Here is a 71122-nt window from a genome sequence, read left to right on the forward strand (position 1 = left end):
CCTTCCTCATGTCTGACCATGAATGACGAGAGGTAGAAACCTTGTGGTGAGATTGAGCCGGAGCTAAAGGGCTTGAGAGATGTGGTGCTATCCTTTAAAATAAAAATGAGATTCTGCAAGTCTTTTCGGAAGGGCACTCTTCTGCCTACTGTAGCAGCTGGTTTAGATCCACTTAGGGGGCTGTCTATGTTGCAAAGACCTCCTGGAACATGGCAACACTCACCGTTAGTCATGCATCTCATCCACAAGCTAGTATTAGAGCGGCAGTTAGCAGAGAAGAGGATGTGCAAGGTTTCCGATGATTCCAGTGATGGAGCAATTGGACACTCAGGGAAATTTAGTCAGGGTGCATGTGTCAATCCCATTTAAACAACTCAAGGAATTTAAAATAGTCTGTTCTCCATATAGGTCCCCTGCTCCTTTTACACAAACTCTGTTAGAAAACATGGCTGTAGAGACCTTGCCTCCCGGAGATCAGAAACAGATGGCCAAAGCTTGCCTGTCAGGCAGGGACTACCTGTTGTGGAAAACTGAATTTGCTGAACAATGTCAAGTCACAGCTGAAATAAAGTGGTCCCAATAAATTCCCATTACTTTTGATATGCTCGCTGGAGAAGGCATTTATCAGGAGACAGATCAGCAGTTAAATTATGGTGTGGCAGTGTATGCCCAGATCAGTGCAGCTGCCAAGAAGGCCTGAAATAAGTTTCCATCTTCTGGAAAATATACTGAGGACTTGTCAAAAATAAGGCAGGAACCTGATGGATTATTTTAGGTCTTTGTCTCTAGGCTAATGTCAACAACAGGCAGGTGAATTGGGGATGGAGAATCTAGGCCTTTGCTAACGAGCTAGTGTATGAGAATGCTAATGCTGCCTATCAGGCTGCTTTGAGACCTTTTAGAAAGAAAGACAACATCTCTGATTATATTCACCTTTGTTCAAATACTGGGCCCTCATATAGTCAGGGCTTAGCCATGGCTGCTACATCACAGGGAAAAATAGTTAAGGATGTTCTCTTCTGATAAAGAAATCAAGGCCCAGGGAGAGGGAGAATTAACAGATCTCCTGGAAGTTGCTTTGGGTGTAGTCAGATGGGGCATGAGATCAAGCAGTGTCCTGATAAAGGAATAAGCCTGGGGACCAAAAAAAGAGAAAAACATTGGGCTAATGGATGTAAATCAAAAAAGGAATACCAAGGGAATCCCCTGCAGGGAAATTGGCAGAGGGGCCTTCCTCAGGCCCCCCAAAATGTTATGGGGCAATTCAGCAGTCTGGCCCTCTACAAGGAAATCCATTTAGGGTCTCTGCAGAGCGACCCCAGACAGGGCAGTATTGAGTATCAGCTCTTCCATCTACACAGTTTTAACTCCCCAAATGGGGGTGCAAGCTCTCTCCACTGGTGTTTATCTGTCTTTGCCAAAAACTAGGGAGAAGTAGTACTACCTTGGCCATTCTGACAGGTGTAAGATGGTATCTCAGAGTTGTTTTGATTTGCATTTTCCTGATGAGCATTCCTTAAATGTCTTTTGGCCATTTGAGTTTCTTTTGTTGAGAATTCTCTGTTTAGACCTATACCCCATTTTTAAATTGTGTTACTTGATATTTTGTTGTCTAGTTTCTTGAGTTCTTTTTGGAGATTAGCCCTCTGTCAGATGATGGGTTGTTAAAGATCTTTTCCCATTCTGTATGCTGTTATTTTGTCTTGTTGACCATGTCCTTTGCTTTGCAGTTTCAAGAGGTTTCATGTATTAATTGTCGATATCAGTATCTGTGCTACTGGTGTTATATTCAGGAAGTATAGTCTGTGCCAATGCATTCAAGGCTACTTCCCACTTTCTCTTCTATCAGGTTCAATGTAATTGGATTTATGTTGAGCTCTTTGATCCACTTGGACTTGAGTTTTGTGCAGGGTGATAGACATGGATCTATTTGCATTCTTTTACATGCAGACATCCAGTTATGCCAGCACAATTTGTTGAAGATGCTTTCTTTTTTCCATTGTATAATTTAGGCTTCTTTGTCAAAATCAGGTGTTCATATGTGTGTGGGTTTGTGTCAGGGTATTCAATTTGATTCCATTGATCCACATGTCTGTTTTATGCCAATACCAAACTGTTTTTATTACTATACCTCTATAGTAGATCTTGAAGTCAGGGATGGTGACACCTTCAGAAGTTCCTTTATTGTACAGGATTGTTTTAGCTATTTTGGGTTCTTTGGTTTTCCATATGAAGTTGAGTACTGTTCTTTCAAGGTCTGTGAAGAATTGTGTTATGATTTTCGTTGGTATTGCATTGAATCTGTAGATTTACTTGCTAATATTGCAATTTTTACTATGTTAATCCTACCAATCCTTGAGCATGGGAGAGTTTTCCATTTTCTGATATCTTCTTCAATTTCTTTCTTCAACAATTTAAAGTTCTTGTCATACAGGTCTTTCACTTGTTTGGTTACAGTTACCTGAAGATATTTTATGTTGTTTGTGGCTATTGTGACACTTGATGTTTCTCTGATTTCTTTCTCAGCCCATTTATCATCTATATATAAAAGGACTACTGATTTTTTTTTTTAGCTAATCTTGTATCCTGTTACATAGCTAAAGGTATTTATTAGCTATGGGAGCTCCCTGGTAGAATTTTGGGGGCCACTTGTGTATACTGTCATGTCTGCAAATAGCAAAAGTTTGACTTCTTTCTTTCTAATTTGTATTCCCTTTATCTCCTTTTGTTGTCTTATTGCTCTAGCTAGAACTTCAAGTACTATAGTGAATAGATATGGAGAGAGTAGACAGCCTTGTCTTTTTCCTATTTTAGTGGAATTGCTTTTGAGTTTCTCTCCATTTAGTTTGATATTGGCTGTTGGCTTGCTGTATGTTGCCTTTTTATGTTTAGGAATGTTCCTTGTATCCCTGATGTCTTCAAGACCTTTATCATGAAGGGGAGTTGGATTTTATTGAAGGATTTTTCAGCATCTAATGAGATGATTATATGGGTTTTTTCTTTCAGTTTGCTTATATGGTAGATTACATTGGCAGTTTTTTGTATGTTAAACCATCCCTGCATCTCTGGGATGAAGCCTACTTGATCATGGTGGGTGATGTTTCTGATGTGCTTTTGGATTAAGTTTGCCAGTATTTTATTGAATATTTTTGCATGAATGTTCATGAGGGAGATTGGTCTGTAATTCCCTTTCTTAGTTGTATCTTTGTGTGGTTTTGGTATGAGGGTAACTGTAGCCTCGTAAAAAGAGTTTAGCAGTGTTCCTTCTGCTTCTATTGCATGGAACATTTGAGGGGTATCAGTATTAGCTGTTCTTTGAAATTCTGGTGGAAGTCTCTGCTCAAACAATCTGACCCTAGGCTTTTTTTGGGGGAAGGCTTTTGATGACTATTTCTATTTCCTTATGGGTTACAGGTCTATTTAATTTGGTTATCTGGTCTTAATTTAACTTTGGTATGTGGTAGTTATCAAGAAAATTGTCCATTACTTTTAGATTTTCCAATATTGTGGAGTACAGGTTTTTGAAGTATGACCTGATGATTCTCTGATTTCCTCAGCATCTCTTGCTGAGGTCTAGCTACAGAGCATTTGAGTGTGGTTTGTGAGCACATTGTTGCAGCTTGCTTGCTGGTAGTGACCTTGAAATGCCATAGAGTTGTGGCAATAGACCTGGCTATAGCTGGTACCTCTGCCATGAGGCTGGAATCTCAGAAAGCTAAGAAATGGGCTGGATCAGCCATCAAAGCCATGGCTTTAATCCTCTTCATATTGCTTAGCAAATTAAAAACTCAAGTGGTCAGAAAAAGAGAGATATACAGTAAAGAGAGATTCAAAGATGAAGAAAACCTCTAAATGATTTACAATGTGTTAAAATATATGCAGGCTTGGGAGAGAAAAGAAAAAGGTTAAAGTCCTTAAAATAAAAAAGAAAGAAAGAGAGTAGTTGGGTATGGTGGTACACACCTTTAATTTCAACACTTGGGAGACAGAGGCAGCAGACCTCTGTGAGTTCAAGGTGTGGTAGCACACACCTTTAATCCCAGCACTTGGGAGGCAGAGACAGGCAAATCTCTTTGAGTTCAAGGACAGCCTGGTCTACAGAGTGAGTTCCAGGATAAGATACACAGAAATCCTTTCTCAAAAAGCCAAAAACTAAAAATAAAAGAAATAGAGTTTAAAATAAAGCCATGTCGCACGCCTTTAATCCCAGCACTCGGGAGGCAGAGGCAGGTGGATCTCTGTGAGTTTGAGACCAGCCTGGTCTACAGAGCTAGTTCCAGGACAGGCTCCAAAGCCACAGAGAAACCCTGTCTCGAAAAACCAAAAAAAATAATAATAATAATAAAATAAAATAAAGCCATGTAAAGATGGAAAACACACAGAGAATCTTGATACTGTATGTTATTATGTTCTCTTTTAGTTGTTTGAATGCTGAGGAAGGTACAACAGCTGCCAAAAGATACTTGTTTATAAATGCTGCTGAATTAATCCAAGATAGGTACTTTGAAAGTACCCTGACTTCAAAATTGAAGTCAAAAGGTATGTTACTTTGGAGAAGAAGTTTTGCTTTTGTTTCCACAGGAAATAAGACTGTGGATTCATTCTGAGTTAAGAAAAATCAGATTTGATTAAGGAAAACCACCTGAGAAATCTCTAATAGAAACAGATGCCTCAGATATCTGAGTTCTACATCGAGAACAGATTCAAGACTGCTGCCTGAGATGATCAAGACTCACAGGATAGTCCAGTTAGGACTTGATCATATTCTAAATTTTCTTTAGGTCGCCATAAGATTATCAGCCCCCCCAACCAGCAGGAAATAAAGGCAGGTCAAGGAGAACAGGATAATTCTGGGAAGAAGAAGGTCCTGTTCTGGAGTCCTGGCCCAGTCCCAGAAGAAGCCAGATGTGATTGCCTCACTGAAAAAGGTACTGAGCCATGTGGCTAACATATACTAGAATAATGGGCTAATATACGTTATGAGTTAAGAAGAAGCCTGAGCTAATGGGCCAATCAGTTTATAGTTAATGTAGACCTCTGTGTGATTTCTTTGGGACTTAATGACTGTGGGAATCAGGCAGGACAGAAACTCAGTCAACAGTGTCCCATAAGTTTGGGTATGTTGTGCATTCATTTTCATTGAATTCTAGGAAATCTTTCATTTCTTTCTTTCTTGACCCAGTAGTAATTCAGTTGAGAGTTTTTCAGTTTCCATGGGTTTGTAGGCTTTCTGTAGTTTGTGTTGTTGAATTCTAACTTTTTTCCATGTTGATCTAATAAGATACATGGGGTTATTCCAACTTTTTTGTATCTGTTGAGGTTTGTTTTGTGACCGAGTATGTGGTCAATTTTAGAGATTGTTCCATGAGGTGCTGAGAAGAAGGTATATTCTGTGTTTGGGTGGAATGTTCTATAGATGCCTGTTAAGTCCATTTGGGTCATAATATCTGTTAGTTCCCTTATTTCTCTGTTAAGTTTCTGTCTGGCAGACCTGTCCATTGGTGAGAGTGGGGTGTTGAAGTCTCCAACTATTAGTGTGTGGGGTTTGTATGTGATTTAAGCATTAGTAATGTTTCTTTTACAAATGCTGGTGCCCTTGTGTTTGGAGTGTAAATGTTCAGAATTGAAACTTCATCTTGATGGATTTTTTTCCTGTGATGAATGTGAAATATCCTTCTTCATTTCTTTTGATTAATTTTAGTTTAAAGCCCATTTTGCTAGATATTAGGATAGCTACACCAGCTTGAGTCTTAGGTCCATTTGGTTGTAAAATCTTTTCTCAATGCTTTGCTCTGAGGGAATGCCTGTCTTTGAATTTGAGGAATGTTTCTGGTACGAAGCAGAAGGATGGATCCTATTTTTTTATCCATTCCATCAGTCTGTTTCTTTTTAGAGGTGAATCGAGTCCATTGATATTAAGAGATATTAATGATCAATGATTGTTAATTCCTGTTATTTTTTTGTTTTGGTGATAGTGTGTGTGTGTGTGTGTGTGTGTGTGTGTGTGTGTGTGTGCGTTTCTCTTTTTGGTTTTGCTGATGTGAGATTATTTATTGCCTGTGTTTTCATGGATGCAGCTAACTTTCTTGGGTTGTAGTTTCCTTTTAGTACTTTCTGTAGGTACTAGAGATGTAGGTATGGATTTGTGGATAGGTATTTTTAAATCTGGTTTTGTTATGAAATATCTTGTTTTCTCTGTCTATGGTGATTGAAAGTTTTGATGGGTATAGTAGTTTAAGCTTCCATCCATGGTCTCTAAGTGTCTGCAAAACATCTGTCCATGACCTTCTAGCTTTCAGATCTCCACTGAGAAGTCAGGTGTAATTCTGATAGGTCTGCCTTTATATGTTATTTGGATTTTCCTTTGCAGCTCTTAATATTCTTTCTTTATTCTGTATGTTTAGTGTTTTGATTACTATGTGTTATGGGGAGTTTTTTTTTTTGTCTAGTCTATTTGGTATTCTGCAAGCTTCTTATACTTATATTAATACAGTTTTCTCAAATATTTTTTGTGGATACATAAACCATTTTTAGTTAAGGAATGCTCACTTTAGCTTCTATATGTGGAAATGGTTCCAGGAGAATGCCTTTAAACTATCTGGGAAATAAAGATGGGTGTTACCTTTGCCTTAATTTCAGTGTCTGCTCCGAACTCCAGAAGTTTGGCAGCTATGGAGGTGCTGTTGTTGTAGACTGCATAGTGGAGAGCCGTGTTTTGATTTGCATCAATGGCATTTGAGTCAGCACCGTTTTCCAGGAGAACCTTTACACATTCCTCGTGCTGGCGCTGTGCTGCCTGTGGATATTGTCCCAAGGGAAAGACTGTCAGCTAAAGTAATTCGAGATAATCTTTCCACAAGTTCCACCAAATAGTTACATTTAAATGTCAGAAATTCATTTTTATTCAAGTTTAAAAAAAAGTTTTGAGACTGTGTTCTCATGTATCCCAGGCTGTAATGAAACCTGCATGTCCTGGGTTTGTGTGGCACAGTCCTCAAGCCTCTGCCTCCAGTACTACAGTACTACGGGCCCCATGTCCGCCTCCCACATGATGGGGTACAGGCCTCCCACACCTGGATATCAGGAGTTATACTCCTCCGTCTACGGCTGCACCTGTCGGCCCTAATTACCTTGATCAGAGCTGTACTTAGGTCGCTGTCTCGGGCTTCAATGTTGCATTCATACCATAGCAAGAGGGCCGCCATTTCAGCCTGGCCGTGAGCGCAGGCGTAGTGCAGAGCAGTCCTGTGAGAGAGAGCATGCCCGAGAGCTACTGTACAGCGTTAAGCCGGTAAGACTAGGCAGCAACAGGGACTGCCCTCACTTTTCCTCCAAAGCAGAGGAACCTATTGGAATTTCTTTCTTTCTACTCAGCAGTGCTGAGAAGAGAGCACAGTTAAACCTGGAGGATCCCAGCGGGGATGGCATCACAGCAGAGACAATGGGAGATTTGGAACGGCTTGTTGACTGAGGTCTGCCTGGAGTAGGGACCACACTGGCAAGCTGCACTGCTTCCATAGTCTCAGAACTGAGAAAGTCTCCAGGGAACAATCCGCTTCAGCATCAAGGAAGCAACTGAAGCTAGTGGGCCACTTTTCCTCCAAAGCAGAGGAACCTATTGGAATTTCTTTCTTTCTACTCAGCAGTGCTGAGAAGAGAGCACAGTTAAACCTGGAGGATCCCAGCGGGGATGGCATCACAGCAGAGACAATGGGAGATTTGGAACGGCTTGTTGACTGAGGTCTGCCTGGAGTAGGGACCACACTGGCAAGCTGCACTGCTTCCATAGTCTCAGAACTGAGAAAGTCTCCAGGGAACAATCCGCTTCAGCATCAAGGAAGCAACTGAAGCTAGTGGGGCTCTTGTGGGAAGTTGAGAGCGTCACGCACCCTCTGATGAAGACCGCTGCTAATCAAACTATCCCACTTAGGAGCCAGAAGGACTAATAGCTGATCAGTAGATGGTAAGTGAAGATGGCCACGCTGAATAACCGACTCTGAAGATAAATAGCCTCTCGCTTCAGCTGCCATGTAAGGTCCCTCAGGAAGTAACAGGTAATCCCTAGTTCCCGAGAGATAAAATGAATATGGGATTTTATTGAATGAAGTTTTGTCCTGGGATTCCACAGCAACAAGCAGTTCGTTCATGTGCACATTTACAGAAAATGCTGTGTATCTCAACTGTGTGGGTGAAATCACATTTAAACTGTCAGTAAAGCGCTCTGAAAGCAGAATATTATGGGGGTTGGAGACCAACTAAGAAGGAAGTAAGTCTTCCTTCTTTCTCTTCTTCTTTGCTTCTCATTAAGAATGCCTAGACTCTAGACCCATCCACAGTGTGCAGTTTTCAGGTGCTGAGAAGCCCGTGGTGGGGAGAAAGCCCAGCGTCCCCTGTGAAAGCAGGCCTCGGCCTCCTTTCTCCAGTATTTAGGGGCCAAGACCTCTCCTAGGACGCCGCTGCCACTCACTCATACCTGTTCCGGGCCACCCCCACCCTGCGCCCTCTGACCTTTTTTTCCGGTCTGTAACGTTCACGTCCACATCCCCAAATTCGAGCATTCTCTGCACTTGGGTTATGTCTCCCATGCTTGCAGCTTTGTGTATCTTCTTCACAGGTATGTAGCCCGTGAGGTACCTGTGCCATTCTTGGTTCTCAGCGTTGGCATTTCTAAAGCCCAGGAAGCCCCAGGGCAAATGGCCCTTGAAGATCTTCTTCATGACTCAGACTGCGGCCCTTCACCCTGGACTCTTGCTTATATTGCCTTCCCTTCTCCCGTTAACAGCCTTAGTGCAGTGCTCACAGGAACCCAATACCTCTGGGTCCCAATGTTAGCCACTTCCAGTACTAATGCAGAGCCAACCAAGTCTCGGAATCTCGCCAGGATGCGCCCACAGAGAAGCCCCAAGTTTAACATCCCTCCACCTCTTAGGCAGTTGGCAGAACTGTCGTTGCCAAGGAACGCCGTGTGCGCATGCTCCAGAGTGGACCTGGGCACCAATCACTTCAGGCAACCGACAGTGCTCAGTGCGCGTGCCAGGCTCATGAACTACTGGGCATTCAAGTGTCCAACATGTGCACCGCTAGGAGGAGGAGCCAGATGCTATGCTCAAGGTCTGCTCGCAGTCTTGGAATGGAGCTCCCTTAGAGTGGATCTTCATGCGGCTGAAGACTCATCTCCAAGAAAACCTTCCTCAGAATTCTAACTTTGAAGAGGACAGTATCTTGACTGCCCTGCCAGCCTGGGTGACATAGTGAGATCCTTTCTCAACAAGCGAACAAATCCTCTCAGAATCTCCATTTGGGCCGATTATGCCTCCCCACCATCTCCCTACCTCCTCCCCACCTCCACCAGAAGTTGCGACAACAGAATGCTGTTTTGGTGTTTTCATAGACGGTGCTGATGTGTGTCATCAAGTACAAGTCGATGTGGAGGAATCTGCACTCTCCAGATGAAATGAAAACAGACCTCTGCTGCCTCCTACCCCACTTATTTGACCCTTGGGAGTATGGTCGCTGTGATCATTTTTTTCCTTTTAAATCTGCAGGGTTTATTTGGATCATAGTGTAATAGTTAAGAACTTTACCTTTTAATTGACCACTGTCCCGGACATTTATTTTCCTAATTATGTTATAATGCCTCTTTAAGCAGCTGGGTCCTGGTGTCAGAGCCTTGCCCCATTGCCTAGTTCCTCTTCTTCCTCCCCCCCCCCCCTCTTCTGTAAGCATTACAGCTCAGATGGAAAGGGCTCCTAGCAGCCTGGAGCCAAAGATTATCACAAAGTCACAGTAAACAACAGAGTAGCTTGCACCTCTGCTCCTGGGAAAGGTTTCCCCAATGTAACAATTCTGCTCCAGCAGGGGAGGCTTTCCCCAGGGAAATAGTAACAGATCTGCTCAGGTCCTCCAGAGTGTAACAACTCTACTCCCCCAGGTGAAACCTTATCCAAGAGATTTATTGGGAAGAATCCAGGTGGGTGGCTGCCTATGCCAGGGTGGGGAACAGCTGAGCAGGTGCAGGGCTTATATAAACTTCTTAGGGGCACAGTCTTTGCAGGGTGAAGAGTTTCAGGATGGGAATTGGTCAGATTTCAGTCCCTGAATTTGGACAAGCTCAGAGATTGGCTGGATTTCGTGTTCAAGGATTGGTTTTCCTGCTCAGTGATTGGCTAGTTTTTGTGCAGAGTTTGTCAGGGGCAGAGTGTGGTTTTTTGGCTCTGGTTTCAGGGCCAAAGTGTGTTTCTTTCACTGGCCATTCTTTACCTTTGGCTCTGGTTTCAGGGTCAGGGTGTGTTTCTTTTTGACTGGCCCTTTTACCCTACATCTTCCTCCTCTTCCTCCATGCCCTCTTCTTTCTCTTCTTCTTCCTCCTCTTCCTCCATGTCCTCTTCCTTCTTTCTCTTCTTCCTCTTTTCCTTCTTCCTCCTCTTCCTCTATCTGCTTTTCTTCCACTTCTTCCTCCTCTCTCCTCCTGCTGTTCACCCACTTCCTCCCCCTTCTCCTCCTATTTCTATGCTTCTTCCATCTGTCTGGCCACTACACACTAATTTTTCAAGTAAGCCTACTAGTAGCAGTTGCCAGCCAGGATTTGACTGACTCTCCAATTTCCCAGGTAAGACTCTTGAGACACACATTGGCCTAGCCCCTCCCCTTAGGACCTCCAACTGCACCCATAGAACATTCTAACTGCCCTCCTCCACCCACCAAACTCTGGACTTGAAATTTTCACCAATCTTCATCCTGGAAAGCTCTGCCCCCACCCAAGAAAAGCTATATAAACCCTGTCTTCTGTTCTGTTTCCTGCTGTTTCTTGCCTGAGCAGAGACAGCCACCATCCTGTTTTTTTTTTTTTCTCTCTTCTAATAAATCTCTTGTGTGAGTTTTGTTGTGTGGTGTGACTTTGTGATATTCCTTGGCTCCCAACTGCCGGGACATTTTCCATCTATGCTGTAACATTTATTCTCTATACTAGTTCTTTGACCAATGTCTTCTCCACATCCTTGATTTCTTACATCAATTTCCACACTTCCCTGCAAGATCCCGTTTCTGCCTGGGCCCTATCTCATGCTTCCTAGGTGCCACCAACAATGGAAGCCTAACCTCAGCACACTGCTGCCCCTAACCCAGCCCTTGCTGACCGTTCACATTGTTGCTCCCAAAGCAGGAGTGCTCAGGAAGGATAAAGCAGAGTATAACCCCCACCCTGCTTTGCATCCATCCTGCCACGCAAAGAAATAACTAAGAAACAAACAATGGTGGGACAGCATACATTAAAATAACACTGTGAAAGAGACCCAGGCTTAAAGGAAGAGTTCAGACTCTGCCATTAGTCCCCTCCTTGTGAGGAGCAAGTGTACCCCTGTATGAATGAGCATTCACAATGTGAGCACCATGGCCATGTCAAAAGAGGCCAAAGATTCACAGGACTGGCAAGGCCTTCCCCCAGTCCAGGTATAGGTGTTGACAGTATGTACAGAAAGTCTCAATGACAGCTATCTCCTTCTGGGTGACTGCAGCCTGAGATGACGCCCCTCAGAGACTAGCTAACCTACCTGCTTGTTCAGCTACTTGTAATAAACATGCTGAGGGTCTTAAGCACCATTCTATTGCTGTGAAGAGACACCAAGGAAACTCTTATGTTAAAAAAGCATTAAACTGGGGGCTTGCTTACAGTTTTAGTATCTTAACTCACACATCTGAACGTTCAGTGCGTCTTTTGTTTGTATGGCAGGTCTAGGAATCAAGGGAAAACACGGCCTTCCTTTATACACAAGCGGATGCCCAGTTTTCCATATGAGGCTGATGTAAACCCAGTAGGGATAGTGACAGCAGAGTCTTATCCCCGAGTAGATGCCATTGTGCCTCGGGTCACTAGAGAGGTGCTGTAGTTGAGATTCTGAGAGCACCTGGTCAAGACAGATGTAGGGATTTTAAGTCGGAAGAAAAGGGAGGCATTTCATGCAAGGATGAAAACTGAGTTGGGACTCCAGAGCAGTGAATAGTGATGTGGGAACGGCAGGGTTGCAGCCATGCACTGGAGCCCCCAACTGACCTGTCCTAAGGAGCTCAGAACCAGTCCATCAGCAGTAAGAGCATGTGGGGAACCAGCTATGACTTTGTTCCACCTCAGAAAGCCAGCCAAGTAGAACAGGAAGGACAGAATTTGAGTGTAAGCATGCACAGTAGGGATGTTTGCTGCTCTTCTGGAAGACCAAGGTTTGATTCCCAGCAGCTGTGTAATCACTATCTGTTCCCCTTTGTCTCTCCGAATGCTATTGGAATTAAACACAATTTTACTATGTTCATTGTTGCTCAGATTTTTCTGTCTGAAGGTATCTAGTCTGGTAGCTCACAACTGTGTGAAATTCCAGCTTCAGGGGTCCAGTGTCCTCTCTGGCCTCTGTGGGCACCTATACACATGTAGTTCACCACCCCTCAACACTCACTAAACAAAAATAAATCTTTTTATTGAAAAAACTTTCCATACAATATATTCTGATTACACTTTCCCCCTCCCCAGACTCCTCCCACATCCTCCTCACCTCACTATTCACCCAATACCAAGCCTTTTCTTTCTGTCTCTTTAAAAAACAAACAATAAAAAACAGGAAACACACATACAAAGACCACAGAAACAGAAGCCAAAATATAAAAGCAAGTGATTAATAAGACAAAAAATGCCCAAACAAAGCATATGAAACAAGTCTACAAAATTATCATTGAGTCCGTTTGTGTTGGCCGACTACTGTGCATGGATGGGGTCTACCCTGAAGTGTGGGTAACAGACCCGGGGAGACTCCATTGGAGAAAAATTATTTTTCCTTAGCAATAGGGTATTAATTGTAGATAGCTTCTTTGTTAGGGGTGGAAGCCCATGTCTACTTCCCACTTGGACTTTTATATAATTGACCCCCACACACACATAGGGCCATAGGGAATGGTATTGCTAGGTGACTTTGTTGGAGTAGGTGTGGCCTTGTGGGAGAAAGTGTGTCTGTCATCTTGCTTCCTCTGTGTCTTGCTGGTGACTGTGTCTCCACCTTTCTTCTTCCCAGAATTCTCTTAGTCTGTTTGCCCCATCTATACTCTCTGGCTGGCTACAGACCAATCAGTGTTTTATTAAACTAATATGAATGACAAATTATTTACAGCATGCAAAAGCATTATACCACAGCAGTTATCTATCTTATCCTACCATATCAATATCAACCCCCCTTTTTTTGCAGACAAGAATCTACCCGCTGTGGCTCCACTCACTGTGGGTCCTGAAAGCCTAGCCTAAAGTTCTCAGGCAGGTTGGAGGTGTGGCCAGGAACTGAATTCAGCCTTCCTAGCTGTAAGAATATGGTGCCTGTGCTGCCACAGTGGGTCTTACTCAGCTTGTTGTTTCTGTTTAGCCCTGCCAGCTGAGAGGCAGCACCTCTTAAAGGAGCAGGGTCCTTTTTCTTTTTCCTTTCCTTTTCTTTATTTTTCCTATTTCTCAGGCCCTACATGGAAATACGGGCCCCACGTTGGGCACCGAAATATTGTTTTTATTCTTTATTCTTTGTTCTTTGGAGGGACTTGCCACCCAGCTTCCAAATAAATACACACAGAGTCTTGTTCTTACTTGTAAATGCCTAGCCTTACCTTGAATAATTTCTAGCCAGCTTTTCTTAACTTGTCCCATCTATCTTTTGCCTCTGGGCTTTTACCTTTCTCTGTTTCTGTATATCTTCTCTTTTTTATTCTGTGCCTGGCTGTGTAGCTGGGCGGCTGGCCCTCTTCTCTTACTCCTTGATCTCTCCTGCTTCCCCATCACTCTTTTTCTTCTTATATTTATTCTCTCTGCCTGCCAGATCCTCCTATCCGTCCTCCCGCCTTGCTGTTGCCTATTTAGCGCTTTATTAGACCAGCAGGTGTTTTAGACAGGCAAAGAATCACAGCCTCACAGAGTTAAACAAATGCAGTATAAAAGAATGCAACACATCTTTACATCATTAAACAAATGTTCCACAGCATAAACAAATGTAACACATCTTCAAATAATATTCCACAACACTTAAGGGAATTAAAATCATCTCTGCACTTAATGGGGCAATCCCTGGTTCTCACCCTAATCATTACCAAAAGTCTAAATGTTTAAAATCTGCCTAGGTTGACAAGGAATGTCAAGTAGACAGTGAGTATAAGAAACAGTGAATTTGAACTAGACTGTTGGCACAGTTAATGCTGCCAATGACATGACCTTGATTCACTTAGACAAGCCTCTGGCCCCATGAAAGGGAATATCCAAGTTAGACTAATAAGAATAACAAGAAAAAAAAGCCAGGCAGTGGTGGCACATGCCTTTAAACCCAGCACTCAGGAGGTAGAGGCAGGTAGATCTCTGTGAGTTCAAGGCCACCCTGTTCACAAGAGCTAGTTCCAGGACTGCTAGTATTGTTACATCAAGAAACCCTGTCTTGAAAAACCAAAATAAAATAAAATAAAAAACACCCAAAAGAAAACAAAAAAAGAATTTTGTGGAGCATTACTTTAACTATGTAGAGATGTGTTATATTTCTTTACACTGCATCTGTTTAACCATGTAAAGGTGTTACATCTGTTTATGCTGCATTTGTTTAGTGTGTTGCTGTTTCACTTGCCTATCTAAAGCACCTGATTGGTTTAATAAAACCTGAACAGCCAATAGTTAGACAGTAGAGGGATAGACAGTGCTGGCAGACAGAATAAGTAGGAAGAGAACTCCAGAGAGAGAGGAAGAAGCAAGAATGAGGGAGAAAGATAGGGAAAAGACCAGGGCCACGCAACTGCCAGACAGACAGACACACAGTAGGACATACAGAATGAAATAAAGGTAAAAAGCCCAAGGCAAAATGTATATGAAGAGAAACTAGTTTGAGTTAAAAAAAGCTAGCCAGCAACAAGTCTGAACAAATACATAGTATATAACTAATTATATAACTAATATAATTAATAATTAGTCTCTGTGTCATGATTTGGGAGCCAGTTGTTGGCCAAGAGAAAGCCTGCTATACCCATGACAGGGAATATCTAGGTTAGACTAATAAGGTGAGGCAGCCTCCCTCAAAGTGGACTCCACCATTCCGTGTGGGGAAACTTACTCCTAAAGGAGAAAGGGAGCCTGCCCTGAGCAAGCATCTCCCTCTGCTGGCCGACTGCGTGCCTGACCAGCCGGCTGCTCAAGCTGCTGCTGGGAGCTGGGCATGAGCATGCATCGCCCTCTGCTGGCCGACTGTGCATGCATGTGACCAGCTGGCTGCTCAAGCTGCTGCCACCATGTCTCCCTCACCATGATGGTCTGTACCCTGGAAAGGAGTCTAAACAAACCTTCCTGAAGTTGCCTTGCCAGGTCCCTTAACGCCATCAATGACTAGCACAGCTGTGTCTTAGTTGAGGTTCAGATAGCAGGGTACTTAGCAAGAGCGACCAAGAGAACAGAGAGTGTACCAAGTTTTTCCCCAATGATTGCAAGGTTTCCCCTAATTACTCCTGATCAATTATCATAAAAACAAAAGGTTTCTCCCCAAGCCATACCTAGCTTCTTTTATCTCATGAAAATCGAAGATTCTCCAACTTTGTAGGCCCATTTCAGTCATGGAGCCTAACTGTTGTTTTAATTCAGAAACAAAATTGTAATATCTCTTGGTCCTGACTAACCTGTCTACTTGGTTTGGAAAGCATCAGAAGAGGCATGTTTAGTCAGCCATTGGTTCATGCCCACCAGACAGTCTCAGAGGCTGGGCAATGTTGTTCCTGTCCAGACGACTTAACCTGTAAGGCAGAATACCTGGCATCAGAATGAGGGGAAATGTCTAGGTTTAGATATTAGACAAGTTGCAGACCCTTCTAAGTCCTCTAACATTAATTCGGGCTGTCCCCAGTCGCAATGATTTTGTCAGTCAATGAACCGATGGTCTGTTCAGTTCCTCCTTTTCCTACGGTGTGGGAGCCAGGTGTCTAGGCATAACCAGCAGTCATGGCTGATTTTTGAGTGGGAATGATTAACTCCATCTTGGGGTCCCTTCCTGTGGCAAAGAGTCTGATTCCCCAGGTTTTCCAAAGACCATACTTATTTAAAGGAATTTTTCAAGAAGCCTTAATTTTACAAATCCAATTTTTGCAATGGAAACTCGCCTGTTTCTAGAACTAGGGGGCCCAGCCACAGGGCATGCATAGAATTGTAAACTCTGTATTCTATCACAAAAGATGATAAATTCCCATATCTTTGCTTTTTTCCATACAACCACTTAGAATGGGCATCCACAAATAAAAGTCAAGATGGAATATGGGTTTCTCAGTTTCCAGTGCAGGCCTGAGGGTGGTGGAGATTAGACCATGACCCAGTATTCATAGCCATGGTGCAAAACACAAGATTCAGAAGGAGGCAGTGGTCCAGGGAAGGGAAAACCCAAAGCCCCGATGAAACCTTAATCTCAACGGGTCCATAGTCCAGAGACAGCCCATTTGGAGCATCTGTGGCTTCCACTTTCTTGACCTGGGTGTGGTGGATCCGTGGTGTAATGCCAGCTACCTTCACAGCCATTGGAGTGCAGGAAACTACCAGGTAAAGTCCTTTCCAGGCTGGTTTCCGTGCCCCTGTGGCTACCAGCCTGACCCAGACAGCATCACTGGACTGCAACAAGAGGTAATTAGTGGTGGACACAGGTCGGCTGGGTCTCTATCGTCTCTAGGATAGTCCAGTGAATAGCTTTACGGAGGACTTGAGTGTTTGTAGTGACTTGAGAAAGGAACGCATAGAGTGCTTGCTTAGACAGTTCCGGATGTTAGAAATTTTCCTAATGTGAGCTCACTGCTGACGCAAAAATCCCAATCAAGTCAAATCACAACAAGCCAAATTAAAAGATATCCAGGTTTTAATGGGATTCCTGTGCTCTGGGGTGGCCCCGAGGAGAACTGGAAATGTGACCACCTGGTAGTTCCATGCTCAGCAAGAGGTGTAGCTGGAAAGGCATCCTGTGTACTGTCACCCTGGAGATGCCAGGCATCTGTCCCTTGGTTGGGGAAGGTGAGAAGGCAGGTGTCGTGTGAGGTCCTGTCCATTGAAGTTCAAGAGACTTAGGAGTTAGCCATGGATATCTCAACCCAGTAAAGGTGCACACGACCACACCAGCACACCAGGACTTTCCGGGGAGCAGTTTAAATAGACTGGGGAAGTGGTCAAGGTTTTGGCAGGCTACCTGGCACCTCCTCAGGAGAGGGCCCAAGGTTTGGCGGGCATAGGGACAGGGCCTCCAAAGATGGAGGCCCGAGACCGGGACTTACACCGTTCTCACCTGTAGTGTGGTTTCTAATTGTCTAGATGTCTCCAGGTTTAGTTTCCACTTCCTGTAAACCTTTTGTCAGCTCCATTCATCTCAGTTCATTCCTAGCTGTCAGGACAAACATGTTTCAACTCAGTGTGACAACCACAAAGTTGCAGGAAGATGACCACATAGTACCCTGTTCTAGAATTTCTGTTTGATACATAGAATCTCTCTATGCCCAGTGTGACCACCTAATAGTCTTAAGTAATTAAGATGAAGAATGTGTTCTTTGGATGAGTTCAGCACTGGTGCACCTGAAGCACAAAGACTTTGAGAGATGTTATACTCTTACACCTTCATCTCCCCTGAGATAAAACATAGGCCTCGGAGACACAGAGGGCACACACATTTGTGTACAAAACATCTACATATAAACACACATATATACATGTACATTTCTGTACTTATGTACACATAGACTCACAAATTGGTATAATTAAATGAATATACCTATGCATTGGACACAGAATATACACAGGCCTACAGATACATTCACGGACATATACACACAGAAAGATGTGGACATATAAACATTGTACATAGACACACATTTTCAAATGAATGCACGCATATGTACATATAAGCATGCAAGGGCGCATAAACAGACAAGAATATATGTGTGCAGACACAGGTATAAATATACACACATGAAACAAGTGAATATGTAAGTATAAGCACATATGTGTACACACACATCAATATGTATACATGTATCAATACATAGAGACAAAGGCACACATGTGCCTGCACATACATCTATGTTTGGGCACACATATATACATATGCATATGCATACATATGGAAATCATCGTGTGTTGTGGAATAACCTTTTTATACACTGTGAAAATTTGTCTTCACCAAGACACCTTCTTATTGGTTTAATAAAAAGCTAAACAGTCATTAGCGGCCGGGCGGTGGTGGCGCACGCCTTTAACCCCAGCACTCGGGAGGCAGAGGCAGGCGGATCTCTGTGAGTTCGAGACCAGCCTGGTCTACAAGAGCTAGTTCCAGGACAGGCTCCAAAAAACCACAGAGAAACCCTGTCTCGAAAAACCAAAAAAAAAAAAAGTCATTAGCAAGACAGGAGGTATAGTCAGGACAGCCAGACACTGGAAGAAGAGAGGCAGAGTCGCCAGGAGATGCAGAGGGAGCAAAACATGCTGGAAGACAGCCACCATGACCAGAAGCACCAGATCATGAAAGAGTGGAAAGAAGTGGTCCAAGTCCCTGGAAGATCTCTGCCTATTCCTCAATATTAAGGGCTTAATATTTCTCTTTTATTAGTTAGGCCATCTCTCCATCATCCCTAGCCTCTATCTAAATCCTTCAGTCTCTCTGTGTGATGGCTAATCTTAGGTTTTAGGTTTAAATTACTGTGTTTAAGAGACCTATAAAACAAAAATGCCTCCAACCTATAAGCCCCACTTGCCCAAGACAGACAACTTCCCAGAATGCTGGAGGCTCCCACCCCCTTCCTGCTGTTTGCTGTTTGCCTCACTCTAAAATTCTCTAAAATGGATCGTCTTTCCTGTCCTTTCGCTCTACCCATGTAGTGCTTTAGTCCTTTTGTTTTGGTTTTCTCTCACAGCATCTGCTAATCTGGACCAGCTCTGTGTTTCCCTGGCTTCTACTGCCTATCTACACCGGGGTTTTTAAGTTGGTCAGCTGAGACAGGTTTCTAAAAGTGTTTTGTCTGTCTGTTTGAATAATGTGGCTACAGTATGTCTGTGTAAATATGTGAGTATGTTTTCATATTATGCTCAATTTATGTTTCTGTGTGCATGTGTGCTTGTTTTAAAATCAGTAAAATTTATAACTCCAGGCTAAAACAGCTCTGGAAAAATACAAAACACGTGAGTAATCTTCATTTTGACCTCTCTGCCATCTTGGGTAAGAATACCCACATATGCTAGTATTCTTTGACTTACATTTACTAGCATTGGTAAACTGTAACTAATTGGATTTAGTTTATATGCCCAGTTTAAAATAACAGGTAATAAATAACCCAATTCTCAAGTGCCTTTACAGATCTGAGAGTATGGCATTTAACAAAGGAGCTTCTAACTCAGAGACATGCCAGCTTCCGCAGCACCCTATAGCTCCTCCAAGAAGATGCATGGTTACAGAAGACCTTCTGCCTCCAGGCTTGCCTTTGGGTTTGGCAAAGCCAACCACACAGCAAAAAGCAGCCTTCCACCTCTTCAGCTTCCTGGATACTACTCATGGAATCAATGTTCTCATCCCACTGAGACAGGTAGACTAAATCCTCCACCAACCCCCCCCACACACACACAGGAAAATTTTTGGGCCTCTTGTACTCAGCAGCTAACGGCAAACACTGCTTCTAAGACTGGTGTTCTCCAAGGACTGGGAAGAGATTTGGGGTTGCCTGCGCAGCCAAAAAGTTGTCTCATTTTTGCTCATTCACCCCTCCCAGATCTGTCTAAAGGCATTTGATGACTTAGGTACTGGTAGCTCATTACTTTATTGGTTAAGTTTCCTGCTAGAATACAGACAGGTGTGCCTCTTTCACAGGTTTCATAGTCCAGGACTAACAGGTTTCCGGTGTGTCTTAAAAATCCAGAGTTTCCAATTCCCTATAATTGTCTTCTAAAATGTTTATACCTTTTAACCTAAAGCAATAGCCTTTTGCTATGACAGCAACATGTAAATCTGTTCCAGTTGTCTTACAGATACCTACAAGTTCTGGGGAAAAGTTCTGCTGCATTATCAAAAGAAAATCTGGTCTGGTAAAGGCTAACAGTCTCCAGAGAGTGTTTTAACCACTCTTCATTTTCAAGCATGTTTTACAAGTCACTCCTTCTGTCTGGGCCAAGACCAACTTACAAAGTGCTCCCCAGACAATGCCAAACACCTGCACCAGCTCCTGGGACTTCACTATTGGTACAACTCTCCTGGATCAAGGACACCTACCAACTAAAATCTGGTTGTATCTGATACACCTGAGCCTCACCTGTACAACCAGGGCACTTCTCTGTTCCATTCTTTCTGGTAGTTAATGACTTCCCATGGCTAGCCCTATTCATATTCATATTCAATATTTTTTTTCTCCTAGCCTCCTGCCTTCTCATCTCCCTCAAAAAGCAGCTGCCTGGCCGGGTGGTGGTGGTGGCGCATGCCTTTAATCCCAGCACTCGGGAGGCAGAGGCAGGCGGATCTCTGTGAGTACGAGACCAGCCTGGTCTACAAGAGCTAGTTCCAGGACAGGAACCAAAAGCCACGGAGAAACCCTGTCTCAAAAAATCAAAAAAAAAAAAAGCAGCTGCCTGAGGATTCCAGGATGACAGTAAACTGAATGCTGCTCCAGCCACTCCTCATGCTGAGCAGGAGCCCACCAACTCCCAGCTCACCATCCCAAGTCGCCCCATGCCCGCAGGAAGTAACCAGACTTGACCCAAGTCTATATCCAAGAACTCTGGGATGTTTGGTCAAAAGTGAGACCCCAGCCTCTAGCATTTATCCTTTGAGCATCAATGGAGCAGGAAGCTTCATTTCAAGCCCCCTGCCCTGGGAGTCTCCTTGGCCTGGACTCCTCCTCTGGGAAAGCCAGCCAAACAGTGACCCTTCCCCAGGGAGGGTCAGGACCACTGTTTAGGCTGCTGCCCAGAAATGGAACAGGTGGTCTCCAGGTTTCACCTGGCCTTCCCTGCTCTCTTCCCCTCGTCTTCCCCTCGCCATGCTTTCCTGGTGCCACCCAGGAGCACTGCATTAAAAGTGGGCATCTTTTATTCTATCTAATTTGGTCGATTGGAATTATTTGCGTTGGTGGAGAGGCTCGTCTTAAGAATATTCCTAACACACATGAGAGCAAATGTATGTACCTGAGGGTGGTGTGCACACCAAGACCCACGGGTAGAAGAACAACTTTTTGGAGTTGGTTTCCATCCACCATCGGTTCTAGAATAATACTCCGGTGGTCAGGTCTCACCATTAGACATTTTGTTTTGTTTTGCTTTGATACAGGGTCTCTCTAGGTAACCGAGGCTGACCTGAAACTTGCTATGTAGACCAAAATGACCTCGAACTCACAGAGATTCTCCTGCCTCTGCCCTGGAACTGCTGGGATTAAATTGTGTGTACCACTATGCCCTGCTGCACCTTTAGATTTTTTTTTAAAACGTATTTACTCCTCACCTCAACTCTGAAAACACTTTTATTATCCTGCTTTACTACAGAGGAAGTAGAGGCATATATAACTCCCCCCCCCTTTTTGTGGGGGGTCGGGTCTCAAAAAAACCAGGCTAGCCTAGACCATGCTACATAGTCAAAGTTGGCCTCAAATGTTAGATCATCCTGTCTCCACGACGTAAGAGCTGGGAGGATAGTGATGAACCACCACGCCTAGCTCAAAGGTCGGGATTAGGACTCTGTCACCCTGAGCGCCTGCGGGACGACCTGACCTCCAGCGATCCGCCAAGAACATCGCCAGCCATCTTACTTGTAGTCCTCAAGAACCACAACTCCCGGCATGCCTCACGACAGCGGCCCACTATACATAACAAATCCCGACGTGTCTCTGGGCGGTCCGGAGTGGAGGGTTCTAGAAGGCGTGACGTGGGGGGTCGAAGCGGGTTCGGAGGCGGGTTCTTGTGGACAGCGGCGGTGGCCGCCACTGCGGGACCTGAGGATACACTAGCGACTGGGGTGGCGTACGCAGCCTCGTCTTGGAAGCCATGGCGGCGCTCGGCCGGCCCTTCAGCGGCCTCCCTCTGAGTGGCAGCGCGGAGTTCCTGCAGCCGTCGCCGGCCTTCGCGGGCCGGGCCTTCCCGCCAGGAGCCACCGGCCCCGACCTGGCCCCGCGGCCGGGCGCCCGCGTTGCGCCTAGCGGCCCGGGCGGGAGAGCAGCGCGCGGACGGTGAGGAGCAGGTGGGGCGGGCCCGTTACCCCGCGGGACGTTAACCGTGAGTCCCGGGTCGCCGGCTTGGCGACCCACCGAGGGTCCTCGGGCCTGGCCGCTCCCTCTACACGCACGGCCGCTGGCCGGGACAACTTTGAGAGTCTCTGGGACACCGCGATTCCTCATCGGCCCAGAAATGGGACCTGGAGCGAGTGCAGAACTGTCACTACCCCGACAGAAGTGACAACTTCAGATTTCGTAGTCTGGTTATTTAGAGTCCTCCGCAAGACATGACTGATCTTGGGCACAGAGAAGGGATATGCAGTTTGTGGCGGGAGATCCCGATAAGTAGAGCGAGAACGACGGGATGCAGAAATCTTATATATTTAAGTTACTGTCTCAGTTGACTGATTTGTTTTTGTTTGTTCCAGCAGTGTTTCCATTCACTGTAGAAAGAAACACAAGCGATTGGCGGAGGATGAAGAGTAAGTTTCAGGACCATTTGTCCTCTTTGTGATCGCTGTTAGCTTAACACACGTATCCTAATTTAAGTGGAAAAGGTGAAGCATATGTGTCTCTTCTAAACTACTGACACTGTGTGCCTTTTAGGGGCAGGAACTGGGTAGCAGTCAGGTAGAGAAAAACTCACTTTGTAACCAATGTAATGTTTGAATTTTAAACTGTGTCATTATAGACACAGAATTTGGGGTGGGGGAACATCAAAAGATATAAATTGGAAAGAGTTTGTGTTCTTGACAAGAGGTAACCTTGTAACCTGTTTCTTCTGAGGAAAATAGAAGTCCAGAAACTTTATGACCATGTGTGTTTCAGTTGTTAGCTTTTGTAGCTAACTACCCTTTCACACTGCAATGCCTAGGGGGCTGGGCTTCCTTTGTCTCTGCTATCTTGCAGCTTATTCCAAATGAGTGTATACAAGGTCCACCTGTTGGGTTTTGATTTTAGAGACAGCCTCACTATGTAATCCACCTAGTGAGAAACTCACTTTGTAGAGCAGGCTAACCTCAGACTTAGAGATCTGCTTGCCTCTGCCTGTTGAGATTAAATGTCACCACACCTCAAGACCTGCTTGTTTGCTTTGTTTTTGTTTGTTTGTTTTGTCCCCCCCCCCACACACACACAGGATTTCTCTGTAACTTTGAAGCCTGTCCTAGAACTAGCTCTTGTGGACCAGGCTGCCTCTGCCTCCCGGGTGCTGCTGGGACTAAAGGCATGTGCCACCACCGCCCGGCTCTTTTCTTATTTTTTATTATTGCATATGTGCACAAATGCCATGGTATGTATGTTAGAGAACAACGTTTGGAAGTTGATTCTCTCCCACCATGTGGGCTCTAGGATCAAATTCGAGTTGTCAGTTTGAGGGCAAGCATCTTTACTTACTTTGGTTTTCCTTAAGCTCTCCCCCATTGAGCTTCATTTATCCCAAGCCCTGTCCTGGAGAATTTACCTGCCTGTTTGGTTCTACCCCCACCCCTTGTAAAAACCGAATTCTTTTCTGAGATTGATGGCTCACTCCAGTAATTCCAACATTCTGAGGGTGAGATCATGGAGTGTGAGGCCAGCCCTGCGCTATATAAAATAAACAAAAGCCAGTAATCTCAGCTCTTTGAGGAAGATGGAGGCAGGAGGATTAGACATTCAAGACCATCCTCAGTAACAGATTGACTTGCTGCCTGCTTAGACTCTGGCTTAAAAAGAATTTTAAAAAAACTTTGAATTGGCCAGATTTGTTGATGCTTAGACTCATAATTAAAAAAAAAACAATGCTTGAAGGTTGTTTATTTTTATGAATAGTGAGTAAAGGTAGACTTGGGGTACAGGGAGCAGAAGTAGATCTTGGATGTTGTTTCTTAAGTATCATTCACCTTTTATTTGTTTTGAGGCAAGGTCTCATTCTGCCCTCGAGTATGTGGAAGCCAAAGGTTGACATCAGGGGTCTTCCTCAGTTGCACTTCATGTTATATTTTGAGACAGGATATCTCACTTGAGCCCAGAACTTGCATTTTGCTTACTCTGTGAATCCCATCTCTTCTGTGCCCTAAATTACAGTGGGCTACCATACCTACCTGTCATCAAGTATATTCTCTTTTTTATTCTGGCCGGCATGTGTTTTATCCACAGAGCTGTCTCCCTAACTGCCCATCTAGTTTTTGAAGCAGGGTTTCTCACTGGTTTGGAGCTCACCATTAAGCTGAGGTGAGGGGGTCAAGCAGATCCCAGGGGGATTGTTCTCGCTGCCCCTCTGGTGCTACTTTTACGAGTCACCATGCTTGACATTTTTTATGTTGGTTCTGGGGAATTGAACTCAGGTCCTCATACTTTCATGACAAACACTCTTCCCTCCGAACTGTTTACCCCAGTCCAAAACATTGCCTTAAATCAATTCCTAGATTGGCGGGGGGGGGGGGGGGGGGGGTTGTTCCCTTAGGGTTGCTTTAGAAAACACAAGAACCTTTTTTGTTGTTGTTTGTTTTTTCGTAGTGCTCTAGATTGTTGAATTATTGATTCTAGTGTTTGCTTAACGTGTACAAACTAACACACCTTTAATCCAGTGCCTGGGAGGCAGAGGCAGGCAGATCTCTCTGTGTTTAAAGCTAGTCTGGTCTGCAGAATGAGTTCCAAGATAGCCAGAGACACAGAGAAACCCTAGGGGGTAGGGAGGGGGGTAGAAACTATCAGTTTAAAAAGTTAACTACCTTTGATTTGTGAATGGAGAGATTGAGGCCTTGAGGGAGATGGCTTAGACATTAGGGTATGTACCCAGATGTGTACTGCTGAGTTTGCCACCTTTATTCTTCTTCTCAGTATCTAGAAGCCTTTCAGTTGTGTTTCACTTTTATTTGTGTGTGAGTGTGCATTCATGCATGTATGTATGCTGATGCTCGGAGCCCGGGAAGTGGTAGAGTCCCTGGAGCTGAAGTTGTAGGTGGTTGTGAGCCACCTGATGCGGGTGCTGGGAACTGAACTTGGGTCTTGCAGTTGCGGTGCATACTCTTAAGCCAGCTCCTAGATGCCTTTTAGTTCATGTTTTCTTTAGATCTTAACCACTATTGATCTTCAGTTATTAGCAGAGCAAGCCTACAATCACGAAATAACCTAAAAATCAAAGAACTATTTCGTAGATGAATTGTTACTCTGGAAAATTGCCTTTTCTGTCTCAATTTATGCTTTTTCTCAGCTGGTGTTTCACAGGCATGCTCTACTACATCCAGCCTAAAGCAGCTGCTGCTGCTGCTGCTGCTGCTGCTGCTGCTGCTGCTGCTTCTTCTTCTTCTTCTTCTTCTTCTTCTTCTTCTTCTTTTTTCTTGACAATTTCATGTAATTCTGGCTGTCCTAGACATTAGTTAGGGACAGACAGCCAAAGGCAAGATATTTGTGCTAATGGTCTGTTCTTATGGTACTTGAAGCATACTTTAGTAGATGCATGTGTTTAAGGACATATAGGGTGACAGCCAGATGCTTTCTCATGTGGGTCAGGGAATATGATGCAGCAATGTTAAAATGTAGCTGGGGCAGAATTGCTTTGTCTTTTCAATATGTGTGGGTGTTCTGCCTGTGTTTATGTCTGTGCACCAACCAGGTATGTGCCTGGTGCTTTTAGAGATCAGGACAGAGTGTAGAATTCCCTGGAACTGGAATTACAGATATTTGTGGGTACTGGAAATTGAACCTGTGTCCACTGGATAATGCTCTTGACTGCTGAGCCACCTCTCCAGCCCTACTTTGTCTTTTTTGTTGCTTTGCTTCCCACTTGATCTTTCCTACAGATTTTTTCCTTTAAAAGGTTAAAGTCTTAGAGGTGTTGCATAAATTAGTAAAAAAGGAAAAAGAAAAAGAAAATTTCTCAGAGAAGCTGTGAAGGAAAAAAAGACATGATATTCTAGCTGTAGAAAAAAAACTAAAGATTTTTAGATGTAAATGGAGACTGCGCTTTTATTTCCCAGCTGCCCAGACCTAAATAGTCACACAGAAACTATATTAATTACAACACTGTTTGGCCAATGGCTCAGGCATATTTCTAGCTAGCTCTTATATCTTAACTCATTTCTGTTATTTTATATTTTACCGTGAGGCTCCTGGTTTGTTACCTCACATTGATTTCTGGGAGGCAACATGGTGCCTGCCTGACTCCACCTTCATTCTCCCTGCATTCAGTTTTGTTTCCCCCCCCAGCTATATTCTGCCCTGCCATAGGCCAAAGCAGCTTCTTTATTAACCAATGGTAATAAAACATATTTATAGCATACAGAGGGGAATCCTTCATCATCTCCCCTTTTCTGTGTAAATAAAAGGAAGATTTTAACTTTAACATAGTAAAATTATATATAACAAAACAGATATCAAGCAAGAATTACAGTTAAAATATTTAGTCTATTTGTAGAAAATTTTCTGTCATCTATTTTATCTTTGTGAGTCTAAAGTTTCATATCTAATTTATCTTTTATCATAACTAAGGAATGCCGGCCAGTGGTGGCACACACCTTTAATCCCAGCATGTGGGAGGCAGACGCAGGTGGATCTCTGTGAGTTCGAGGCCAGCCTAGTCTACGAGAGTTAGTTGCAGGACAGGTTCCAAAGCTACAGAGAAACCCTGGTCTCAAAAAAAAAGAAAAACCAACAACAAAAACAAAAAAAAGCATAATTAACAAAAACTGTAACTCTCTTCAACTCCATCAAAGACCCCAGAAGGATATAATATTACCTAAGTAAATAGGAAGTGCATTGTAAGCAACTTCCAAAACTCTAGAATTGACAGAGATATTTCACTGCCTGGACAGTCACTCAAAGTTCTTCTGTAACGTTGGGGCATCCATCTTCAGCCTACCTGTCTATAGTATCTGGCAGGATTTTCCATGAAGCAGGACATTTGGAAGACTGCTTTGCCAGTATTGGCAGTTTGTCAGTCATTTTCTTCTGTACCCTGCAGAATGTCTAGCAGACTCTTTTTTTATGAAGCAGGAACCCTGAAAGACTGCCCACCGTCTTTTGGCAAGTTCAGCAGTCATTTTTCTGTGGGTCCTATATGTCTAGTTCATATAGCATACTGTCAAAGCAGTCCAGGCAAGAGCAGTTTCTTGCCCAAATGGCTAGACTGTCACATTGAAGGCAGATTCCATAATGAGTTTTTTCAATGCCATCGACCTCTGTGAAGTAATTAGTGCTGCCAGAAGCAGACTCACAGTCAGGAAAAGTCTTCAGGTTTTTAAAACCTTTTAAATGCCATATTCTTTTTTTTGTTGTTGTTGTTGTTTTTGTTTTTCGAGACAGGGTTTCTCTGTGGTTTTGGAGCCTGTCCTGGAACTAGCACTTGTAGACCAGGCTGGTCTCGAACTCACAGAGATCCGCCTGCCTCTGCCTCCCGAGTGCTGGGATTAAAGGCATGTGCCACCACCGCCTGGCCTAAATGCCATATTCTTTCTGTAGGTCTTTGAAGTATTTGAAGGTTACCTACCCATCTGAAATATATCTATATCTAGTTAAACCTAACTAACATGACTGTAAGTTTAACTGTTATAGACAACTGTTCATTTGTATTAACTATACATTACATTTTTTAAATGAGCTGCATGAACATACCTTAAACAAGGTATTACTCGTTTCCCGGCCACCCAGGCCCAAATAATCACATGAAAACTATATTAATTACAACACTGACCAACAGCTCAGGGGTATTTCTAGCTAGCTAGCTCTTACATCTTACATTAACCCATTTCTATTTTATATTTTACCACGAGACTGGTGGTTTGTTACCTCACATCTTGCTTTTTGGAAGGCTACCTGACTCCACCATTTTTCTTCCTGCATTCAGTTTAGTTTACTGCCTAGTTACATTCTGCCCTCCATAGGCGAAAGAAACTTCTTTATTAATCAATGGCAATAAAACATGTTCATAGCATACAAAGGGAAATCCCACATTATTTATATTTAAGAATTTGATTTAAAAAGATAATAATAATAAATTGGGACTGCAGAGACAGCTCAGCACTTGTTCTTGCAGAAGACCCTCAGGTTGAATTCCAAGCACCCACATAGTCACTCATAGAAGTCCATAATTCCAGTTCTGGGTATCTGAGACCTCTTCTGACCTCCACAGGCACACGTGGTACACATACATGCTGTCAGAACACTCAAACATAATAAATAGATCTTTTTTAAAACTGAATAAATTGGAACTGGGCATGTATCCTTAATCCCAGCCCTCCAGGCAAAGGCAGGCAGAGAACTCTGGATGAGGACAACCAAGGACACATAGTGAGAATTTATCTCAAGAAAAAAAGAATTATTTTTAATTGACTAGAAAAATGTCTGAATTTCATCTGTAATAGGGTTTTTAACTTTTTTCCCTTCTTTTTCTTCCTACTGCTTTCACCTTCCTCCTAGGTGTCCATTAAGAAAGAAGCGATTGACTGAAGCTGAACTCTGTACAGTTGCTAATGAATGGGCTCTCGACACACACCAGGGTGTAGAAGGTCATGGGGTAAACACGTGTCCTAGTGGCCTTTCCGTACCCAGCATGCTAGATGCTGTCTGTGAAGAAATGGATCAGACAACCACAGAAGCACAGTGTGAAGTTGCCCGCAGGAGGCTTCAAGAGATTGAGGACAGGTACTGACAGTGTGTGTTGCAAGGTTTGCTGCGGCTCCTGAGCCCCAGCACTCTTAAGCAGTCAGGGGCATCATTTGATGATTCTAGAGATCAAGGTATGAGAAATACTTCAGGGTGGTAGAGCAAGCTCTTACAGCTCAACTCAGCAGTTCTCCAGTACACATTATTCAAACTTAACTTCATTCTAGAACTTTGTTACATGAATTACTGAACAACTCTTCCCACCGAGGTGGAAAAAGTAGCCTCATTCGGTCACTTAATCTCTTACTATAACACCTGTGATTTTACTCTTCGAATTTTAAATTTTGGTTATTTACTGCAAGAACATATAATACTTTGACTAATTTTTTTCCTTTCTCTGTTTCTACTTCATTATTTAGGATAATTGACGAAGATGAAGAGGTTGAAAGTGACAGATATGTTAGTCACCTCCCAAGTCTTGTCCTTTCAGACACCATGAAAACGGGTTTGAAGAGGGAATTTGATGAAGTCTTCACAAAGAAGATGATTGAGTCCATGTAAGTTACGGTGCATATCATTTCCAATAACTGATCCAGTACCTGGGAAAGGGTCAGTATCAAAGCCCATCAGTTCTTACATGAAGACTAGGAACTACATTTTGAAACCTCTGGTTTATCTGGTTTTCTTAGTTACTCAGACACAGCATGGAGACCTAGGAAACAAAGTGATGTGTCAAATGAGTCCAACAATTAAATTAGTTATCTCAAAGCCTACAAACCGTAGAATAGCCATTTGGGGCCATTTTAGAGTATTTAGCTCATTTTGTTTTGGGGAGTGGAAATGTTACTGTGTGGCCCAAGCTAGGTTCAAATTCGCAGCCTCCCTGCTACCACTTCTTTTGCTTTTGATTTAAAGCATGGTTTGAGCTAGGCATGGTGGCTTACACAGGTAGCCCCAGCAGCATTAAAGAGGCAGAGATATTAGTTTCTGATCTACATAGTGAATTCCAGGCCAGCCAGGTCTATGTAGTGAGATTTTTTCTCAATAAAAGGAGGGAAGAATGACAAAACATAGTTTTAGGATGAATGTGATAGTGCAAAGCCAGACTAAGAGGTCTGTGTCTAAAAATAAATAAATAAATGAATAAAATAGGGATTAGGGAAGTGGCTCTTGGTGGAGTACTTGCCATGCCCTAGGTTCCATCCTTAGTGCCACAAAAAAGAAAAACAGAAAATAAACTCATAGTTTAATGAGCTCAGTTAACTGGTTTGTCATGTTTCCAGAGTAGAAGCACAGAAGCAGCAGGCGAGAAAACAGGCTTAGGGTGGGGAGTAGAGACTAACAGGAGAGACTAAGGAAGGAAACGGTGGCAAACACAAGCCTGCCAAGCAAAGTGGCAGACTGGAGAGAGCTCGGCCTAGTGTGCAGGTCTCAGTCCTCGTTGTCTGCTGTGCAGGGTAACAGGCAAGCTGAAAAGTACATGGAAGTACCACCTGGGAAACCTAGACTTAGTACTCACTGAGTGTAAGTTAGGCTCTGAAAAGGGCTCTTGGGACCCAGACCTCAATAGTGCTGGGTATAGACGGAGTGGAAGCCGTTCAGCTACTGCTTGGTGGGAGGGCCAGAAGGTTTTCAGTCAGGCCCTAGCTTACGTTTATAATTAACTACTCGGGCCTGAGGGTGTTTAAATAGTGTGGCCAACATGTATGCAGGTCACATCGCCCTCCTGTTCAAAATAGTGTCTGCTGCTCATGGTAGTTTTCCAAAACTGGGCCTTTGAGAATAGTCTTCTTTGTCATTTCTTCTTCTTTATTTCTGGTCCCCAGATGATTTTCCTAGAAAATCTACTTTGGAGATCAGATGGGTTCTTATGTAGCACAGACTAGCCTAGAACTTCTGGCCCTCCTGCCTGTACCTCTCTGAAGTGCTGGGATTACAGGCACTGCTCGCAGCTGTGGCTAGGAGAAGTACACGTTTGTGCATATCTCGTATAATTGTTTTGGTTTAACTGCAAAACATTCCACTTCATAACAATATGAAACAAAAAGCCTCAAAAATTAATATGCTGGTCCAGGATTTCATTTTTATTTATAATTTAATATGTGACAGTTACCCACAGGGCTAGGGAAGTAGTGTAGTACTAGAACAGTTGCTCACTTTACATGAGACTCAGTACCACAATTCAAAGCTTAAAAAACTGTAGTCATGCAGATCTGCTCATTAAAAAGTCTGTGTATCATGACTAGTGATGTAGCTCAGTGGTCCTTAGCATGTGAGGGGCCTTAGCTCCATCGCCAGCACCCCACTTCAAGTTACAGCATTAAATTAAATCTAAGGACCGGTTTTTCTTTCTTTTTTTGTTGTTATTGAGACAGGGTCTCTCTGTATAGTCCTGGATATCCTAGACATTGATATGTAGACCCAACTTGCCTTGAACTCAGAGGTCTGCCTGCCTCCTACCTCCTGAGTGCTGGAACTAAAGGCTTGCGCCATTGCTCCCAGCTCAGGGGTCCTGGTTTTTGCCTGGATATTTTATATTATTGCTATTTATGGTTTAAAAATATAAGCATGGCTAGTGAGGTTGCTAAGAAGTGGAACTCTTACATGTGTGAGGTCCTGCCTTCAATCTCCGGCACATCAGAGAAAAAATTACATATGGAATGGTGAATGTATTTGAGGACCTGGGAATAATGCTCACTTCTTAGGGGATGTACTGCTCTTGCAGAGGACTGGAGTTCAATAACTGACACCCACAGCACCCACATCAGTGGGCACCTACTACACACACATTCATGTTTCCATACAGACACAACACACACACACACACACTTTTTTTTTTTTTTCCAGTTTTTCAAAACAGGGTTTCTCTGTAGCTTTGGAGCCTGTCCTGGAACTAGCTCCTGTAGACCAAGCTGGCCTTGAACTCACAGAGATCCTTCTGCCCCTACTTCCCAAGTGCTGGGATTAAAGGTGTGTGCCACCACTGCCTAGTGCGTGCACGCGCGCGCACACGCGCACACACACACACACACACACACACACATATTTAAGTCCAGTTTGAATTCTCCTAAATATCTCTAGCTCTCTTTTAAAGCTAAACAAAACAAAATGTAGATAGCTTCACGTTTTGTGTATCCTTGTACAGTGACCATGCTAACACCTACCGTTCCAAGGTTAGTCTATCTGCTGCTGAAGTGAACTCTTATTTTTAATTAAAAGATATAAATGTATATAATGAGAACTGATGAAAGACATCAGGATGAAAATAACAGTGAGACTGTGGCAGTAGTTACGTGGATAGAGATACAAAAGAACAGCAGGCCAGCACTTTGAGGACCACTAGGTCTTAACTGGAGGGTGTGGAATAGTGAGATTTGCATGTCCTAAAGTTTTTTTTATAGACATCTGTATTTAACTTCCCAGGAGCCGTCCTTCTATGGAGCTTGTGCTCTGGAAACCTCTCCCTGAACTCCTTTCTGAGAAGCCAAAGCCATCTTCTAACCCTAAGAACTACGTGGGAGAGAGCCAGACGAAGCGTGCAGCTGCCAGCACTGCCTTTCCACAGAGAACTGAACTGCTGCTAGAACCTCGGCACACAGACACACCGCTTTACCACACTCTGGAGACAGCTGCTATCACAGAAGAGGAGATGGAGCTCTAGAGACCAGTTTCTACTCCGACTTGGCAAGTTCTAGAAGGCTCCTGTGTTGAGTAATGAGCCTGCCTGTATAGTATAGGGACCTGAAAGTTTTATGAAACGGGTGTAATATCTCCACCTGTGATTTGGGGTGGGACTGTCATTGTGGGTAGCCATTTATTGAATTCAACTTTTTGCCAAGGAAGCTTATCTCAAGGGAAATACAGTTTTCTAACAGGCTTATCCAAGAAATGTTACAGTCTCTTTAAAGACAACCATAGACGCTGAATGTGTTACAGTGACTTAAGTCATCTGTCACATTGTTGAAGCCATTCATTCTTAAGATGATTTTATACAGAGGAACGCTCTCAATTGCCACTGTACCCTGACAGCAGAATATTGAGCTTCTTGTAGTGGTAACTGTACGCTTGGGGAGCAGGAGGGGAAAAAGCAGTAGTTTGGGTCTCTTGCAAAGGACTTGAAGGCACAAGGAAACTTGTGTTGGAGGCAGGTCGGTATAGCTGTTATTACTCAAGCAGTAGCCCTTGGTCTCCTCTAATGGCTGATAAGCTCAGTTGCTCAGTAATGTTTACACCTCAGTTAACTTTAAGTCGTTGATTAAAAGAATGTGAGGTAACCCTTGTGTGACTCGCCAGTGAAAGAAAGGTCTTTTCATGAGGACGTGCAGTGACAGCTAAACCCAGTGTTGGTAACTTCTAGAGTTTAGAAAGGGAAGCTTACACTTGTATTAGCAAGTTGAGTTTTTTAAATGTTGGTTTTGAAACAGTGAATTGGCTGAGAATAAATGGGCAAGTGTCTTGGAGATTTAATAGCTCATTGTCCGGTGCTTAAGCTATTGTACAGTAAGCCTAAAAGTTAGTAGGAGATGGCTTCCTGCCAGCAGGAAATCTTTACCCTTTGAGTACCCGAACCAGGCTCAAGGTGTTCTTTGGGAATAACCAGGGTTAAAGTTTTTAATTTCTCAGGAAGAGCTCTTCAGCATGGCAGGACATGTAATGAAGGTTTGGCAGCTCCTTCTGCGCTGTAGAGCAGTCTGTGTAAGGTGGTGGCTCTTTTCCACAGCAGAGCACCTCAGTTTTCATTTTCTGGGGTTCTTCTCCCTTTGTAGGGGGAAGAAAAGAAAAAGATTTATGCCGAGTAGAGGTGAATTTTTAGAAACTAGCTTCCAGGCATTTTTGCAACCCATGCTGAAATCCCTCCTGTGGACGGCATAGAAGTCAAGTCTGTCCGGTGGACTGTTTCTTTTGCCTATTCTTGCTCTCTCTCTTTCTGTCTGGATGTCAGGAAAAGGTGTAATGTTTAATATTTAAACAAAAAAATATTTATGTCTACACAATAAAATTACTCCAGCTTCAAACCAGTATTGAAACCAGGTGGAAACCAGCTAATTGTTTCTTCCCCCTCAGACTCAGAGGTGAGCGAAACTGTCTTCTTCTGTTGAAATGTGCAAATGTTTGGCTCATGTCATTTGAAAAACTCTTGACTTGTTTAATGGGACCAACGTGTAAAGTTTTATAGCCTTAAAGAAATCTCTATGCTAAGACATCTTACCTTAGTACAATTTAGAAGCATGTAGGGACTGCCCAGAGTTTGGAGTTAGCCCGTGTTAGATTGGGAAGGAAGTGACAGCTTTCCAGAGGGCACAGACACCAGGGCCACCTCTCATCAAAGGCCTGAAGTGGCTTTGATGCATTTGGTAACCACTGAAGAGAAGAGGCGGCTTTTAACGAAGACACAAACAGAACTTTTCAGGAGTCCTTATCTGACATGACCCTTATTTCTGCAGGAAAGTGATGTTTCATGCTCCTTTGTGGACTTTATCTTCTTGCACATGTTTGTACAAAAAGTCTTGTTCATCCTTGTGGTGCTGGCTCATCTGTTTCCACGGCCCCAATGCCTCTGTGTCCTGTTTTCTAGCATAAGGCTTTGGCTTTGCCTTAAGGTTTTCCTAGGGAATTAACGGTCTTTTCATCTTGTATAGTTTTTGAAGCATGGATCAAACACTGCTCTGTATGCTAATGTGTGAAGGTCAGCAATTATCTAAAGCAGGTGAGCGTCAATGAACAAATGTGTGTTTCTCCCAGTTTGAGTCAGGTGTGTTGGGGTTTGTTTTGTTTCTTTTTGGATTCTTAGTTTGGGTTTTTGTTGTTCTTAATATGAAGAAATAATGAGAATCCAGTTCTCATAATTTAAATCATTCAAAAACTGCTCATTCTGAAAAGATAAAATATAAAATTTAAAAACAAGTAGGACTGGAAGGACTTAGACTAAGTAACTGCAAGGGACATTAACCAGCAGGTTCATTTGCTACTCTGGATCTGGACCCTAACTTTAATAGTGACAAGAATGGTACAATACTAAGAACATTCTGGAAGATGGTGTCAATTTTGCTTTAAAAATGAGACTCTGGTTTTTCTGTATGTTATTGTTTTCAATAAAACTCAAGTGTTTTGAACTTTTTAAAGTATCTTTAATCTTGTACATAAGGAAATGAAATAATTTTTTCTTGCTTTCCTTTAAATTTTAATTAAGGTAGCATTCCTATCAGTGAAAAACTCACACTTGTCCTGAACTTAGATACTGTTGGGTTAAAAGTGAGCAGTTTCTAAAATAGACAGGCTGTTTTGCCTTTGTAAATATACCTGCAGCCTGCTTCTGCCTGAGCAGGTCACTGCTGGGGTCCTTGTGACTAATCCTTCAGTGTTCATATGTGAAGCTGAAGGGACTTGGAACCTTAGAGATAACGGCTTGGCGGTCTGTGATGTTGGTGCATGCTGTTCTCAGCTAAGAGCCGACAGTCACTGGGTGGCAGTATTGCCTGCATATTTGCAATTATTCTTTGATAACTGGATCTCTTACTGGTGAGGCAAGTAGTTTAGCTTTGGGTTGCAGTTGCAGAAAACAAGACACTGTTTTATTTTAATCAAACTTTGAAAACCATGGTAAAAGTTATCTAACATAACTGGTTGGAAACCAAGATTAGAATAGATGGTGACTGTTCAGTATCTAACCAGCTCAGTGGGTCCAGGATTTAAGTACAAGATGAACAGATACTCGAGGAAGTGCAGGTTTGGGTGTGTTGGTTTGGTTCTGTTAGTCCTCTACTTCCTCATACTAGTGGTGGCATTTTAGAGATGCATTTTGAACAGTGCTGAAACTCAAACTCTTGCAAGATACTGATGTTGACTTTTCAGCATTGGTTTGGTGGGTAAGCCAGTCATCCTACTTCATGAATGCAGAAGTCAAAACAGTTGCTAGGGAAGGGAGAGTCGTTTTCTTCAGAGGTGTAGCCACTGGTAAGTTGCCTATGCTACAGTAAACCTCTCCACCCATGCTCATATAAGCAACCTTAGTTAAACTCAGTGGGATATACTCATACAAGATAGAAGGGGGTATTATTAGGAAGAGGGGGTCCAATGGGAGAGAGATGAAGATAATGAGGTAAATATGATTAAAACACATAAATAGGAGATTGTCAAAGAATAAAAATTTTTAAGTCTCAAGGGTAAAACATGGGGTGATACAGTCCTCTAATCCCAGCATTTGGAGAGGTAGATGATGGAAGATGCCAAGTATAGAACCATTGTCTGCTCCATACTGAGTTTGAGCTCAGCCTGGGCTGCATGAGACCCTGTCTCAAACAAACAGGGTCTGGTGGGATGGGTCAGTCAGTAAAGTACTTGGCTTGCAAGCAGGATAACCTGAGTTCAGATCCCTAACACCCATGTTAAAGGGGTGGAAGGTGCGTATCTGTCATCCCAGCACTTGGGAAGGCAGACATAGGAGGATCCCTGAGGCTTGTTGGCCAACTAGTCTACCTGAATTTGTGAGCTCCAGGTTCAATTTGAGATCTTGTCTCAAGATGGATACTGATTGCACCAGATATGTGATGTTGACCTCTGACCCAACACCGTACCTTTGGGAATGTATACCTATATATGGACATGTATACAAAAACATAGATACCATCTCTAAAGTAAAGAGTAAAGATTGAGTTTCTTAAGTTTCTAGGAGACAAGAGTTGAACTGGCACTTTGAAATACTCCTAGAATAGGCCATGTGTCTGCTGTTTTGCTCCATCTCATCTAATAGAAAAGCAAGGAAGCAGGTGCACAGCTGTTTTGTGAGTCCCAGGGATTTTGCTTGCACCTTTGGTATGAAATTTGGAGTAACACTACATTTTAATAGAGTATGTGGTTTCATAGAAAAAAATGTTAATTTTTAGATCTAGTCAGTTTGGTGTTTCATTATGAACATGTACTGAAAACAGGTGTTTCTCAAAGCTAATCGTGTCATTTTTGGCCATCTGTGCAGGAAATGAAACCCTGAAATCTTTGTTCTATTCTCTCCTGTTGGCATAGCAGCAGCTTCGTCGATGTGATGCCATTAAATGTAAATGACTTGAGTCTTAACCTACAAATACTTGTGCTCCAGTGGGTAGAAGCAAACATACCTGCCTGTATAAACCTTAAATATTTTCAGTCACGGGACAACTGCAGGCAGTCCTTATGTTCATAACACTGGCACTCAGCCTAAGCGAGCTTGCTTTGCTGAGCACTAGATTGGGCTGTGACGGGCTCACCAGCCAAGTCCCATCCAGACTTACCTCAAAGTGTGCATGTGGAAATCTCTCCTAAGAGTCAACACATGACCTTGTCTGTCATGTATGACATGTCTGCAACTGTAGCCTGCTTGACCCCGCTGACTGAACTGTCAGAATTCCTCCTTCTATTTGTAAGTTTACTCTGATCACCCCAAGTAACCTTAATAGAGATGTATTTACTAAATGGGGGTGAAATGAAGTTATTTGCCATCTTGTGAGACTCTCCAGGACAGAATGCACAGTAAAGGGTAATGTCATTATCTCTGGAGTTTGGTAGCTGATTTATATCTATCCTCAAGCCTTTTCTTCCTGAATAGATTTGCTCATTTGCTTTGGTGCTAAGGATGGAACCAAGGCTTTGTGCATGCCACACAAGCACTGTACTGAGCTAAACCCCCAGCCCAGTCTTGTGAAATAAGCCACTATACTAAGATTCCATGAGGGATTGAAACCTTTCAAAGGGGATCATCATGAGATAAACTGAACTTCCCAGTGCATAGGATGACACCTGTCAGCTGTGAAGTGCACATAACTCAAATCTTGTTCAGTCTTTGAGTAACACTATCCCTCTTTCCAGGTTGTAATTATCTGTCCCCCTGGGTTACTCAGGTGTTACGTCAAGAGTTGACGTCAGGGAATCTGGTACTCCCTGATCATAGCATTTCTTGATATTTGATGCCCAAACAGTAGTTAAGGAGGTTGGGCTCTAGCTCAGTGGCTACACCTGCCTAGTAGGTAGAGATCTTAATACCCAGTACACTACCTATCCATCTACCACCATGGGGGTGGAGAGGGTGAGGACCAGAAACAGTGGCTAGGGTTCTGTCTCTGCCACTTAGTAGCTGTGATAGTGATCAACGGTCTGAAGAAACTATCTCAAGAGATAGTTATGACAGTCGGGAGTTGAAGCAGGTGGTAAAGTGGAAATGCTTTCAGTGACTTTAAAAAGTGCTGTGCTCACTTCAGACTCTCCCCTAGCAAACAATAAAGAGAAAATATGGTAGCCCTAGAAATCACAGAACAAGGATGCTGCGTTGCTTTTTTAATTGCATGGGTAGTTTTAAATAAATGGAGAAAGCACCTTCCAGAAGCTACACTAGCAGGAAGATTCCATCAAGCATTTACATAGTAAATTCCTATAATGTTACAAAGATTCTTGATCTTCACTTGAACTGTACATAAGGAAAAACAAGCCCCACAGGTTGGTGTTTGTCTGCTTGTAGAAGTACACTAAAGAAACCTGGGAAGCCAAGAGTGGGGAAGAGAAATGGTCAAAGGACATGTCACAAAACAGGTGTGGAGGTGTACACCTGTGTAAGCCCAGCACTTGGGAGGTGGGGGCAGGAGGATCAAGAATTCCAGCCTAGCCTCAGCTACATAGTTTGAAGCCAGCCTGGGAAATAACTGTCAAATGACCCTCCTTTTACTGTGAGGCAAAACCACCACCTTTAAGATAAAACAAGAATCTCAAAAGCTGTAGTTCTGAATTACAATATTTTTGAATACCTTAGACAGCTGGGTGTTTAAAAACAATACTTGGATGTCATCTGTGAAGTTTTAAAAGAATACTTTAGAGGAATTTTTTTCTCTGCTATCCCCTAGACAGTGTAATGAGGAAGGGAAGGGGCAGTGCTGGGTGGTTCTTCAGACACTAATTAGCTGGGGAAAGAGTTCGTTGGCGAAAGTGTCCTCCCAAGAATGGTCTGTACCAAGAGGAGAAGACATGTCGCTGAAGGGGGAAGGGGAGCCCTCATAGCCACAGTCACTGTAAGCATCCAGCAGGCAGGACGATGGTTTCAGAGAGTGACTGGATGAAAGCAGGTCTGAGATGCCCAGCTCTGGAATGAAGTCTTCTTCCAAAGGTTCTTTCTTCACTGAGACAATGAATTCAGGGTGATCCTCCTCTGAAGAGCTGGGAGGTGCTTCCTCTATTTTCACTACCACATTAGTTTGGCTCTCTGTCTCAGAGGGGATCTCTAAGACTAGAGGCTTGGTGTATACGTGGTCAAAACGAATGAGTTCATTAATGGCTTCCAGCTTGGCTGATGAGGTCCCCACTGACAGAGAAAGGGAGGCTGGTAAGGAACTAGGTCCTTCTGGGTAGACCTCTGGGAGTTCCTCCAGATTGGCAGACTCCAGGGATGGACACTTGAAAAACATGACAGGGTCCAGCTTGTCCAGAATGCCCAAAAGGATGTCAGACTGCAAGAGGTAAAACAAGAGTTCACTATTAGAATGACTGTGAAGTCTTCCAGGACCACTTAGGACCGAGTTCCACAATGTCAACTAGGCCTGTGCTCTCAGATCACAGGACCCTACCACCACCACCAGGACAGCTTCTCCCCATTTCATGACATAAACTATTGGAGATAGGAAAGTGACTGGTGCTCACCCCCTAACTCTTACCAACACTAACTTCTCTTTCTCCATTTGCCTGGGTAGGCAAGACACACATCATATGGATACTACAAAATGAGCCAATCTCAAATAGCAGAATGAGCTCTACCTCTGAGTCTGAAGAGTCAGCAGTGTCAGAATCCACGGGAAGATGTTCTGGGGAGGTGACAACTGGGCCTGCACCTGCTGCAGAGGTGCACGTAGTCTGAGTGCTGCGGACTCAGCAGACCCGGCCACCGGCCTTACTCCATTTCCCTGGAAGGAAAAACCAAAGTGAGGAAATGCACACCAGGCAATTATGAGTCCTGCTCTTCAAAACACTTTCTAGAAAGGATCTGGGAGGTGATCAGAGCATAAGCTTGTCTGCTGTGCACACATGTGGACCAGAGTTCAGCACCAGTGTAAGTGGAGCATGACAACTGTGCCTATAACCCTATACAAGAGGACCACCAAGGTCTGCGGGCTACAGCCTAGCTCCAGATTCAATCTGCTTCAAAGGAATAAGGTGGAGAGTAACAGGGCAAAGATGTCCAGCACCCTTTCAGTTCTGTACATGTGCACAGGTGTGCACAAACACCATTCCTATATTAACTACACCAAATAAAGTAGCATATGCCTGTAATTTTAACCCTTGGAGAGTGAAGACAAGAGGATTAACAGCTACATACCAAATTTGGGGCCAACCTGGGCTGCATGAAACCCTATCTCAAAAAAAAAAAAAAAAAAAAGAGAGAGAGAAGAGAAAGAAAAGGAAAAGTCCAGGAAACAGGTCACTTATAGTGGCTCATTCCTATAACCCCAGCACTAAGGAGACTAAGGCAAGAGGATGAGTCCAAGGCCAACCTGGGTTACATACAAAGACTCTCAAAAAACAAGACAGGGCTGGAGAGATGGCTCAGAGGTTAAGACTGTTCTTCCAGATCCTGAGTTCAATTCCCAGCAACCACATGGTGGCTCACAACCCTGTGAGCCCTCTTCTGGTATGCAGGTGGATATACAAGCAGAACTCTCAAAAAGGAAGGAAAGAGGAGAGGAAGACTTGATCAGAAAGTTCAGAACACAAACACCATCTGCTCACATCACAACAGTTCTGGGAGATTTACCTTGGACTCCGTCTCTGGAGTCTCTTCAGAAGCCAGTGTATCCATTCCCAAGCGAGTTCTTAACTCCTGGTTTTCAATCACAAGGCCATGAGTTTTCTCTCGTAAAAGCTGATTTTCTAATAGAAGTTTTTGGTTCTGTAAGAAAATCCAGAAGAGGCAACTAAAATGTGATTTGCTACAGTCGGTACCCTCAGTAAACTGATAAATCCTATGTTTATGCAGTTCATAATTACTGTATACCGGTGGCTAGTGGTACAGATCAGTTGGTAGGGCTTGCTGTGCCACATATGAAGCCCTGGGTTCAACCTCCATTTCTACATAAAACTAGCATGGATGCTTCACGCCTGTAATCCCAGCACCTGAGATGTCAGCTGGAGGAACAGAAACTCAGCGACATCCTTGGCTTTACAGCAAGTTAGAACCCAGCCTAGGACACGTGTGGGGAAAATGGCAGGGAAGAACAATCAACTAAAGCAAGCTGTCTGAAAATGTCCTAATGATACCTATTACTCTGCTGAATATAAAATAAAGTGGGGGTGGTGGGCTATACCTAACAAGATAGTTCTAAAAAAACAAAAACCCTAATGATATGACCCACATTTTTTTAAGAACCAGCTGGTGATTAAAACTTTCAAAAGAACAATAGCCCTTGCTCAGATTAGATAACAAGAGAACCCTAGAAGGAAGGGCAGCTCTAGTGGGCCTTTGGCAGAGCCAGGAGTGCTAAAGGTTAAAGCACGATCTATCTGACCAGGCTAATCTCTGAGCAGTCTATCGCTAGTATCAGCTGCCAGGAGTGTCTGCCTTCACCACCTATCTGCAAGGCTAGTTAAACTTTAAATCGCACTTTGAGTTGTATTCTAAAGGGTTGCAAGCAGCTTAGGATGGGCAGGGAACCCTAGGGCCTGATGTGGAAGGGAAGACAGCAAGCGTGGCCTAAAGTCGCTTTACCTCTTCTTCCAAATCCACCACTTGCTGCTCCAGCTCGCTCATCCGGGCTTTCTTTCGATCTCGGGCTGTCTGCGCTGCTACTCTGTTTTTCAGTTTCCTGAAGGAAAACAAGGAATAACGAACTGAGTCATCTCCAGCTTTCTGGTATCTTTATTTGTAAATGTGGCCAGCTGGTGCTTTCGTTGACTTAACAGAATAAGGCTAAACAGTGGTAAACACATTGAGACTCCTCAAAAGGACAAAACCACAGCTTTCTGTCCGTGGGCCTTGAAGGCTTGCTTGAGTCTCTCCCGTGTGGGTCTCATTTTACCACCGGGCTGACACATTCCCGTTGCGTCATAAGCATCTTCCCTCCTCCCCCGCGGCTTTCTGGTTCCAATTCCGTCCAACAGGCTCGGTGCTGGGGCGACATCCGTGAAGGCGGCTGGGGCGCTACCGACCGTCCCTCCCCCAAGCTCAAGGCTGCGGGAGGCTGGTGACTCGGTGTTGAGTTCCCAAGCGGCTGCAGTGTCAACCAGAGTGGACCCTGCCCCGCGACAACCGAGAGCAAGCATTCGCAGAGGACTGTGCGTCAGGCACGTTCTGACCAGTGTCAGCCTCCCCCGACACAGACTGAGCTCCAGACTTTCGAGGGGCTGCCACCTCGGCTCCGCGCCTCCCTCCAGGAATAGGTACTGGAGACAAATCTACGCCACCCTCCAGAGCCCTCCCGATGAGCACACGGGTCCCATGCCCGGCCGACCCACCCCGCGCCCCGGCGCTGCCCGCCCGCCGGGCCCACCTCCGCAGCGCCTTCTCCTCCGGGCTCAGATGCGTGAGGCGCTGCCGCTTGCGAGCCTGCGGCGCCCCGCTCTCCTCGGACCCTGCTGCCCGCGAGTCCGACACCATGAGTGGCAGCGCCCGGCCGCCCGCGGCGGGCTGGCCCGATAGGAGCAGTACTTTCGGAGCTGCCGCGGCCGCGTTCGGCGCCGCTGCAACCACCACCATGGCCAAGAAGCGTCTACGCCAGCACAGCCACCGCCCCGTGGCCGCTCGCCGCGCCCAGCCTTTCTAGGGTCGTGGCCGTCTGCGATAGGTCCGCGCCGCGAGACGCGAGGCTATTCCCGGAGCCTATTGGTCCTGCGGGCCCAGGGGCGGGCCTAGCGCGGGCGGGGCCGGTGTCCAGCGTGGCTGCACAGCTGTCCTCCGCCTGGCGAGCTGGGCCTGAGGACCAGTGAACGACAGAGGCCAGGTTGCCGGGGTCCTCAGCAAACGCGTCCCCTCCCCGTGACAGTGGGAATGTCAGGCTTTTCTCGCTGGCCAGATCTCCAGACTGAGTCTCACAGATCACTACCCCTGCCCGACCACCTTTTAGTCCCCAGCGCCGCGTCGACCGCTAGCGCAGCGGAAAATCGAACTGGTGGCGTGTCCGGCTTGGAGTTAGCGGACACACACAAGGAGAAATTTGCAAAATGAGTTTTTAGGAAATGAGATAATTGCAAAACTAAATGTAGTCTGGCGTGATGGTGCTTGCCCATAATCTCAGCTCTTTGTTGCCAGTTTGAGGACAGTTGGGGCTATTTTAAATAATAATAATAATTTTTTAAAAAGACAAAACTTTAAAAGAAAAACACCAGAACACTGTTTACACATAGTAAGAGACTGATAAATAAATGTCTGCATAGTGGGAATACATGTGGATTCTTTTTTTTTTTTTATTCTTTTTTTTTCATTTCTAAAGCCCCTGATGTGAGCTCATACCGCTGTTGTTACCTTTGTCTTGCCGTGCTGGAGCCTGACCCCAGAATCTAGTGCTCTACCCTCAGCTATTCCTTCAGCCCCACTTTCTTTTTTTTTTTTTTTTTTTTTTTTGGTTTTTCGAGACAGGGTTTCTCTGTGGTTTTGGAGCCTGTCCTGGAACTAGCTCTTGTAGACCAGGCTGGTCTCGAACTTACAGAGATCCGCCTGCCTCTGCCTCCCGAGTGCTGGGATTAAAGGCGTGCGCCACCACCGCCCAGCTCAGCCCCACTTTCTCTACGAAGTTAGAGATGCCGCTGAACTGTGTTCCCAGCCTTGACGTTAGTATTTCTTCTGTTCGGGGTGAGGCTGGGAAGATAGGTTACGGGGATGTTAGGTGTCCTCCTCTTGCCATCAGCCTTGTGCTCTTGAGACAGTGCACCACCACCACCACCACCCCGCTCACGCACGCGCTTACACACACACACACACACACACACACACACACACAATGTACTTGAAGCTTGTCATGGGGGCTTTGCTGGCCGGCCATCAAGTCTCCATGATCTTCCTGTCTTCCACGCCAGGCTCTTCGCCGGGGTGCTGGGATTCAAACCCCAGACTTCATGTTTGTGCAGTAAAGCATTCTTACCCATGGAGCCATCTGTCCACCCCGATATTAGTATTGTTTTTATGAGGAGAAAATATAATGTTCTATGTGGAAACAGAGTTAGGCTTTACCCTGTATCCCTTGGCCTGTGAGAAAGTCCAGTTGGATGGCTAAAACTCCCACACACACACTTTTAGACCAGTAGTGTTTGGTTTTACCCTAGGTATCTGGGCTATCTAGTCTCTGGTTCTTGGCCACCAGAACCATCAGGTGGCTATAACTTGAGGAGAGCCAGGTTCTTGTGGAAGAGGAGTTGCCAGGCAGCAGCAAGAGAGCAGTTTAGACTCAAGATTAATAAATACGGAGAAACGCAAGATGGCTCACAGCTGTGTGCTCATTTCCTGGAGGCAACAAGTGCTAGGTTCCCTGGATCTCTGGATTACAAAGCAAGACCTTTGAAGTAGACACTACTTCCTGCTCAGTGCCTGGCACACTCTGGCCCTAGGGGTGCAAAGGTGAGTAAGATTGGAAGTCGCAACTGGAAATCATGCCAGACCTCAGAGTGCTGAGGGAAGGCTCAGGGGTGTGAAGTCAGATTAGATCCCCCACACAATAAATTACTCCTCCAGAGAGGAAATCAAAGCAAGGTCTCTCTCATCCATCCTTTAAGGCAGTGGTTCTCAACCCTTCCTAATGCTGCGACCCTTTAACCATCAAATTATTTCATTGCTACCTCCTAACTGTAACTTTGCTATTGTTATGAATCATAATGAATAGCTGATCTGCAGGAGATCTGATATTCGCCCTGTGAAAGGGTCATTTGACACCCACACACCCTGAGGGGTTATGGCCCATATGCTGAGTAGCACCACTTTAAAGAAAACACAGTTTCTGTTATTCCCAGAACTAGGCTATGAGCCTTCTGGCTTCCATTTTCTCTGTCCTTACTGATTAGGAAACCCAGTGATCACCCAGCTCAGGAAACCTGCATCTCTGGGGCTGTGAGCTGCTGGGTCCTAAAGTGCCTCCCTCCAGTGACAGGAGGCTCACTGCTGCCCTGGGCTCTTTCCAGAGAAGCCTTTGGAGGTGCTCCTGGTAGGGATGCGCGTGAAAGGACCTCGCAGATCTGTGAGAGGCTCTGAGGAAAGTCGTGTGACTATGGCATACCCTCCCCTCTTCTGTTTAGTAGGATTTATTAATGCCAAGAGAATGTTCTGTACTAGTTTAGAAATTCCAGAGGAACAGGGAAACTCAAAGCATTGGGGAGTTAAAGAGATGGCTTAGTCAGCCAAGGCCTTTACTCCTGAAAGGAAGATCTGAGCTGATCCCTGGAAGCCACCTCAAGGTGAAAGCAGCTCCACAAAGTTGACCTCTAGCACACAAGCCATCCTGTACGTGCCTAGTCACACACAAACGCACTGGGGTTGCTGGTGACGGTGATGATGACGATAATGAAGAAAAGCCATTGGGCATAAAAAGAAAATGCGGGGTTAGGGATGTAGTTCGGTGGTCAAGCATTTACTTAGTAATCATGGAACCCTGCATTCAATTCCTAACACCGCCAGGGGGAAAAAATTAACTGAAAGAAAGAGGAGGGGAGGGAAGGAGGAAGAAACAAGAGAAAAACAAGAGGAATGTGAACGCCTTCCGGGCAGAGTGAGTAAATCTACAGGTGGGCAAAGGACAAGATGTGGGGCAGAGGAGGAAACCAGTGCCTCGCATCCTGGTCTTGGTTAATGGGGTAGAAGTGGAATGCTGATTGTCACCCCCTCAAATGTTTTTCAAGACTTCTTATCTTTCTGGCAAACATTTCCAATCAGACTGAGAACAGTAACTTGACCCACTGCAGACTGCTGTTCATGAAATCTTCAACAGTTATGTACAAACACTTGAATGGTTTCATAGCCCCTGTGCAAGATTGACTAGATAACTCTTGCATCAGAGACCATTAATGTTTTCAAACATCCCCAAGACACAATTGATATAAACGAGATAAAGTACAAAGTCTCCAGTGGAGTCAAAAAAACACATCTCAGGGGAGGCTGGAGGCGGGGTCAATGGCTTGAAACTGCAGGGGAGGGGTTATTTTGTAGGAGATGGTGGACAGGCCACAGAGCACTTGAAATGGGACTGCTCTGAGAACTCTTCCCTGCTGCCTGGGAAGTAGTGGCTAATGCCCCAAACTGTAGGTTTAGAGATGTTCAAAATGCTAAATTGTCTATGTATCTTAGCACAATTAAAAAAATAAATCAAAGCCGAGCATGGTGGCGCATGCCTATAATCCCAGCACTCAGGAGGCAGAGGTAGGTGGATCTCTGTGAGTTCCAGGTCAGCCTGGTCTACAGAGCAAGTTCCAGGACAGCCAAGACAGATACACAAAGAACGCCATCTTGAAAAAACAAGCAAGTCAAAAGTCAGTGTGGACTAGATGGGGGATAGAGTCCAGTCCGGACGTGCTCATCTACCAGGGTTGAAGCCCATTTGGGGAAAAGGTTAATCCCAAATAAATAAATAAATGTGTTGTTTGTAATTTTATCCTTTTCTTGATAATTCACTGTTTAATGTAGTGCTTTTTGAACAAGGTTTCAGCCAGGTGGCATGACTACTGTGGAAACAGAGACTAGAAGATCCCTCGCTCCAAGAACTCCAGGCCAGCGTGCAGCACACAGAGAGCCTCTTTCTAAACTAAACAAAACCAAGAGCGCATGTACTCTCTGCACAGAGGCACGTGTGCCTGCAGATAACTCTTCCCAAGAGTCAGGCGCCTGGAAGAATTCCGTCCCCTGCTGAGGCCAGGCTTCTCTCTGAGGAGTAGCATCCTAAGGCAGCCAACCCTCCAGACAGAGCACTTCGCTGTTGGTGATGGAGCAGAAAAATCAAACCACCTCAGTCCTGGGGCCATTCCTTCCCATCACTTGCACTTCCGCCATCTCCATGAGGCTGAAGTTGAACTGTCAGCTTTGCACGTGGCTCGGCTTCTAAGGAAAAAGGCATTCAAAGGACATGACCAGGTCATGATCCTCAGCCTGACAAGGATTGGATCTCCCACGAACTGGGATTACAGACACAAGTCACCATTCCTGGCTGGAAGCCCTTCTTGGTGGATGAGGTTTATATAAATTTTTAATTTAATTTTAAAATTTACAAAAACTTTTTTAACTTGTTTTTATTTCGCAGATTTTATTTGAGAAAAGGTCTCACTATGTAGCCCAGACCAGCCTGAAACAGGCTATGTAGACCCACCTGGCCTCGAACTCACAGAAATCCCCCTGCCTCTGCCTCCCAAGTGCCGAGATTAGAATCACCACTCTCAGCTGTTACTTTTATTTTATGTGTGTGAGTGCCGGGCCTGCTTGTAAGTATGTGCAGCGTGCGTGCACAGTGCAGAGGAGGCTGGAGGAGGGCACCGTATCCCCTAGAGCTGGAGCCGCAGGTGGTTGTGAGCAGTCATGTGTGTTGGAAGCTGAATGTCCCCTGGAAGCCTGGGAAGTGCGCTTGGCCACTGACCCATCTTTCCAGACCTAACTCGGCACATTATTTTTTACTGTAATTCTAACTCCCAGCCCTGTGCTGGGCTGAGACCCAGGGTCTTGGACACAGTTACTACTGAGCCACAACTCTTTTTTTTTTTTTTTTTTTTTTTTTGGTTTTTCGAGACAGGGTTTCTCTGTGGTTTTGGAGCCTGTCCTGGAACTAGCTCTTGTAGACCAGGCTGGTCTCGAACTCACAGAGATCCGCCTGCCTCTGCCTCCCGAGTGCTGGGATTAAAGGCGTGCGCCACCACCGCCCGGATTTTTTACCATTTTTTGATGCTTTTAAGTATCTTTGGTTTTTTTAGAAAATCTTTTTAAAATGTTTTTATTATTTATGTAAATGGGTGTTTTGTCTGCGTGTATGTCTAAGCACTACACGTGTTCCCACTGCCTTCCAAGGCCAGAAGAACACAGCAGGTCCCCTGGAACTGGAGTTAGAGACAGTTGTGAGCTGGTGATTGGATCAGGGTCACAGGCTCCATCTACAAGAGTAGCCAGCGCTCTTCCTCACCGCGCTGTCCCCAGCCCACAGGGCTGCTCCCAGTCCAGTCTTGTAGTCAGCCACTGCACAAGCGCTGGGGACAGAGCATAGGGCTCTGCCCATCCCAGACACAACCTCTACTGCTAGCTCCTCCTGAGCCCAGGAGATCGGCCTTTCCTCCTCTCCTTCCACCTTACTTTCTTACTTTATTATTTACTGTGTATGGGCACTTTGTCCGTATGTACATCTGTACAGCTTGTGCATGTCTGGTGACCGCAGAGGCCAAAGGGAGTGTCAGTTACGGGTGTTAGTGAGCAGCGGTGTGGGTGCTGGGAAGTGAACTCAGATCCTCTGCCACCGCATCTCTCCAGGCCCTTTTGTTGTCTTTATGAGACAAGATTTTGCTATATAGCCCAGGCTGGCCTGCAGCTCAATGTGTGGCACAGGCTGGCCTCAAACCTGTACCAATTCTCCTGCCTCAGCCTCTCCCCCACTGGGACCACAGGCATGTACCATCATACCTATTTTGGCTTTTTGTCTGTTTTTCTTTTTGGCAGTGCTGGGGATTAAGCCTCAGCCCTCTAACAAAGGATATGACCTCACACTCCAATGCCTTAGGCATGCTACAAAATGTACGTGTTCTTTTTCCTGTTTTTTTTTTTTTTAATGGAGACTTATTTGGTGACAAAGATCCGGCACTAAGTGTACTTGTTGTTGCTGGAGTTTGTTACTTCTTTTTTATCATTTATTTTGTTTATTCATGTATTTGACAGTGCTGGTGGAATGCCACTGTTTCTACATTTTCTTAGTAGACAGATTAAAAATAAATGCACATGTACTATCTGCATGCCAACAGCTATAATGGTGTCAGTGTAGATAGCTACATTTACTTCTGTGTTGATCAGCTCTGCATATTAAAAACTCTGAGTTCACTCCAATGACTCCAATTCTAACCCAACACCAAAAGGTGTAAGCTGTACTCTGTTTGTTTGTTTGTTTGTTTGTTTGTTTTGAGACAGGGTCTCTCTATGTAGTTCTGACTGTCTTGACACAGACATTTGCCTGCCCCTGCCTCCCAAGTACTGGGAATTAAAAGTGTGCGCCACTATGCCAGGTTCAAAAGGTATATTCTTACCTTCTCTCCCTTCATATCCGTTTTTAGAAAGCTTTCCTTTTTTATTTTCAGTTATGTTAACGCATTTGGGTACGACGAGCATGCAAGTGTTGGTGCACTCGCAGCCAGAGGCTTAGGATCCCCTGGAGCTGGAGTTACAGGCAGTCTTGAGCTGCCAGACCTGAGTGCTGGGGAACAAACTCTGCAAGCGCGGTGCATGCTCTTAACTGTGAGCCATTGCTCCAACTTCCCCATCCTTTCATGTTCTTAACTCTGTTCTCAGCAATGAGCACATGGCTTTCAAACTGAGTGTGGTGGCTTGACCCAGTTATCTCAGCGACTGAGAGACCAAGGCAGGAAAAATGTGAGTGCAAAGGCAACCTGGGTACTGGGTGGGGGGCTGTGAGGAGGTAGGGAAAGGAAGGGAGGAAGGGGGGAAGGGAGAAAGAGAGCTCTCATTAATCTTAACATCTTTACTTGCTAAATAAAGTCTCATGTTTGTACATTTATGTGATCTATTATCAAGAGATAGTTCAATCTTCAACCTCAGAAGGCTTGACCCCTCTCTCCCACACACGCACAGACATATGTTTTGTTTTTTGTTTTTCGAGACAGTGTTTCTCTGTAGCTTTGGGGCCTGTCCTGGAACTAGCTCTTGTAGACCAGGCTGGCCTCGAACTCACAGAGATCCGCCTGCCCCTGCCTCCCGAGTGCTGGGATTAAAGACGCGCGCCACCACCGCCCAGCTCACACAGACGTGCACACTAATTTAGACATGGACTTGTGCTTGTGTGCACATGCCCTTTTGCGTGTATATAAAGGTAGAGATTTATAAAGCACCCCGCCCGTCTGTGCTCTATGCGCTACCATACAGTTCGTGAACAGGGCAAGGGGCTAGAGATTGAAACACAAAGACTCACAGACAGAGACACGGGTCATCCTTGATGCCAGAATGCCCCAAGAATGCCCCCCTTTAGTGTGTCCAGGGGCAGCTTATATAGGGATCCTTAACTGACAGCCACACCTCAGCCAAATGCATCCGAAACCACTCCCCTGCCATCAGGAACTCCTGAGGGTCTCGTGCTCAGAGCAGCTGCAGGCTGTCTCAGAGCAGAGAAAAACAAGTTGTTTACAAGAAATTCAGGATTTGGGGGAGTTCAGAGCTCCCAAAAGAGATTGATGTCAGGGGCCTTCCTCTGTCACTTGTCACCTTATTTTTTGAGACAGGGTCTCTCACTGAACCTGGACTCACCTTTTCCCCTAGGCTGGCTGGCCACTGGGCTGTGGAGATCTGCCTGTCTCTGCCCCATCCCCACCCCTACCCCCAGTGCTTGGATTACGGGTACCTCTGGAACCAGACTCAGCAAACCCTTAGCCCTCTGAGTCGCAGTCCATAGATCCTCAGCTGTTTTAGATGGATGATGATGAAGTCTCATTTACCATCTACGGTACTTACATGTCATTGAACAGGTTTAAAAGAATAATAAAGTTTTAATTGTTTTTAAATTTTATTATGTTTTATTCATTTAGACTGGGGTGGGCGAAGCATGCCACAGCATGCACACAGAGCTCAGACGACAACGTGTGGCCAGCGAGGCTCTCCTTCCATGACGTGGACTCCGGGGACTGAACTCAGGCTGTCTGACTTGGAGCCAAGTGCCTCCCCCACTGAGTCATCTCACTGGTGTCATTAGTGAGTTAGCTAGTTAGTGAGTTAGTTGCTAGAGCGTAAACCCAGGACATTGTACATGCTAAACACATGCTATACTTACATCTGCAGCCCTGAAGTTTCATATTAAGATGTCCCAGTGGGTGCTGAGATGACTCAGTGTGGAAAGCACTTGCTGCTCTTGCAGAGACTATCAGGTGGATCGCAGCTCCCTACAGCTGCAGCTTTAGCGGATCCGAGGCTCTTCTGCCTCCACGAGCACCCGTGTGCACATTCCCACACGGACACACAGACATATGCGTAAATAACAATAAACCAGATACTTTCGTTCCATTTTAGAGGTACTTACATGTGTGTTAAGAAGAGGGTGTCAGGCCCCCTGGAACTAGAGCACCATGTGGGCGATGGAACTGAACTCATGCCTTCTGCAAGAGCAACGAGGGCTCTTAACCCCTGAGCTATCTCTCCAGCCCCTAAAAATAAGCCATAAAAAAAAGATACCAGCTGAGTGTGGAGGTGCTGCCTTTGCTCAGCGTTTAGGAGGCAGAGGCAGGTGGATATTTGAGGCCAGTCTAGTTGACGTAGTGAGTTCTAAGCCAGCTAGGTTTACATAGCAAGACCCTGTATTAAAAGAATCTAAATTATGGTTAATCCGTTACAGTTAGGAAAGTAACTGCTGCACAGGTCTCCTGGCCCTCTAGAAATCTGTGGAATCCTTTTGACTCACTAGGGCTAGAGAGCCTCATGGTTTTGTTAGTACATTTTTTGTCAGCATAGCAGGCAGACACAGCTCAACACAGCCACTCCCAGGCAGAGGAGCTCCCGGCCCTCCGTGACCCCCACTCCAGGAAATCCTTGGCAAGGCTGTGGAAATGAATTCAGGGTGAGCTGGAGCCAGGCGAAGGCCTTAAGTTTGCCCTGAGAAGCCCGAGTGCGGCTGCTCCGGAGTTTTCACAAGGCTCTGTAGATGAGCCTTGCCTTTCTCAGCTGGATTCCTCAAAGAACGCACTTCACCACTAGGTTTCAAAATTACGTTTACAATTAAGCAAAGTTCAAAGATAAGTAAAGCCATACATGGAGGCACATGCTTTAACCCCAGCACTCAGGCAGCAGAGGCAGGAGGATCTCGACTTGAGACCAACCAAGGCTACATAGTGAGTGAGTCCCCGTCTCAAATTAAAAAAAAAAAAAAAGTCAATGTCTTTAGCTGTATAGTGAACTTGGGGCTAAAACTGAGTTATGGAGAACTTGTACAGCCTTCAAGGCCCTGAGCTAAAGGGTGGGGGTAGAGAGAGTTCAGTAGGGAGTTAGCAGGTTCAATTCTCAGTCCCACATAAGCTGCCCCAGGTGGCTCAGGCCAGTAAAACCCAGCACCTAGAAGGTGGAAACTGGAAGATCGAGAGTTCAAGGTCATCCTCAGATAGGTGGTAAGTTTGAGGCTAGCCTAAGACTGTGTCTCAAAAAAGAAAGAAAGAAAGAAAGAAAGAAAGAGGAGGAGGAGGATGGGGGCCAAGAGGAGGAGGGAAAGACCTGCTGTACTGGGCCTGAGAATGATGTGCTCAGTGTGTTCACTCTCCAGCTTGAATCCTGGCACTGCCAATTTTTTTTATTCAAAAATTGAAACAACATCTCTGTAAATATTTACATTTATGACATTTTAGTTATCAAGTTAAAAATCCAAAGGCGTGTTAAAGAAAACGTGCCCAGGCTGTTTGTTAAAGACATCCAGACAGACTTTATTCACTGTCGATGTAAGGGTTAAGAAATGGATTCTGAAGCTGGGGAGAGAGATTGGGTCCAACTCTAAACACAGCATGGCCAAGCGGGGCTTTTCAGCTCAAAGAGCAGGGTGGAAGCCAGAGGATGGAAAATTACTAAGAGGAAACTTCAAAGGTGAAGGAGATCCTGGTTAAACCGACCTAACAGGATATGTGCAGGCAAGTCAGGTGGCCAGCCATGACCGGTGGGGGCAGGGCTGGACACGGAGACGGCCCAGAGGGACTGGACAGGGGACACAGTGAAGGGAGAGGAGCTGATGGCATGTTGATGGTGAGCAGATATCCAAGTCACAGGTTCCCGCTAAAGTGACAGGCGAGTGTTCTTGATGAACTAGATTCCTTCTGACAGCACACATCTAGCCCTGGAGGGGAGGTCGGGCCCTGCGAAGCATCTCCACCAGGGATATACGGCATTGCTACATTGTTTTAGTGACTATGAGAACCAAAGCATTTGAGAACACTGTACTAGAAAAGCAGAAGCCAAATTCCATGAGAAAGAAAATGCCAGAAATAAGAAGGTGAGACCCTGAAGGACAGAGGACAACAAAACCTATCACACAAGACAGAGGAAAGGGAGCCAGGGCAAAGGTGCACCAACACAGGAGAGCCTGGGCTCCATTCCCAGCACCAAAAAAATCTAGAAGAAGAAGGAGAAGAAGAAGGAGGAGGAGGAGGAGGAGGAGAAGGAGAAGAACCATAAAAAATGATTAACTAGAAATGAAATAAATTGGTAAACATAAATCCAAATATATCAATATTTTAAAAATAAATGTGAGGGCTGGAGCAATGGCTCAGTGGTTAAGAACACTGGCTGGCTGTTTTTCCAGAGGACTTGGATTTGATTCCCAGCACCCACACGGCAGCTCACAACTGTCTCTAACGCCACTTTCAGGGGATCTGAGGCCATCTTCTATCTTTCACGGGTACCAGGCAGACACACCAGTGGTGCACAGACATGCGTGAGAACAAAATATTCACACACACAAGATAAAAATAACAAAAATGTGAATAAAATGTGAACAATTCGGTGTGGTCACGTGGCTATGATCCTAGCAATCAGGAGGCGGAGGCAGGGAGACCAGGAGTTCAAGGCCAGCTTTACCTATATATTAGGACTTCAAAGCCAATCTGGGCTATAGGAGACCCTATGTTAGAAAGAAATAACACAGGACCAGTAGCGAGAAGCTTAGTAAATAAGGGTGATTGCCATATATTTCTGATGTTTCCAGTTTGATTCTTGGGACCCACAGTAAAAGGAAAGAACTGATTCCACAAAGTTGTCCTCTGACCTTTACACATGAAACAAACGCCCTCCGCCCTCCACACACACACATAATAAGTGAAACAAAGTTAGAAAAATAATAAAAAGTGGGTGAATTATAGTTTCTTCTTAGAAGAGAGTTTATTATATTTTATATATAATTATAGAGTCGGACGGTGGTGTCGCACGCCTTTAATCCCAACATTTAAGAGGCAGAGGCAGGCAGATTTTGAGGCCTGCCTGGTATACAGAGCGAGTTCCAGGGCAGCCAGTACTGTTACATAGCGAAGCCTTGTTGTGGAAAACCAATAATAATGATAATGATAGTAATAACAACAATTGTATAACATTATTGTTGTTGTTGTTAACACTGAGTTCTGGGGGGGAGGAGCTGTTTTGCTTTGAGACGACGGCTTGCTGTATTGCTAGGCTGTGCTCAAAGCTGACTTCTGCCTCAGCCTCCTAAGAAGTTGGGACTCCAGGCTTGCAATCCCCCACACCCAGCAAGGAATTAATAGTTTCTCGAGTGATCATCATCTTCATCTTCATGGCGCTTGGGCACCAACGCAGGGCCATGCACATACTAAGCACAGACTCAACCCCCAAGCTCCCTCTCGCCTTTTGGATGACGACAGAACTCCCATCTTTCCTAAGAGAGTCTTCCTTCTTTCCTTTTTCCTTACTCTCATTCATTTCTTTGAGGCTCCTGGTTCCACTGGCCTCAAACTGACAAACTTTTTGCCTCTGCCTCCCAGAACTGGGATTTCAGGCATGTTCCACCACGCCCAGCCTACGCTATACTCTCAATGACACAACGTTCTTTAAATCGCCCTGGAAGTCTTGTGCATCACCTCATTCTCCTGAAGGCAGAATTCAGCCTCAGGCGGCTCATCGTGGACACTGACCGCTGGATATGCTCACTCTATGGTACACTGACATTCTCAGTAGCCTAGGGGGTATCTATTCTACTTTCCTGACTTGGCCAAATCTATTTTGTCCAAGGAGCGTATTTGAAAACACTCAACTTTCAGATTCTCATGGAACTGAAGATAGCTGAGCAGTACGGTCTGAACCAATGTGTCAGTGGAAGCTCAGAGGCATAGAGGGTTCCAGGAAGTTTACTCAGCAGCAAGGACTTTACCTTTCACCTCTTGCCTATTGGCTTTACCTCTTTCCCTTTCCGGCCTGCCTGGAATGTTGACCTAGTTGCATAAATTGAGGGTTCAGCAACCATTTTGCCAAGTATGAGAAAAGAAAGTCCATGTTAAAGATGTGAGAGTCCCCGGCTGCCTCACGGCTTCACCGGACTGAGCGCATATGCCCACATCCGCAGTTACGTAAGAACTCTAAACTCCAGGACAGCTGGCTTCTTGTGACATGTCATAAAACACAGCCCTTGTTTTTCCCGCTGCCCGTCATGGCTTCTCTGAACACTGTGTCTTTGTTGTTCCCATGGGTGGGTTAGCAGCACTGTGAGGAACTGTACCTGAGCAGGGCAACTGCAAGTAGGTGGCCCTGGGACAGTAGCCTGTTTTCTGTCACCAGGAAAGGAGATGAGTCACCTAGCCAGAGTCACGCTTGTGGGTGAGAAGGGAAGAGATAATCACCTTAGGACTACTGATGCCTTCTCTCGTTCATCCCTGTCCCAACTACAGCCCTGTCATGCTCCAAGACACCCGAGTGTGTGTGTGAGTGTGTGTGTGTGTGGTGTTTTGGGTGTGTAGTGTGTGTGTTGGTGGTGTTTTGTGTGTGTGTATATGTGTGTGTGCATGTGTGTGTGGTCTATTGTGTGCAGTGTTGTATATGTTTGTGGTGGTATATGTGTGGTGTGTGTGTGGTGTATGCGTGTGTGATGTGTGTGTGGTGTTTTGTATGTGTGTGTGATGGTATATATGTGGTGTGTGTGTGGTATACATGTATGTGTGTGGTGTGTGTGTGTGGTGTTGTATCCATGTGTGGTAGTATGTGTATGGTGTGTGTGTGGTGTGAGTGTGTGTGTGAGGGTGAGTGCACTCAAGTACGTGTACAGGATTATATGTTGGAAGGCCAGGGGCTGGCATCTGGTCTTGTCTACCACTTTCCACCCTATTGTTAGACTCGGGGTCTCTCCCTGACATGCTGTGACTAGACTGGCTCACCAGCAAACCAAGGGACCCTCTGTCTCCTCCTCCCCGGCGCACACAGGTGTGTGCCTAGCTTTTCACACGAGCACTGGCAATCTAACCTGCGGTCCGCATGCTTGCGCGGTAACAGCTTCAGCAGCTGAGCCGCTTTCCACCCCCTCCTTCCCTTATTATTTTGCTCACAAATCCCATTTCCTCTTTCTGGTGAAGTCAGTTTTTCTACCTTAGAATTATCGACAGTTGGAGCTAGACAATTCTCTGTGGTAGGAGGTAGGAGGTACCCTGTGTTTTGTGCCTCCCAAGGTTTTTAGCAGTGTGCCTGGGGCCTCTTTCTATAAAATCTCAAATGCATGCCCTCCATCCCCAGTTATGACAACCAAAATTGTCTTCGGACGTTGCCAAATGGCTTCCAACACTGCCAACATGTCCCCTCACTGGGACCCAGAGCTCTGAACTCAAGCCAGGCCTCCCTCCAGACCATACCTGCTGTTCCACAGCTCTGGCCGGCCTGTCTGCACCTCCAGAGCAGACTATAATCACGCTGAAGGTAAAGGGCTGCCTTGGGCCCATACTTCATCTCCCTGAAGACCAGCTAGCTGGGTGTAGAAATGGTTCTGAAGAACAGGCATAGAATTCGGGCTGCTTGAGTCCATGTTCTCATGAACACTTTGATTGTGTTTAATGTCACATTTTCCAGAAAACAAACAAAACACTACACTGAGCACTGACCCACACACACCAATTAAAAAGAAAAATCCTGAATATCATGGTGTGTACCACTGATCCCAGCACTTAGGAAGCTGGGGAAATAGAATTAAGTTCAAGACCAGCCTGGGCTTCAAAATGAGAACCTGCCCCACCCCCCAAAAAAAACCCATAAGAAACAAAACAAAACAAAACAAAAAAAACAGGACCAGTGAAAGGAAACTGAATGTTTGGGATGACATTTTTATAGTCTCACAAGGAAAAACTGGAACTTTTAAACAATGGCATGTGTTTATTCTGTGTGTGAGAGTGTGAACATGTGCACACACGTGTACACGGCCATACCATTGCAATCATATGGCGGTCAGAGGACAACTTGCGGAAGTCAGTTCTCCCATTCCACACGGAGGGTTCGAAGGAGCAAATCCAGATCATCAGGGTTCGGCGCAAGTGCCCTTTCCTTCCGAGCCACCTCACTGGCTCCAAAACTGAACCCTTCAATGAAAGCTGGGTGGAGTGCTTCCTGGTTGTCACCCTAGGATTTAGAAATCTGCCTCTAGTTTGGGATAGGGGACGGGGAATCACCCAAACTCTCTTAAATGAGCCAGGAGAGAATGAAGAACGAATTCCTTTTTCTTGTGAAATAAAACCTGGATGTTACCCTTGCAGGAAGTGCTAGCTCGAGGTACGAGAGAAAGCGGGCTCAGTTGTTCTCACAGTGCCTACATACACGAGCCTGTAATTTCCTGAGCTATATTCCTCAAACGATGTAATTTATAAGATTGAAAAATTAAGCAAAGTTTGAATGAAGTAAGGTTTAAAAGATGAGTAAAGTCAGGCAGTGCTGGCACACGCCTTTAATCCCAGCACTCAGGAGGCAGAGGCAGGCGGATCTCTGTGTACAAGGACAGCCGGGACAGTGAGTTCCAGGACAGCCAGGGCTAAATAGTGAGACCCTGCCTCAGAAAATAAAAGATAAGCAAAATATATCAGTTTGAGCTTTTATTTTCTCTTATCTTCAAGAATATTTTTCTTTAAAAACTGTATCACATGTATTTACTCAGGTGTGTGTGAGCTGGCGAGCACGCTTTCACACGCATGCCAGGCAGGAGTGCGGAGTCAGTTTTCCCCTTCCCTGTATAGGTCCAGGATTACACTCAGGTGGTCAGGCTTGGTGACAAGCACCATAGGGTAACCGCTGAGCCACCTTGATAACCCAAGAGACTTTTTTAAATGAAATTCTAAGGCAGCTGGTCTTATGAGGTGAACTGTTTAGATCTGGGGGTAAGAGGAATACTAATATGGAGGAACTCAAAGTAAGGGACGCTCTGGCCCCGAGCAAGCACGTTTGTACATTTGCGGTCTGCAGCACTCTTGTCTGATGTCTTTAGGAGAGCAGGCACTACTATCTCCGTGGTAATCTTGGTTTGGCCTGTTGTGTTGAAGTCCTTTGACTCTCAGGCACAGGGGAAGGTAGATCCCAGAGCAAGCAGTTTCTTCTACTCCAAAGCCCCTGCCTTTCTTGCCAACTTTGTTTTTATTTCTTTTTTTCTCTCTTTGCAGGGCTGGAGACAGAAGTCAGGGTCTCTCCCAGGCAAGGCAAGTACTCCACCACTGAGCAACACTCCCAGTATGTCGGACGGATGTCCATTTGTGAGCCGTTTGAACTTCTTTGAGATGCTGTGTGTGGGGGCAGGAAGTCCCCGGGTCACGGTGGTAAGTGTTTCCTTCGATTCTGTGATCACTGGCCTCTTTCTGGAAAAAGAGTTGCGTTACTTCCTGAAGTTCACTTGCGTATTTAAGGGTTCCAAGAAATCCAACCCTCCTTCGGAGGTTGGGTTTGCAGAATGCTACCGTTGGTTTGCCCAGTCAGTTGTACAGGGGTTGAAAGGGCAAAGGAAAAGATGGTGTCACGCATCTGCCACTCTCAGCCACCTGCAGCAGAGAATGGCTCCAGACTTTTATTGATTGATTGATTGATCACAACCTATCCATTGTCCCTAAGTATTCTGGACTCTGAGGTTCAAAAGCATCAGAGGAAACCAGTTTTATCTTGCTTGAAAGAAGTTTAATCATCTCGGGCCTCCATCACTAAGAAGAAATAAAATCACTCTGCTGCCATGGACCTTTCTTAAATCTTTTATTTTGATATTATTTGAATTTTACCCAGAAAAGGCTAGAGAGATGGTTCAGTGGCTAAGAGTGCTTGTTGCTCCTGCCGACAACACAGGTTGGATTCCCACATCTACATGGTGGTTCCCAACCATCCCACCTGTAACTCCAGAGTCAAGGAATCTAATGTCCTCTTTTGACCTTCAAGGGGACAAAGCACACACATACCTGTAGGCACAATACAGATAAAATGAATAAATCTAATTTAATATTTTTATTTGCTTAAAAGCCAGTTGTGAAGCTAGTTCGGAGAGAAGCTGGCCAAGAGGCAGAGGGTGGGCCAGCATGGTTCAGTGAGCAGGAGCACTTTCTCCCAAGCCTTATGACTTGAGTTCTACAACCACGACCCACACAGACATGGTGGAAGGGCAGAACCAACTTCAGCAAATTAATTATCCCCTGAGTTCTACATGGTGTATGCACACACACACACACACACACACACACACACACACACACATCAGGCCTTCTGCACTCAGATGGCAGAAGTAAATGACCTCTGAGTTCAAGGCCAGCCTAGTCTATTTAGAGAACTCCAGCTAATCTATCTCTGGAGAAATCAAGCTGGTACAGATCTGGAAGCTTCGTCCCCACTGGCTAGCTTTCATAGCACTGGAAGGTGCCGGGCATGCTCCTGGAGAAGTCACCTTACACAGCTGGGAACCCTGCAAACTGCAATAGTGACCAGCCTGGCAAGCTGTGCCCACCAATGAATGTTATGAGAGTAACCAACAATTTTCTGGTGGAATTCAAGATCCACTCCACAAGCAGGAAGCCATGCCTGACACGGATATTGGAACCAAGAGCCTGTGGGTAGAGAGGTCACAGGCCCTTGCGGAGAACCTAACCACCATCATTCTGCTAAACGGACATAGCACCTAGTAAATCTGCTCCAAAAGCCTTATCCTTATACCCATAGGCGAGCACATATCTTCATCAGAGAAGCGTCTTTTTGCAGCCTATGTTGATTACACTAAGAGCCACAGCTGGTTCATGTGCAGAGGACGAGAGACTAAAGAATACCCAGCCCTAAATGAGACACCTATACCATACCCTGTCCTCCCAAGGTCATCATGGAAGAAGGGGAGGAAAGACGGAGAGCCAGAGGCAGTGGGTGACCACAAGGGCACAGCAGGGCAGTGGTACATATGGACTCACAGCAGCTGTGACTGCATTCATCAGATCAAGACATTCAGAATGCCAGCATGGAGTGTTACAGTAGGCATGAAGTCCCACCCCCAGCTTGGGAGCTATTGGCAATTAAAGACTATTGGGAGAAGGAGAGTCCATTTTCTCTGGAGATGCAGCCCTGAGAGGCTACCCATACTCCGGTAGATGGCCCTACACCCAAACACTTACTGTCAGTACCAAGTACACCCAGTGATACTGGAGAAAACAGGAAGAGCACGTGAAATTGGAGGGAAACAGTGGCAGTGGGTGTCTTCGTTACTTTCCTATTGTCATGACAAAACACCATGACCAAGGAAACTTGTATATAGAAAGAGCCTACAGGGGGTTAGAGTGCGCAACCATCATGGCGGGGAGCATGGAAGCAGCCACAGGCATGATTCTGGAGAAGTAGCTGAGAGCTCATATCTTGATCCACAACCATGAGTCAAAGAAAGAAACTTGGAATCTCAAAAAAATCTTTCAAGCCGGGCGGTGGTGGCACACGCCTTTAATCCCACCTGCCTCTGCCTTCCAAGTGCCAGAATTGAAGGTGTGTGCAGCCACACCTGGCAACTTTTTAAGTTTTTGAGACAGGGTCTTGGTGTGCTTCCCATGCTAGCATTAAACTCTTATGTCTAAAAGTTGTTCTTTAGCCTCAATTTCCCTTACTGCTATCAGCTGACATTATTTTGATCCATTCATCCTAAACTAAGAAACCAACAGGACACTGCTACTCATTGAACTAGTCCGGAGGTAGATTTGAGCCATTGTTCCCAACATCCTCTTTTTGCTCCAGAGTCTTGTTTTGTTTGTTGACTGATGTGGGATTCCCCTTTGTATGTTGTGAATGCCATTGGTTAATAAAGGAACTGCTTTGGGCCTATAGCAGAGCTATAGGGGAACAGAGCTAGGCAGGGAAAACTAAACTGAATGCTGGGAGAAAGAAGGGCAGAGTCAGAGAGAAGCCATGTAGCCCCACCAGAGACAGATAGAACTTTAGCTGGTAAGCCACAGCCACGTGGTGATACACAGATTAATAGAAATGGGTTAAATTAATATGTAAGAGTTAGCCAATAAGAAGCTATAGCTAATGGGCCAAGCAGTGATTTAATTAATACACTTTCTGTGTGATTATTTTGGGACTAAGCGGCCAGGAACCAACAAGCAGCCTCCTCCAAGAGTTGACACAGTCTCTCCCTTTGCCATCCAACCTGACCTCTCACCATCTCCAGAGCACTGGCATTGCAGGCATGAGCTTTTTCCAGACTGGGGGTCAGTTCCCACTGCTTTGCTGCTGCTGCTGCTGCTGCTGCTGCTGCTGCTGCTGCTGCTGTGTGTGTGTGTGTATGTGTGTGTGTGTGTGTGTGTGTGTGTGTGTGTGTGTACGTACGTATACCGGTCAGGATGTTTGAAAATGGATCCCAATAAACAGTATTATGTGGACAGCTAAACTGATTCAAGTTCACCTTCAGAGACAAAGATGCTGCTGCCTTTGGGTGATGTCAGGGTCCCACTGGGGTCTAGACTTCTTGAGAATGTTCTAGGGACTCTAGACTTTGAAAACAACAAACTCTGGTTTGGTGATTAAAGGAGACAAGAGAAGACAGAGAAGCTTTAATCCTGGAGGAGGAGGTGGAATTCCACTTACTTCAGAGGGCACGGAGAGAGAAACCACTGAGCTTCCACTCCCAGGAGCAGTCACCCCGAGCTGTGACTGGGGTATCGGCTTGTGAAATGGAGACATGGGGCGGATTGTCGGGTCTCCCACATATATGGGTTGAGTAAGCTTGGACAAGTTCCTTAATCTCTCTGAGCCTTGGTTTCCTTGTCTCTAAAGCAAGATTGCTTAAGCGAATGCATTCAGGCCAGGGTGTGTCAGAGAACACACGGACTAATGTAGACTATTGTTATTACCAGCTGCTGCCGACAGGTATTCCCACCTCTTCTCCGTCTCCCCTTCGTCCTGGCCTTCCTTTCCTCTCCCAATATTTGGTTTCCTCTCTCTTTCTAGCCCTTGGACAGAGGCCAAAGATGGAATCAGGGCCTGGTACATGCGAGGTAGAACATTGTGCTCCAGCTGTGCCTCCACTCCTCTGCATACCTGTCCTGCAGACAGATGTTAGCCAAGAAATACAGCACTTCCCAGAAGGCCGAGGGAACAGCCCATAGCCAAGTCTTTCCAAATATTTCCCTATTCATTTATCTTTATGTATTTTATGCCTGTATGTCTGTGTACCATACGCATGCAATACCCATGGAGGCCAGAAGCACAGACAGTTGTTGTTAGTGTAGGTGCTGAGAATCAAACTGGGTCCTCTGGAAGAGCAACAAGTGCTCTTAAGCCCTCTCTCCAGGGCACCCCACCCCTTCTTTTATGAGACAAGATCTCTCACTGGGACCCGGAGCTTGACAATTAGACCAGGCTAGCTAGCCAGGCAGCCCAGAATTCTGCCTGTCTCTGCCTCCCCAGCCTTGGGAATACAAGCTTGTGCCAGCATTCCCAACTTTATTCATGGTTGCTTGCAAAGCAAACGTTTTACTACTAAGCTACCTTCTTGCCCCTGCCTTTTGAGATGGTCTCGTGTAGCCCAGGCTGGCCTGAAATGCAGTATGCACTGAAGATAATCTTGAGTTTCTGGGCCTCCTGTCCCTACCTCCTGATTGCTGAAATGAAAAACTTGCTCGACCACCGTGGACAGTGCTGTGCATCAAATGCTGGCCTGCCCGTCCTAGAACAGCACCACCTATGTAGATCCGCCCCCGGCCCCTCACCCTGCCTCTTTAAGATTGATTTCTTGTGTATGTGTGTGCCTGAGTGTATGCCTGTGCACCAAGAGTGTGCAGGAGCCCAAGGAGACCCGAAAATGTGTCTGAGCTCCTGAAACTGGCGTTAGGGATGTTTTGTGAGCCGCCATGCAGGTCCTCTGCAAGAATGGCAGTGCTCCTAGCCGGTGAGCCAGCTCTCCCTCCTGAATCTGCCTCTTTAAATAGAGAAACATAACTATAGGGCCTTTAAATTTATTTTTATTTTATGTATGTATATGTGTGTTCTGCCTGCCTGCATGCCTGTGTGTCACTTGTGCCCAAGGAGGCCAGAAGGGGAGTCAGATCCTCTAGATCCAGAATTACAGATGTTTGTTAGCGTGCTGAGAATTGGACCTGGGTCCTCTAAGAAGAGCAGCCAATGTTCTGACTTTGGTTGTTGGCCACAGCACAGATGCGGTAAGCACCAGGCGGCTTTTCTCTAGCTGCCGCCCCCACAGTGTGCGGGACTCAAATGCCGGCTCGCCCTTTGTGGGGGACACTCCTGTTCCTGGGATGCCATTTATTTGCCCCGTTAGTGTGACCTCAAACAAAATGTCCAGCAGAGGACTACAGACACTTGCTGAGCACACAGATCATGGCCTTCTGGGAGGTTCTGGGCAAGGCCTGGGATTGCACCACGGCTGATCGTGGGTGGCTTCTGACAACTGCTCTGTGCCAAAATCCCCGGGTGCTGAGGTCTGGGGATGAAGAAGACAGGAGCTGTACGTTGTAATGTGACCTCCGGGTGGGCAAGGTGGTGTAGCCCCATCATCCCACCTCTGGGATCTAAGTTAAGGAAGGGAGACTGATCACTGAAGGCCGACCTGTGCCACACAGTGAAGCCCTCGCCTTAAAAAGTTAAAATTAAAATGTGACCTTGGGGGCCTGGAGAAATGGCTCAACAGTTAAGAGCACTGGCTGCTCTTCCAGAGGACCCAGGTTCAAGTCCCAGCACCCACATGGCAGCTTGCAACACAGTTCACAGTCTGTAGCTCCAGTTTCAGGGGGCCCCGAAACTTCCCATGACAAAACACCTAATACACATAAAATGTGACCTTGTGCCTAGAACACTTGAAACTGTGGCCTTAACACTAGCACTCCAAAATAAATAAGAATAAAAACAAACAAACTTGGCCTGGTGCTTCATACCTGTAAGCCCAGCATTCAAGAGGCTGAGGCATGAGAACCTCTGTGAGTCAGGCCAGTCTAGCCTACAGAGTGAGACCCTGGAGATCCTGTCTCAAAAGAAAGGAAAGAAGGAAGTACACACAGGCACAGTGGTGTATACAGACACAGTGGCGCACACAGGCACAGGGGTGTATACAGACACAGTGGCACACACAGGCACAGGGGTGTATACAGACACAGTGGCACACACAGGCACAGGGGTGTATACAGACACAGTGGCACACACAGGCACACACGGGCACAGTGGTGCACACAGGCACAGTGGCACGCACAGTGGTGCACACAGGCACAGTGGCACACACAGGCACACACGGGCACAGTGGCGCACACAGGCACACACGGGCACAGTGGCACACCACTTTAATTCCAGCTTGGGCAGTGGAGGCAGAAGGATCCCACTGCCAAGTCATCCTTAGCTACAGAGGAAGTTTGAAGGGAACCTAAAATAGATGAGACCCTGTCCAAAAGCAGAACAAAGCAATCCAAGAACAAATAAAAGAAAGAGATGTTAGCAACTGGAACAAACCCTTTGTGAGGCTGCCCTCTCACAGAGTCAGCACAGGGTGGTCACGCAGGCAGGGTTTAGAACCCACTATTCGGAGTCTTAGACCTTGAGCCAAGGGCAGCTCCTTACAGACACAGGCCAAGCAGCTAGTGGAGGGATGAGTGAGAATTCCTCTAGCCCTGTGACTCATTCTTGACACATATACAATGGTCATGTCCCTCAGCAGCCGACGGTCTGCGGTCTGCGATGTGGCTTTCCCTTCCAGCAGTAAGGGAACAGCTGCAACCACACCTGCCTCTTTTTATGGTTTGTGTGCTGAAGATCGATCCCAAGGCCTCGTGTGGACTAGGCACACTGAGAGACACACCAACCTACCCCAACACACACGCATCACCTCAACCCCACACCCCAACACACACACACAGACCCTTACCCTCTACCACCAACACAAACACACACCATCTTCACCCTCAAACCCTCACACACCACCAACACACACACACATACACACATACCACCAACACACACACACATGTACACACACACCACCACCACATACATACACCCTTACCCTCCACCACCAACACATACACACACTACCTTCACCCTCAAACCCTCACAAACACTACAAACACACACACCAATACACACATGTACATACATATCACCTGCACACACACACATACACATATACCACCAACACACACACACACCACACACACATACACATACACCACCACCACACACACGTACACACACTACCAACACACACACGTACACATATACCACCAACTCACACATACACATACACCACCAACACACATACACACACACCAACACACACACCACTAATACACACACATACACAAACATACCACCAGCATTCGTGTACACACACACCACGAACACACACACACATACACACACACACCACCAACACACACATACACATGCACACCACCAACACTCTTTCAAAAAAGAATCTCAGCTAAGCTCCTCAAGCTAGCCTTGGACTCATTCTATAGTCCAACCAGGTCTTGGACTTGTGATCCCCCTGGCTCAGCCTCCACAGTAACTGGGATCACGAGTGTGTGACACCGACCAGTTCTCCTGCAGCATGATTGTGAAGGGCCCCTCGAGAAGGCTGAGAACAAGGTCCAAATTCCCGAGCTATCAAGGAAGGCTTCATAAAGAAGGGCATATTCGAATGGGCTTTGAAGGGTGGGTAGGGGTTTGCATAGAGTTTAGCTTAGCTTTTCTCCTGCTCTGCTTCTCCCTGCTAATGAAGCTGGAGGCCACCTGGCACCTGAGACACCATCTCAATAAGGAAGTCATGTTTATCCGGTCCTAAAAGTGGCTTGAAACTGACAAAAGCGTGACAGAGGTAAACCTGAACACCTGCCACTGTCCCCGAGAGAGCACAAGAAGATCCCTTTTCCGTATGTGTATTTTAATTCCTGTCTCTGAACCCTTTCCTAATCTCACTCTCTCAAGGTTCCAAACGTGGACAGATCGGAATAAAGGCATAAAGAGAGCTGTGAGTAGCGAGGGGCTTGCTCTAATCACTGAGCTGCCTAGGCTTGTCCAGCGACTCCGAGGGGTGGCAGCCCCCCTGCACAGCCAGCCTGCTAACCTTCAGTCTCCCGTCTTCTTTCCAAGCCGCATTTGGCTTGGCACCGGTACAGGTGTCTTTAAATGTGCCACACTTGAACCACAAACGCAAAAGGGAAGCGGCCAGGTGGACCTTGAAATACGCAGCTTGCCCTCTGGACTTGGCTGCAGGCTTGACAGGTGTCACTGGTTCTCCTGGGAGAGTGAGCAGCTGACGAAATCGCAGAGGCCCGGGAGCCTGGCTTCCAGTAAGGGACCTTGTTTACCAGTTCAGAACAGGAAGCCCGGGTTGGACATTGAACAGGGGGTGAGTTACCAAGGAGTGGATTTGTTCCCTGCTGCCCGAGAAAGAGGGAATCTGTTGTTTTTACAGATTAGTATCTATCTCCCTTGTTTGCTTTCTTCCCATGGCTAGAATTTCTTGGAAGCTTTTTCCAGGAAGAGGAGGCCCAGTAGGAAACAGGGGCAAAGTACGCAAAGCCCCGTTTCTGCTCGCTTTACTCTAAAGTGTCTTCATTTGCGCAGAAACACACAGGAGGCTGTGTGAAATAGGTCAGCATTAAGAACAATAGCTAAGAAATATGGGCACAAGCCACGCACTGTGACCATTCCTGCAAGGTCATGCCATGCACGTGCTAGCCAAATGCCCTGTCCCTTGGGGGCATTGCCAGCCTGGGCCTTTCAGAAAGATGAGTTCTGAGAGGCTGAACACAGTCACCCCGGCTGTCCACGAAGGAACAGGGATCCAGACCTGGGTCCCAACAACGGGATTCTGTGCAGAATCCTGCAGTTCACGTGGGCAGGGAGGGGACCAGGGCCTGTCCCACTGCTCTTTGGGTGGCAGCACTTCTCAATGACCTCTGAATGACCTCGGCTTTTTGTTCTAGGAATGGAGCCAACTAGGGCCCCTGCATGCTCAGCAGGCAGGCAGTCCAGAACTGGGCTATTTCACCAGCCCCTGCTTTGCACACTATTAGAAACTGAAAACTGGGGAGGGTGTCTGAAACAAGCTCCTTTCAGTCTTGGTTCCCATTCTTTGGTGCAAAGATAGGCTGGTGGGACCCAGGTGACATTTGCCGAGTAAACACAAGTTCAGAGCAGGCAGAGTCCACACCCCACTGAGCAAACAGCACACGGAGGCCACAGTAGGGCTTCCCAGCTCCCAGGCTTTGCCTGGCTTGGAGAGCTGACCAGGAGAGTGTGCCCAAGGTCTGAAAGTTCATGAGGGTCCAAGGCTGCTTTAAAAACAAGGCTCTCAGACCTGGTGGCACACGCCTTTAATCCCAGTACTCGGGAGGCAAAGGCAAGTGGATCTCTGTGAGTTTGAGGCCAGTCTGGTCTACAGAGTGAGTTCCAAGACACGAAGTCCAAAATTACACAGAGAAACCCTGTCTCAAATAAATAAAGCAAAAAAGGTTCTCATGTAGCACAGGTTGGGCTGGGATTGCAGGACCACGGCTGGGATTACCTGGTTGACGTAGTGTTGGGGATTACCTGGTTGACACAGTGTTGGGGATTATCTGGCTGACGCAGTATTGGGGATTATCTGGTTGACGTAGTGTTGGGGATCACTCAGTACATCCTATATGCTAGGCAAACACTCTACCAACTGAGCTACACCCCTAGTTCTGCTATTACTAACAACACCCTGTGTGCTGCTCAGCTCCAAAGCGGAGGTGCCAGCTGGATGACAGGTGAGTTCTCAGGCTACAGAAGCCACAGCCATGACTGAATGTGGAAGAGGGATCGATCATTAGATCCCAGGTAGAATGTAGCTGCTGGGTTCAAGCACCTTCAGGACCTACAAACTGTGACCCAGGATTGTCTCAGTTTTTCAAGACCTCTGTTTTCTTCATCGGGGACTGAGAGAGGGACTTGCCTGGGATTGCCAAATAGAGTTCAAAGCACTCATGGAGCCAGGCAGTAGTAGTCCACACCTTTAATCCCAGCACTAGGGAGGCAGAGGCAATCAGATCTCTGTGAGTTCAAGGCCAGCCTGATCTACAAGAGCTAGTTCCTGGACAGGGTCCAAAACTACAAAGAGACCCTGTCTTGGAAAACCAAAGTAATAATAATAATAGTAATAATAATATTTCAAAGTTAAATCTTAGAGCCAGGGACACAGGGACATGGCTTAAGCTTGCAATCATGACACTTGGGAGGCTGAGACAGGAGGAACACTATGAATTCAAGACCATCCTGGACAGGATAGCTTGGATTATATAGGGAGACTCTTTCAAGGGGAGAAAAAACTAGGTGTTATGGCACACACCAGTAATCCCAACACTTTGGAGGTAGGAAAACCTACCTCCTGCTGAGGCAGGAGGATTATAAATTCAAGGTCATCCTTGGTTTTGTGGTTGAGTTGGAAACTAGCCTGGTTTCTTTGAGACCTGTTTCAAAACAACAATAAGAACGTGAAGCTTTATTCAGGAGAAGGATGTTGAGAACACTCGGTCCATCTTAAGAGTTATCTGTGATTTCAAGGGCTGAGGTGTAGTTCAGGAGCAGTGTGAATGAGGCCCCGGGTTCAATCCCTGCCCTGCCCCCTACTTAAGAGAACTTCTAACTCTTTAAATGTTTGCTGAGTGCCTGACATGGGATGCAAGACTTGTAGACTTGTCTTAAGGAGTGCACAGTCAGGGATGGAGAGACAGCCCTTCCAGAGGACCCAGGTTTGAATCCAGAACTCACACGGCTCCATCTAATTCCGGTCCCCAAAAGCCCATCTCCCTCTTCTGGTCTCCAAGGGTACTGCATGCACATGGCACACAGTGCAGGAGGAGCCTCGCAGGAGGATGTTGACACAGCATGAGTTGAACATCCGGAACCTGCACTGAGACTTCAGTGCCTGCCTCAGAGACCCACTCCCAGCAAGACACATGGAGTATGCTGACATTTGTTGTATAGTGTGAACGTTCAGAATAATGTCAGGCAGTTCACATAACCCCTCCAAGTGCTTTGCTTCCTGTTTTGGGAACCAGCCTGGTGTCTGTAATGCTGTCCACTGAACATTAACCTAGATGTTGCTGTGAACTATCTTGTGGATATAACTCCCACCTACCATCAGTCAACTCAAGTAAACGGGTGACCTAAGCATGCCTCTGTCAGCCAGGAAAAACCTTTTCCTGGGGTAGAACTAAGAAAGGGAGGGGGAAGAAGAGGAGGAAGAGGTGGGGAAGAAGGGAAGGAGCAGGAGACGGCAATGCTGGCATCCATCCAGGGCCTGGCTTTACCTTGCTGATCTTCTGCCCCTCTTCAGACTCCCTGACCTTACAAGAAATTGCCTGAGCTGATTATTTAGAATGAATCTCAGCGGTTCTAGGCATGCATCCCTCTGGCTCTGGTTCTGGTCCTCTTATAGCAGGCCGGGAGGCACTCCAGCTCCCTTCCTTTCCCCCACCCTCAGGGGTGAAAGCATGGAGTGTAGGCGTGGAGGGACCCTTGAGACTGCAACTGCCCCCACTACACACAGGTGTTTAGAAGATGGCCAAGCACTGTTCTTTCTGGTCTACACAGAGGCACTGGGGCCACAGACTTGAGCCGTGTGTCCTGCTGTAGACAGGTTCTGAGATTCAAACTCAGGCCTTCCTGAAGCACTTTACCTGACAGTCTAGCAGAAATCTAACGTGACAGAGAAAGAGACCGGAGATTGACCCTCTGCCCCCCTGCACCTGCACATACCAGACTGCACACACAGATACACCCAAACCCCCCCCCCTCTCTTCTCTCTCCCTTCCGTTTGGCTATGATGAGGGCTGGGGCCTGAGCTGAGTTGGGGCTCAGTTGGTAGAGTGCTTGACTAGCCTGCACAAAGTCCTAGGTTCGATCCCCAACACCAAATGACACCCAGTGTGATGGTGAACACCCTCCAGGCACTTGGGAAGTGGAGTCAAGAGATCATAGGTTCAAGGCCATCCTCTGCTAGAGGCCAGCCTGGGCTATGTGAGACCGTCGTTCTAAAAACAATGCAATACAAACAAACCAAAAACCCTAAAAATGTAATAGCAGCACATCCTATGGTCGTTTAGATTAATCTCGGGTAGATGCTGTTCGGCAGATGGCCACGCTCCCCGCGGCCTTCCTGCACTTGAAACACCCTCCCTGTCTCCAGGATATTGACATTTACTTTGGTCTTCATGTCACTGCCAGCTGTGGTGACTTCGCTTTCAACCTGGCCTCTGACTTTTACTTGGCTGATAAGAAAATAAACAGAGCTGTCATCAATGGCACCAGGGCAGCCTTCAAGCCTGGAGCAAGGAGGAACCTTGCACTCTTGATGAAGAGAGGCTCAGTGCAGTTGACTTTAGGAATGTTTCCTTCTGGGGTGCGCCAACCATCTGACCAGGTTTCCCTTGACTTCGTGTTGTTTTTCTTGTCTGACTCTACTTCCTGGGAGCCCTGAAGCTCTAAATCTTTCTTCTCTTCTTGTGTAGCTTGTATCAGACAGAAAACTGACAGACCCTGACAAAGGAAAGGTTAGGCTGAAAGCAGGATCGGGGTTGCCAGGTGTCAGGCAGGGGTGAGGGCGAAGACCCAGGTAACAGATGGGGTGTCTCCTGAGGGAGTGCTAAAGAGAATTCAGTTTATTTGAGCAAGCACAAAACAGAATGGAGCGGATAGTTCCTGGAATCGAAGCAGGTTCTGAGAATCCCAGCCCACTGCTCAGTCAGGCAGTTTTCATAGAAAAAAAAAATGGAGGCATGTTCTGGGAAGGAGTGGGGTGGCGTTCCATCCCCAAAACTGCAAAGGATGGAAGGAAGGAGGGAAGGACAGAGAGATGGAGAGGAGAGGAGAGAGGGGACAGGAGGAGAGGAGAGGAGAGGAGAGGAGAGGAAAGGAGAGGAGAGGAGAGGAGAGGAGAGGAGAGGAGAGGAGAGGAGAAAAAACCAGAGCTGAGAAAACGATGAGTGACTGCCCACCACCCGGTCAGTTTGTTCACTCAATTGGTTATTGCTCAGCTCGTTGTTTGCAGCCTTATTAGCTGCTTATTCACCCAGCCTCCTGCAACCAAAGAGAGTCAACTACTCCAGCTAAAATATGTACTCATTAGACCTGTTGGGTCCATTGCAAGTGTCCAGTCTAATCTTGGGACCACCTATGAGAAATCTTTCCTAGCAGGGGTGTGTGGATATTTTTCAAGCTAGACAGAGGTGCTAATCACCCAACATTGTAAGCTAAATGCCATTACCTGCACAC

General features: G+C 45.7%; 3 protein-coding genes across 4 annotated transcripts in view; 1 reads left to right on the forward strand and 2 right to left on the reverse strand.

The window, feature by feature from the left end:
• LOC121436412 (ankyrin repeat domain-containing protein 7-like) overlaps window positions 1–8717 on the reverse strand; it is a gene marked incomplete at its 3' end in the record, with an annotated part of 20969 nt that extends 12252 nt beyond the window's left edge. Inside the window, exons 1-3 of the mRNA XM_041636274.1 lie at window positions 8509–8717; window positions 7131–7245; window positions 6623–6796 (exon numbers count right to left, since the gene is read on the reverse strand). Coding sequence (XP_041492208.1) covers window positions 6623–6796; window positions 7131–7245; window positions 8509–8717 — 498 coding nt within the window. The remainder of the gene's footprint in view (window positions 1–6622; window positions 6797–7130; window positions 7246–8508) is intronic.
• A 13216-nt stretch (window positions 8718–21933) lies between these two features.
• On the forward strand, window positions 21934–34911 carry LOC121436383 (coiled-coil domain-containing protein 117-like). Of its 2 annotated transcripts, none has more exons than XM_041636213.1 (5): window positions 21934–22203; window positions 22617–22670; window positions 28585–28809; window positions 29190–29327; window positions 32194–34911. In XM_041636213.1, the coding sequence occupies exons 1-5, from the start codon at window positions 22022–22024 to the stop codon at window positions 32429–32431; spliced, it is 837 nt and encodes a 278-aa protein (XP_041492147.1). In that variant the 5' UTR covers window positions 21934–22021; the 3' UTR covers window positions 32432–34911. The 2 variants fall into 2 exon arrangements, with proteins under 2 accessions (XP_041492147.1, XP_041492148.1); XM_041636214.1 differs by having other exon boundaries at window positions 22620–22670.
• A 3147-nt stretch (window positions 34912–38058) lies between these two features.
• Window positions 38059–42484, reverse strand: Xbp1 (X-box binding protein 1). Its single transcript, XM_041636604.1, is given in 6 exon segments — window positions 38059–39233; window positions 39538–39621; window positions 39624–39683; window positions 40532–40666; window positions 41483–41579; window positions 42264–42484. Coding segments are annotated over 6 exon segments (1140 nt in total). The 5' UTR covers window positions 42470–42484; the 3' UTR covers window positions 38059–38675.
• Window positions 42485–71122: the final 28638 nt, after the last annotated feature.

The sequence above is a fragment of the Microtus oregoni genome, unplaced genomic scaffold (genome assembly GCF_018167655.1).
Source record: "Microtus oregoni isolate MIOR12 unplaced genomic scaffold, Mior012 000049F_ref0000343, whole genome shotgun sequence".
Lineage (NCBI taxonomy): Eukaryota > Metazoa > Chordata > Mammalia > Rodentia > Cricetidae > Microtus > Microtus oregoni.

Coding starts and splice junctions, on each gene's coding strand:
- LOC121436383 (XM_041636213.1), top strand. CDS start 22,022: ATGGCGGCGCTCGGCCGGCCCTTCAGCGGCCTCCCTCTGAGTGGCAGC. Junction 22,204..22,616: donor GGGAGAGCAGCGCGCGGACG/GTGAGGAGCAGG, acceptor TGTTTGTTCCAG/CAGTGTTTCCATTCACTGTA. Junction 22,671..28,584: donor CGATTGGCGGAGGATGAAGA/GTAAGTTTCAGG, acceptor CCTTCCTCCTAG/GTGTCCATTAAGAAAGAAGC.